At 39.4% G+C, this 72,089-nt stretch overlaps 2 protein-coding genes across 11 annotated transcripts; both read right to left on the reverse strand.

The window, feature by feature from the left end:
- Positions 1–24,278: 24,278 nt before the first annotated feature.
- Positions 24,279–49,081, reverse strand: PTP4A1 (protein tyrosine phosphatase 4A1). 10 transcript variants are annotated; one of them, XR_011388982.1, is made up of 8 exons: positions 48,948–49,081; positions 47,803–47,895; positions 47,230–47,360; positions 46,914–46,988; positions 43,086–43,257; positions 39,041–39,187; positions 36,312–36,429; positions 24,279–27,428 (listed from the first exon to the last, which is right to left on the reverse strand). XR_011388982.1 is itself a non-coding variant. In XM_070074654.1 (6 exons), the coding sequence occupies exons 1-5, from the start codon at positions 49,050–49,052 to the stop codon at positions 43,116–43,118; spliced, it is 546 nt and encodes a 181-aa protein (XP_069930755.1). In that variant the 5' UTR covers positions 49,053–49,081; the 3' UTR covers positions 28,450–39,187; positions 43,086–43,115. The 10 variants fall into 10 exon arrangements, 4 of the variants coding, with proteins under 4 accessions (XP_069930755.1, XP_069930754.1, XP_069930756.1 ...); XR_011388979.1 differs by having other exon boundaries at positions 36,312–39,187; XR_011388980.1 differs by having other exon boundaries at positions 31,247–39,187.
- Positions 48,973–53,386, reverse strand: LOC138843200 (uncharacterized). The gene is made up of 2 exons (XM_070074656.1): positions 53,254–53,386; positions 48,973–49,497 (listed from the first exon to the last, which is right to left on the reverse strand). The coding sequence occupies exons 1-2, from the start codon at positions 53,290–53,292 to the stop codon at positions 49,402–49,404; spliced, it is 135 nt and encodes a 44-aa protein (XP_069930757.1). The 5' UTR covers positions 53,293–53,386; the 3' UTR covers positions 48,973–49,401.
- Positions 53,387–72,089: the final 18,703 nt, after the last annotated feature.

The raw sequence follows: 72,089 nt of genomic DNA on the forward strand, positions 1-72,089 counted from the left end.
AAACTCATGTGAAACACACTAATATTCAAATTAAGGCAATATGTCTAAACAAAATTTTTAGATATTGATATTCACTATGGAAACACTGGACACTTGTCTTCCGTCTTCCTTTAAAAGAGGCAGGAGGCATGTTTGGCTTAATGTGTTCTTATTGAATGGAGGAGTTCAAATTTCTGTACACCAAACTTGGACTGGATTACCTAGCTGCAGCTAGAATATGAGGAAAAGGATATCCCTTTTGCATTAAAATAAAATGAAATAAGTAATTAGATATGCATAGATTAATATTGTAGGTAAATGTCAAATTGCTGAATTGCAAAGTTAATATTCAACAAAAAACTTGAGAGTGAACCAAATAGCTATTTCCCCCTCTCTCCACTGTGGGAGGGGTCTGAGAGATAACATTGCTCCCCCAAAACTCCCTTCACCAGAGAGAGATCTTCTATCCCATGGTTCACTACCCAAATGGCCACAATGGCCAGGGCTGGGTCAGGCTGAAGCCTGGAGTCAGGAGCTAATTCTGGATCTCCCATGTGGGTGGCAGGGGCCTGAGTGCTTGGGCCATCTTCTGATGCTTTTCCAGGCACATTAGCAAGGAGCTGGATTGGAAGTGGAGCAGCCGGGTCTTAAATCGGTGCTGATATGGGATGCTGACATTGCAGGTGGTGGCTTTATCTACTACACCACAACACCAGTCCCTCTCATTTATTCTCTAATTTAGTTATTAAACACAGAAAGTTTCAGGCATTGAGCAAAATTATAAGAGTTGTCATATTTCTATTTTTTCAAAAGACCTTGATTTTTAATTTTTTTTTTTTTGACAGGCAGAGTGGACAGTGAGAGAGAGAGAGAGAGAGAGAGAGAGAGAGACAGAGACAGAGAGAAAGGTCTTCCTTTTCCATTGGTTCACCCTCCAATGGCCTCTGCGGCTGGCACACCGTGCTGATCCGAAGCCAGGAGCCAGGTGCTTCTACTGGTCTCCCATGCAGGTGCAGGGTCCAAGGACTTGGGCCATCCCCCACTTCACTCCCAGGCCACAGCAGAGAGCTGGACTGGAAGAGGGGCAACCGGGACAGAATCCGGTGCCCTGACCGGGACTAGAACCCGGTGTGCCGGTGCCGCAGGTGGAGGATTAGCCTATTGAGCCACAGCACGGGCCAGATATTTAATTCTATATTTAATACCAATCTCACCTTTGAGGTAGTTAGGAGTTCAGAGAGGCAATTGGCCATGGGCCCTGAGCATCCCTATTGCTTCTTGTTCGGGATGCCAAGAATGGAAGGCTCGTGTAGCTCCTTACCTGGAACGTTTCACAGGTTTGTGTTTGCAGTGAATAACCTTGAAGAATGAGGTAATGTCTCCCAGAGACAAAGGGCAGTTTTGCTTGCTGCTTACTATAAAAATGGTAGATTCTCCATCTCAATATTTCTGTGATGTGAGCAAAAGAGTCCTTCTGTCTGAGTTGTAACAGAGTTCTCTGACAATCCACACAGTAATATGCTAACTTAACACTCTGTAAGAAGAATAAAATCAAATCCCCAACTCTGACAGTAAGTAGATAACACATGAATTATAATCACTATTCTGCCACTAATATTCCAAGTCTACAAGCCTCAGACACCAATGCTTTTACTACTCAACTATGGAGGTGCTTTAAGGAAAAGACCACAAAATCATAATTTATTCAGTGTCTCTGTGTCTCAGGTCCTGGAACAAGCATGAACAGTTTCCATTATTTCTATTTTGCTGATGAAAAAACAAAGTTTCACAGAGATGATAACTTTCTGAGATCACACGGCTAGAGGAGGAGCAGGTTTCCAACTACAAGTCTTAATTATCTTGAATCTCACACTTTTAGTGTGCATGTGCCATATATTTAGAAGAGAAAACCTGGAAAAGATACTGTATATTAACTGAGTCAATGCTCTGTTTGAGGTTTGATCAGTTGTAAGTTCAGAAATTATTTTGCCATGTCATTTTGGGATAGTTGCACCAAAAAAGTGAAAAGTTAATGAATGTTCTGTTTAGGAAAAAAAAAAAAACTATGAACAAAAACACACTATAAGACCATATAGTTGCCTTATAACACACTTAAATGCTGAGCACACTCAGATCTAGTACTTGATTGTCAGACTTGAAAAGATTTTAAAAAATACATATTTAATTGGAAATGTTGAGTGGAACCTAAATATTTATTAGGATTATAGCTTAGAAATGGAGGACATAGCTGAGACTTATCAAAATAGTCTGCCCTGATCACTCAGAGCAGAGATTCCAAAATACTGACATCAGCATTGTGTTCTCCTGAACTTTCTCTGGGGGGTAAGCTCTAAATCTGTGGTTACCTCAGCAATAGAAAATATATTAATTTTTTATTGTGAAGATTTAACTATCTCTTTCAAAAGATGATGAGTTGCAATAGGGTTATATTCATATCTTGTTAATTTTTTAATAGTGTTACTTTGTGTTATATATATGTTTATACTTGTATTTTTCCATTTTATTCTTTTAAAGAATATGATTAACACATTCTCCAAAGGTGAAAGAAAGAAAGAAAGAAAGAAAGAAAGAAAGAAAGAAAGAAAGAAAGAAAGAAAGAAAGAAAGAAAGAAAAGGAAAGGAAAGGAAAGGAAAGGAAAGGAAAGGAAAGGAAAGGAAAGGAAAGGAAAGGAAAGGAAAGGAAAGGAAAGGAAAGGAAAGGAAAGGAAAGGAAAGGAAAGAAAAAAGAGGCAGAATCTCTTCATTAAATACAAGTGTTCAGGAACAGGCATTGTGGCATAGCAGATTAAGCCACTGCCTGCAGTGCCAGCATTTCATGTGGGCGCCAGTTTCAGTCTTGGTTGCTCCACTTTGATCCAGCTCTCTGCTAATGCCCCTAGGAAAGCAGCAAAAGATGGCCCAAGTCCTTGGGTCCCTGTATCTATGTGGGAGACCAGGAAGAAACTCCTAACTTAGTCCTGGCCCAGCCCTGGCCATTGCGACCATCTGGGTGGTGAACCAGCAGGTGGAAGATCTCCCTCTCTCTCTGCCTCCCCTCTCCCTCTTTCTTTGTAGCTCTGCCTTTCAAATAAATGAAATAGAATAAATCTTAAAAAAAATTCAAGCCTTCTTTTTGTGATTCATTACATCATTGTTTTCATTCTCTATGATGCTAATTGAATAGTAAGTACACATTTACAAGACAAAAATTTAATGAATTAATATGGGATAACTTATTAACATATGATAGAGTATAGCAGCCATTATAGCCACTTAAATGACAATAATGAGAATTCTTTTACCTATTTTTCTTTATATTTATCATCCTAGAATTCAATTTAGTGATAGCACAGACAAAATTTAGAATCCTAAAAAATACTGAAGTAAATATGTAGTAAGACAAAATAAGCTGAAATTGTTTATGCTTCATAAACTTAACATTAATATTTTGGGCAAATAACTCAAATAAGCATCCTTAATAGTTTTAGAAAATCATATACCAGGGAAATAGAAAGCTTTAAACGGTATTTGCCAAAAATGTCAAATTAGGAAACTCATGCTCATGTTTTGAATTTTTGTTTGTTTCTAAAGATGAATAAGCAAATATCTGAACCACTCTGCTGATCACAAATTTAAGAATATAATGTGAGTATATCCTTCCTAAAAATGTTTTCTGTTACATACATATTATATACATACACACACATCCTATATAAATGCATTATATAAAACATTTGAGCCTCAGAAATGGTCTCTGTTTTTCTTTTTCTTTTTTTAAATAGAGTTGTTTATTTGCAAGGCAGAGTCAGAGACAGACAGAGAGGGAGAGAGAGAGAGCGAGAGATCTTTTATCTATTGGTTCACTCCTCAAAGGGCTGCAACAGCTAAGGATGGGCCAGTAAGCAGGACCCAGGAGTTTCTTCTGGGTCTCCCATGTAGGTGCAGGGGCCCAAGCACTTGGGCCATTCTCTGTTGCTTTTCCAGGCACATTAGCAGGGATCTGGACTGGAAGTGAAGAATCTGGAACTCGAACCGGCACCCATATGGGATGCTGGCACTGCAGGCAGAGGCTTAAGCCTCTAGACCACAGTGCCAGCCTAGAAATTATCTCTATTAACAGCATGTAATGATCAAAGAGAAAAGTTGGTTCTATTTTCAAATTCTGTGACTGGCTTCTAGTAATTCCTTATCTGTGAAAACACAAGCACTAACTTTACTTAGTATTACTTTTTATTTCTTTTGTATGTGCATATTATTGCTTTCTATGTTAACTTCTTGAGGAACCAAAGGGTATTTCAAGGAGCACTGTGTGTGACACTGAAATCCAGTGAAGAGGCAGGAATTCAAGAAGACACAGGAGGCATTACTGAATACTTTTTTCCTTTAAGATTTATTTAATTTATTTGAAAGTCAGAGTTACACAGAGAGGAGAGACACAGAAGGAGAGAGAGGTTTTCCATCTGCTGGTTCACTCCCCAGATGGCCGCAATGGCCACAGCTGTACTGATCCAAAGCCAGGAGCCAGGATCTTCCTCCAGGTCTCCCATGGGGTACAAGGGCTTCAGATGGGCCCAGCTGTAGCCATTGCAGTCATTTGGGGATTGAACCAGTGGATGGAAGACCTTTCTCTGTGCCTCTCCCTTTCACTGTCTATAACTCTACCTCTCAAGAAGTAAATAAAATCTTTTTTTATAGTTATTCTTAGATTTTATTTGAAACTAATTTTAATAGCAAATTTTTTAAACTTTTATTTAATAAATATAAATTTCCAAAGTACAGCTTTTGGATTACAGTGGCTTTTCCCCACATAACCTCCCTCCCACTCACACCCCTCCCATCTCCTGCTCCTTCTCCCATCCCATTCACATCAAGATTCATTTTCAATTATCTTTTTATACAGAAGATCAATTTAGTATATACTAAGTAAAAATTTCAACAGTTTGTACCTACAGAGAAACACAAAGTGTAAAGTTTACTACTCACTTACTGCCTATTTATACTAGCTTCTGCAGCAGACAAGTGTTTTTTTTTTAACTTTTATTTAGTAAATATAAATTTCCAAAGTACAGTTTATGGATTACAATGCCCCCCCCATAACTCCCTCCCACTCACACCCCTCCCATCTCCTGCTCCCTCTCCCATTCCATTCACATCAAGATTCATTCCCAATTATCTTTCTATACAGAAGATCGATTTAGTATATATTAAGTAAAGATTTCATCAGTTTGCACCCACACAGAACCACAAAGTGTAAAATACTGTTTCAGTACTAGATATAGCATTACTTCACATTGGACAACACATTAAGGACAGATCCCACATGAGAAGTAAGTACACAGTGACTCCTGTTGTTGACTTAACAATGTGACACTCTTGTTCATGGCGTCAGTAATCTCCCTAGGCTCTAGTCATGAGTTCCCAAGGCTATGGAAGCCTTTTGAATTCACCGATTTCGATCTTAATCAGAGTCATAGTCAAAGTGGAAGTTTTAGCCGGCGCCGCGGCTCACTAGGCTAATCCTCTGCCTTCCAGCGCTGGCACACCGGGTTCTAGTCCCAGTCGGGGCGCCGGATTCTGTCCCGGTTGCCCCTCTTCCAGGCCAGCTCTCTGCTGTGGCCAGGGAGTGCGGTGGAGGATGGCCCAAGTGCTTGGGGCCTGCACCCCATGGGAGAGCAGGATAAGTACCTAACTCCTGCCATCGGATCTGTGCGTTGCGCCGGCCGCGGCGGCCATTGGAGGGTGAACCAATGGCAAAAAGGAAGACCTTTCTCTCTGTCTCTCACACTGTCCACTCTGCCTGTAAAAAAAAAAAAAAAAAAAAAAACAAAAAAAAAACAAAAAAAAACACAACAACTTTCTGGGGCTGGCACTGTGGCATAGTGGATAAAGCCACCGCCTGCAGTCCTGGCATCCCATATGGGCGCCGGTTCGAGTCCCAGCTGCTCCACTTCCTATCCAGCCCTCTGCTGGGAAAAGCAGTAGAAGATGGCCCAAAACCTTGGGTCCCTGCACCCGCGTGGGAGACCCGGAAGAAGCTCCAGGCTCCTGGCTTCAGATCAGCACAGATCCAGCCATTGCAGCCATCTGGGGAGTGAACTAGCAGATGGAAAACCTCTCTCTCTCTCTCTGCCTCTCCTTCTCTCTCTGTGTAACTCTTTCAAGTAAAACAAATAAATCTAAAAAAAGAAAAAATCACAAATCACATAGTCTCTGAGACTTAAGAGTTTGAAAGTTAAAAAAAAAAAAAAAAGTGGAAGTTCTCTCCTCCCTTCAGAGAAAGGTACCTCCTTCTTTGATGGCCCTGTTCTTTCCACTGGGATCTCACTCGCAGAGATCTTTCATTTAGGTCGTTGTTTTTTTTTTTTTTAAAGATTTTATTTATTTACAAGCAGTAAATAAAATCTTTTTTAAAAATATTATGTTGCTTTATAAAAGCTACCATATTAGGTAGGTTAACCTGTGGCACCACAATGCCAGACCCTGAAAATTTCTTGAAATGAATGAACATGGAAACACAACATATGAAAACTTAAGAGGCCTCTCTGAGCTCTCTCCCTCTCTGTCTCTCCCTCTCTCTGTAACTCTGCCTGTCAAGTAAATAAATGTCTTTTAAAATTTTCATGGAAAATTGAACTAAAAATAAGTTTATGTTGAAGCAAAAGAATTTTGAAATCCATGCATAGTTTTTTTTTCTTTTTTAAAAAAGATTTATTTATTTATTTGACAGGCAGAGTTACAAAGGGAGAGGGAAAGCGAGATCTTCCATCCACTGGTTCACTCCCCAGATGACCACTAACCACCAAAGCAGGGCCAAGAGGCAGGAGATTCTTCTGGTCTCCCACATTATGGCAGGGGCTCCAACACTTGGGCCATCTTCCAGTGCTTTTCTCAGGCCATAGGCAGGGAGCTGGATTGGAAGTGTAGTAGCCTGGACATGAATCAATGCTTAGGCAATGGCTTTATGTGCTACACCACAGTGCCAGCATCCACAGTTTTTTTATAATACACAATTACTGCATTTTGAAGATCCTTCTTACACATACATTTCAAAAATTTTTGCACTAAAAAGAAACTTATTTTCTAATTACATGTTCCATGAACTTTTTAAGGTATATCTCATGTAGGGTGCCTCGAACAACTTGGTAAAATATAGAGAGTACTACCACCCACCTTGATGGTATTAGACAAAGCTGAATTTGCATAGCATTCTACCAGTTGTTGGCTATGTAATCCAGAAGAAATGATTTCCTGTCTCTTAGATGTAGTTCTTTATCCATAAAACAGGACTGGTGATAAATATCAGGTGTTTTTTTTTTGTTATGAAAAGTAAATAAGATGGTGTACTAATGGTACTTGATAGAATACTGTCATACAATAGACAGTAAGTGCTGGCTACTGATAAATATCTAAGAAATTGCATCTATTTCATTTGTACTCATTTTCATCTTTTTTGGGGGAGGCACTAAATTTGAACACCTTTTGGTTAACATGTTGCATTTACTACATTTTTAGTGTTTGGAAATCATAATAATATTTCCATCTCAAATACATGCCAAAAGGGGGAGTAATTATAGAAAATCTTCCCCAGGTGTTGGTAAGAATAGATCATTTTGGACTATGTTTCCACCAAAAACATTTTTTTCAAATGTTAAATATAATTTTATTTAAAGCACCTAGAATTATGCCTTTAATAAAGAATCTTGTCTGTCAATCATTTTTAAGGAAAATTTCCTGAAATATGTCCATATATTGAAGTTGAGGCCCTTTTATCATATAATCTACAAGAATTTTGATGTTTTTAATATAGTGAAGGTGCTAAGTTACTTATAACAGAAACTACTTTTAGTAACAGAATTCAAATATTTATAACAGAAAATGCAGTCAAGTATTTAATTATATTTTAGTTAAAAATTATTGTATGAATTTGAAATGTTGCAGTTATTTGCTAATGTAGATCATTAATTTCACTAGTTATCAAATTATTTTATTTTTTACATAGAGAAAAAATTAAAGAACAAATTATTTGATTTTTTACATAGAGAAAAAATAAAAGAACATACAGCTGAAGTATTACTAGACTTAAAATGCAAAGGTTTGGGGGCTCTGAGATTAAATCATTTTAAAAGATAAAAATCCACCAAAGCAGAAAACTTTGGTAGCGTGAAAATAATGGACTTTGGAGTCTGAAGACCCATTTCAGATCTGATGCACATTGGTTAGAAAATTGAAAAGTGCCTTAGTGCCCTCAGTGGGTGAGACCCCAGTGGAAAGAAATGGTCATCAAAGAAGGAGATACTCGGGGCTGGCACTGTGGCGCAGCAGGTTAACGTCCTGGCCTGAAGCACCAGCATCCCACATGGGCGCCGGTTTGAGACCCGGCTTCTCCAACTCTGATCCAGCTCTCTGCTGTGGCCTGGGATAGCAGTAGAAGATAGCACAGGTCCTTGGGCCCCTGGGTCACCCACGTGGGAGATCCAGAAGCAGCTCCTAGCTCCTGGCTTTGGATCAGCACAGCTCCGGCTGTTGCGGCCAATTGGGGAGTGAACCATCGGATGGAAGACCTCTCTCTCTCTCTCTGCCTCTCCTCTCTCTGTGTAACTCTGACTTTCAAGTAAATAAATTAATCTTTTTTTTTTTTTTAAAGGAGATATCTTTAGTTCTGATGAGAGGAAAGAACTTCCACTTTGCTTATGAGCTTGTCTAAACACTGATGGAGTTTGTGGATTCAGAAGGCTTCCATAGCCTACATAGGTTATGTCAAGAGCCTCAGGTGATTACTGACGTTATACATGAGTGTTAATTGTTAAATTAACAAGAGTCACTGTGTACTAACTTTCCATGCAGGAGTTCTGTCCTCAAAGAGTTGTATTATAATTACGTCTAAGTGCTTGCAAAAGAAGTATCATTCTTGGGTGCTTCTTTAAAGTTAATTAAATTTCTAAAAAATAAAAAGAAGTGAAATTAACTTCAAAATGCAATAAGTTTGAATAGCCCTTGTCTTGACTGCTGAGGAACAGTTTTATTTTGTTTTGTTTTTTCTCTTGCAAATTGTTGAACTCTTTTCTTAGTATAGAGTTGGTCTTCTGTGTATAAAGCTAACTGAAAATGTATCTTAGTAGAGAATGGAACTGGGGCGGAGGGGAGGTGTGGGAGTGGGAGTGGGAGTGGGAAGGCGAGTACGGTGGGAAAAATCACTGTATTCCTAAAGTTGTACTTATGAAATGCATGAAGTTTTTATTTCTTGAATAAAAGTTTCCTTTGGGAAAAATAAATTAAAATATAAAGATTGTGAAAAAAATGTCTTAGTCCCTCCCTTATAATACAATTAATAAAGCTTATAGGCATATTACCAGATAAAGTATCTGCCCTATGAAAAAATAATAAACATTAAATATCATATATCCTTGATTTTTACTCATCAGTTTGAATGCATCAGAAATTACTAAAGAAACAAGGACTTGTGGATCAAGATCCAGAAGAGGAGGGAAATCAGCACAGATGCACCTGTAATTGGGACTACTTTCTTCCTTAAGGTGGTTGTCAGTTTAAAAGAGGCAGAAACTGAGAATCTGAAAAATTTTGTGTTTTAAATTATTTTTGAAGAGGAGGAAACGTGGCAGCTGAGTAAAATACTCCAGGTATCTCCCCACAGACACACCAGTGTGAACAGCTATTCACATGTCAAGTCACCTTCTCAAGAACCAATGTGAGAGACCACAGTGCCTGATTTTAGTATAACAATAAAATATGCACTCAAGAAGGCAGGAGCTGCTGTGTAACCCCCCACCCCTCCTCCCCCTAGCTCCAAATAGTGAAACCTGGAGAGAGATGCAACCCACTTTAAGGAGAAAAGGGGAATTAAGTACAGACCTTAGTCTAGAAACCTAAGACTTGGCCTGCTATGGTGAAACCTAAAGTCAAAAGGGCCTCACACACTCTGCCATCAGGCTAATACCTGCTGACTGAGGCTTTGGTCAAGGGATCATCCTCACCATCCCTCCCTCAACCTTGGGCACACAGCAGAACAGCATACCACTCGCTAGAGAGCAGAACACCAAAGTAAGCAAAGGACAATATCTTAGATTTTGTAAAGCTACCACTAGGCAGTTCCTGATGGTCTTTGCCTTCAGGTCAGTGCTTTATCAGCGTCTGTGAGCCTGCAATACTCCCAAATAGAGATTTGTGGCCCCAGTTTATTAAATTTATATCCTGAACTGCATCAGTTCAGCTTGCTGCAGCAACCTTGGAATGCAGGCCCATCTCTGCAGCAGGCAGTTCATTAGCAAAGTAGACCTTGTTTCCACCTGATGCTGTGCTTATCTTGTGGAGGTCATAGGACCTGGGTTGGACTTAGCATTGTGGCATGAGTGGCCAGATATTACTCACTGCATTCTTCTCCCAGCCCCAGGCAGACAACATGGAGAAAATAATTGTTTACTTAGAAGAAGAAAAGATGGGGGCAGGGGGTTTCAATACATTGCATAGAAATCTGAGGTTAGCTCTCCCGAGACTTTATGCTCTTGCCGGATTTTGGGCCTATGCTTCCCTGACCGAAACCATGCCTATGCCAAACTGACACTTCCAGGGTTCCAGGCAAGTGCACCCACAACCCCATCCACAGTGGATTGAAGACAAGCAGTGCTGACGCTAGACCCTGCCCCTGAGATACAAGTGCTCGGTCAGAAAGGAGCACACCATGCCCCACTGCTTCTGCCATCAATTGCTGTGGAAGAAGATAAAAAGAGATATATTAAAGCATTCAACTGGAAACAAAGCAAAATAACCTACCAAACCAACACCTCAAAACTCACCTCTAGGGAAAAAGCCCTTTACTACAAAAACCATTTGTTAAAAGTGATAGAAATAATGGTATCCACCAGATATGCAAATATCAATGCTGGGACACAGAAATTATGGAAAATCAAGGCAATATTATATTCCCAAAGGATCACAAAAGTGCTTTAGTATCAGTCTCCAAAGAAAAGGAGATTGATGAAATGCTTGCTAAGGAATTCAAAAGAATAATTAGAAGGATGCTCAAAGAGATGAAAAAGAATAGACAGTTGAATGAAATCCAGAAATCCATGCATAATCTGAGTAGAAATTCAGCAAAAAAAATAGAGATCTTAAAAAAGAAACAAAAATTTTAGAGATGAAGAACTCAATAGGCCTCAAAAACAGTCTTGACCAAGCAGAAGAAAGAATATCTGAATTTGTGAAAATTCCTGAAAATGAAGATAGGAATAGAGGCTTAGAAATCTATTCAATGATGTGATCATTGACAACTTTCCCAAGCTGGAGAAAGGGATGGTCATCCAAGTATAGGAGCCCAAATAGACATGATCAAAAAAGATCCTCACCATGGTGCACTAAAGTCAAACTCTGAAAAGTACAATGTGAAGACAGAAGTGTAAGGTTTGTGAGAGAAAAGTGCCAAGTCACTTTTAAGGGAACCTCCACTAAATTAGCAGCAGATGTTTCAATAGAAATCTTACAGGCCAAGGTGGAATCTAATAATATATTCCAAGTTTCAAAATCAAATAACTGCCAACCAAGAACACTGTACGAATGAAGTTATCTTTCCTAAATGGAGGGGAAATAAAGAGTTTCCAAGCCAAGCAAAAACTGAGGGAATTCATCACCACTAGGCCAGCCTTACAAAAGATGTTTATGACAGTCCTACTAAGAAATGTAACTTCCATCACGAAAACATTTGAAAGTATAAAACCCACTAGAAAAAGAAGAAACGATATTCAAAATAAACAGACTAAATATAAGCATGGCTAAGAATAAACATGAATATGTCATTACTTATTAATAATAAGTTTGACTGTAACTTTGAATGTAAATTCCCTAATTAAAAGATGCAGATTGGCTGAACAGGTTAAAAAACAAGATATAATGGTATTCTGTCTAAAATACACTTCACCAGTGAAGACGTAGATGAAAAGTGAAAGGATTAAAAAAATATATTCCATGGAAATGGAAACCAAAAGCAAACAGAAGTATTTAATACATATATCAGATATGTATACACATATACACATGCACAAGCTTCAACACAAACCCTGTAAAACAAGACAAAGAAAATCTCTATATAATGATCAAAGAATCCATTCAACAAGAAGATATGACCATTGTAAATGTATATGCATTAATGCAATGCATTCAGTAGATGCCAATAACAAATATTAGATCTAAAGGGACAGATAAGCTCCAATATAATAATAGTGGAGTACTTCAACACCACACTTTAATCAATGGGCATATCATCCAGACAGAACATCAATAAAGAAACCACAGAGTTAAACCACACTATAGACCAAATGGATATGATAAACATTCTTTACAACAGCTGCAGAACATATTCTTTTATTCAGCACGTGGAACTTTCTGGAGGAAAGACAATATATAAGGCCATAAAACAAGTCTCAAAAGATTGAAGAAAATCAATATTGCATTATGTATTTTTCTGATTATGATAGAATAAAACCAGAAATCAACACAAAAGAAACTCGGGAATGATAGAAATATGGAGACCGAAAATACACTCCTGGATGAACAATTGATCACTGAAGAAATCAGAAGGGAAATGTGAGATTTTCTTCACTTTACCTTTTAGAAAAGATTTATTTTACTTATTTGAGGGGAGAGTGACAGAGAGAGAGAGAGAAAGAGAGAGAGAGAGAGAGAGAGAGAGAGAAGGAGGTCTTCCATTCACTGGTTCACCCTCAAATGGCCACAATGCTCTGGCTAGGTTAGGCTTTGAAGACAGGAGACAGGAACTACATCCAGGTCTCCCACATGGGTAGCAGGGGCTCACTTACTTGGGCCATTTCCACTGCTTTCCCAGGCACTTTAGCAGGAAATCGGATGACAGCTGAGCACCAGGGACTCAAACTGATGTTCCCATATGGGATGCTGGCATTGCGGCTTAACCTGTGGCACCACAACTCCAGACCCTGAAAAATTCTTGAAATGAATGAACATGGAACTATAACATATAAAAAATTAAGAGATATAGCAAAAACAAGACTAAGAGATTAGTTTATAGCAACAAATATCTATATTTTTAAAAAAGGCATAAATAACCTAAGACTACATCTCAAAGGCCTATAAAAATAAAAACAAACAAAACTCAAAGTTAGTAGAAGGAAAGAAATAGTAAAGTTCAGAGCAGACAAAGCTAGATGAAATAGAAACTAAACAACAGAAAAGATCAAAGAAATAAAGAGTTTTTTTTTTAAAAAAGATAACCAAAATGGATAAACCTTTAGCTAAACTAAGAAAAAGAGGGAGAAGAATCAAATAAATACAGAGAAGAGAAAGGAGCTATTACAACTGCTATCACAGAAATATAAAGTATCATGAGGGACTATTATAAACAACTATATGCTAACAAGCTTGAAAACCTAGAAGAATAGATAAATTTCTGGATATGTATAGCTTACTAAAATTGTACCATGAAGACACAGGAAACTTGAACAGGCCAATAATAAGTAATGAGACTGAATAAGTAAAGCGAAAGTCTTCCAGCAATGAAAAGTCTACCAGATGGTTTCACTGTTGAATTCTACCAAAAAACTAGTATCAATTCTTCTCAAACTATTCCAAATAACAGAAAGGGTGTGAACCCTTAAAAATTAATTTCGTGAGGACATTACCCTGACTCCAAAATCAGACCAGGATACAAAAAGAAAGGAAACTCTAGACCAATATTCCTCATGCAAAAATTCTCAACAAAATGCAAACAAGTAGAATCCTATAATACATAAAAAGTACCATTCATCATGATAAAGTGGCATCTTTCTCAGGGATGGTTAAAATCAATAAGTGTAATTTATCTTATCAATGGAATGAAGATCAAAAGTCATATGATCATCATAATAAGACAAAGAGCATTAGATAAAATTTAATATCCATTCATGATTAAATAAAGAAACCTTTAACAAATTACAGATAGAAAGAAGATATCTCAACATTATAAAGACTATAAATGACAAACCCACAGCAACATAATATTGAGTATGGAAAAGCCAAAAGCATTTTCTCTAAGATCTAGAACCAGACAAGAATGTGTACTCTTACCTCTCTTATTCAATATAGGACTAGAAGTTTCAGCCAGAGCCATTAGGCAAGAAAAAGAAATAAAAGCATGCAAATAGGAAAGGAGAAAGCTAAATTATCCCTTTTTGCAAATGACATCATTGTATATAGAAAGAAACCTAAAGATGCCACGAAGAGACTACTAAAACTAATAAATGAATTCAGTAGTCATGGGATACAAAATCAACACCAAAAAATCAGTAGTATTTTTATGCACCAATCATGAAATCATTGTGAAATAAATTATAAAAGCAATACCATTCACAATAGCTACAAAAATTATCTTAGGAATAAATTCTTTTTTATAAAGATTTACTTATTTGAAAGGCAGAGGGAGAAGTGAGGGGAGAGATATTTTCCATCCACTGGTTCACTTCCCAGATGGCTGAAATAGCTAGGATTGGACCAGGCCAAAACTAGTAGACAGGAACTTCATCAGGGTCTCCCATGTGGGTGCAGGCGCAGGAGCTGGATTGAAATAGAGCAACCAAGACTCAAACTGGAGCCCATATCAAATGCTTGTGCTGCAGGTGGCAGTTCAACCCATTATGCCACGGATCTGACCCCTTCTTAGAATAAATTTAACTAAGGATGTGAAATACCTCTGCACTGAAAATTACTGATTTTTTTAAAGATTTATTTATTTTTATTTGAAAGTCAGAGTTACACAGAGAGAGGAGAGGGAGAGGGAGAGAGAGAGAGAGAGAGAAAGTCTTCCATCCAATGGTTCACTACCCAACTGGCCACAATGGAAGGAGTTGTGCCAACCTGAAGCCAGGAGCCAGGAGCTTCTTCCCAGTCTCCCACATGGGTGCAGGGGCCCAAGGACTTGGGCCATCTTCTACTGCTTTCCCAGGCCATAGCAGAGAGCTGGATCAGAAGTAGAGCAACCAAGTCTTTTTTTTTTTTTTTTTAAGATTTATTTTATTTATTTTAAAGACAGTTACAGAGAGAGGTAGAGACAGAGAGAGAGAGGTCTTCCATCTGCTGGTTCACTCCCCAGATGGCCCCAACGGCCGGAGCTGTGCCGATCCAAAGCCAGGAGCCAGGAACTTCTTCCAGGTCTCCCACATGGGTGCAGGGGCCCAAAGACTTGGGCCATCTTCTACTGCCTTCCCAGGCCATACCAGAGAGCTGGATCAGAAGAGGAGCAGCCAGGACTAGAAACGGTGCCCATATGGGATGCTGGCACTTCAGACTGGGGCATTAACCCGCTACGCTCCAGCGCTGGCAACCAAGTCTTAAACCGGCGTCCATATGAGATGCTGGCATTAACCTGCTGCGCCACAGCGCCAGCCCCTGAAAATTACTGATGAAAGAAGTGGAAGAAACACACACACAAAGATGAAATAACTCCCAGGGCCAGCATTGTGGTGTAGCAAGTAGAGTTGCTTCCTGTGACAGCAGCATCCCATAAGGGTACCGGTTCTTGTCTCAGCTGTTTCACTTTTGATACAGCTCCCTGCTAATGGCCTGGGAAATCAGCAGAAGATGGCCTACGTGTTTGGGCTCCTGCCACCCATGTGGGAGACCCAGTAGTTCCTGGATCTTGACTTCAGCCTAGCCCAGGCCTGTATGTTGCAGCCATGTAGAGAGTGAACCTGTGTATGTGTGTGTGTGTCTCCCTCTCTCTGTCTCTGTAACTCTTTCAAATAAATAAGTAAATCTTTAAAAAATTGACTGACTCTCATGTTCATGGATTAAAAGAGTTAATATTGTTGAAATGTCCCTATTACCCGTTGTTATTTACAGATTCAATGCAATCCCCATTGGAGTTCCAATTATATTCTTACATAACTATACAAAATAATCCTAAAATTCATATGGAAGCACAGAAGACTTTGAATAGCCAAAGCAATCTTGAACAAAACAAACAAACAAACGAAAAAAAACAAAAACAAAAAACAAACAAACAAACAAAAAAAAAACAAAAACAAAGGTGGAGAGATCACAATACTAGATTTCAAGACATATTCTGGAGCTATTACAACCAAAACAGCATGATACTAGCATAAAAACAAATAGATCAATAGAATACAGATCCTAGAAGTTAATCCACACATATACATCCAAATAATCTTTCATAAAGGTGCCAAAACCATACACTGGAGGAGAGGCAATCTCTTCAATAATTGGTTCTGGATTCATATGCAAAAGATTGAAACTTGGCTCCCTACATTTCATCCTATCAAAAAATCAACCACTGGGATCTCACTCACAGAGATCTTTTTGCCAGAGTGTCTTCAAAGAGGGAGGTGCCTTTCTCTGAAGGGAGGAGAGAACCTCCACTTTGACTATGACCTTGTCTAAACAAGATAAGAGTCGGAGAACTCAAGGGGCTTCCATAGCCTTGGAAACTCATGACTGGTGCATAGGGAGATTACTGATGCCATAAACAGGAGTGTCAATTTGTAAAGTCAACAACAGGAGTCACTGTGCACTTACTCCTCATGTAGGATCTCTGTCCTTAATGTGCTGTACACTGAGGCTTAATGCTATAACGAGTACTCAAACAGTATATTTCACTTTGTGTTTCTATGGGGGTGCAAACTGTTGAAATCTTTACTTAATGTACACTAAACTGATCTTCTGTTAAAAAAAAAAAAAAAAAAAAGAAAGAAACTATCAATTCCCAACTTGACTCTCACTGGGATTAAACATGACAATAGGTCTGATCTGATTTCATCATCATTTAAAAAAAAATCATCTATTATTTTTCACTTTATGTTTCTGTGTGGGAACAAACTGTTGAAATCCTTACTTAAGGTATAATAAGCTGATCTTCTGTATACTAAGATAATCAAAAATGAATCTTGATGTGAATGGAAGGGGAGAGGGAGTGGGAAAGGGGAGGGTGGTGGGTGGGAGGGACGGTATGGGGGGGAAAGCCATTGTAACCCATGAGACGTACTTTGGAAATTTATATTCATTAAATAAAAGATAAAAAAAAAATCAACCAAAAATGGATCAAAGAGCTAAATGAAAAGCTAAAACTATGAGAATTACTAGAAGAAAACATAAAGGAAACACTTCATGATATTGGTGTAGGAAGCAAAAGCAACAGAAGGAAACTAGACAAATAGGATTGTATTAAACTAAGAAGTTTCTGCACATCAAAGGTAACAATCAACAGTGATGATACACCTGACAGAGTGGGAGAAAATATTTGCAAACTGAGTATCTGACAGAGAATTAACACATAATGAACTCAAAAAAACAAGCAATCCCTTCAAGAAATCAGCAGAAGATCTGAACAGACATTTCACAAAGGAGGAGATACACTGAGCAGCAAAAATGTGAGGAAATGCTTAACAACACTAGCCATCATGGACATGATGATCAAAACTACAAGTAGGTACTATCTCATTCCAGTTAAAATGGTTATTATCGAAAAGACAAAAAAAAATAACAAATGTTGGTGAGGATGCTGAGAAAAGAGAACTCTTTTACACTGTTGGTGGGAATGCAACAGTAAAGCCATTATGATAACAGTATGAAATTTCTCAGAAAGCCAAAAACAGGGTCTGGCGTTATGGCATAGTAGGGTAAAGCCACTGGCTGAAATGCCAACATCTCATATGAAGTCTGGTTTGAGTCCTAGCTGCTCAACTTCTGATCCAGCTCCCAGCTAATGTGCCTGGGAAAGCAGCAGAAGATGGCCCAAGTCCTTAGGCTCCCACGTGGGAGACTGGGAAGAAGATGCTATCTCCCAGCCTTGGACTGCAGTCCATTTGGGGAGTGAACCAGCAGATGGAAGATCGATCTCTCTGTCTCTCCCTCTATTTCTCTGTAAACTCTGCCTTTCAAATAAATAAGATACGTTTAAAACCTAAAAATAGATCCACCATATGACCCAGCTAGCTCACTTCTGAGTATATAGGTGAATGAAATTACATTAGCATATGGAAGAGATACTTGCATTCCCATGGTCATTGTAGCACTATTCATAATAGCCAAGTTACAGGGTCAATCTATATGTCTGTTGATGAATGAATAGATGATCAAAATGTGAAAAATATATACAATGGAACATTATTCACCCATAAAAAAGCAACATCTTGACACATGCAGCTAAGTGGATGGAACTGGAGGACATTATGTTAAGTAAAATAAACAAGGCACAGAAAGACAAATCACATGGTTTCTCTTACACATGGAAATTAAAAAGGTAATAGTCAATCTGAACTTAGACCATCAATTTCTAGGTCTGGGAAGGGGAGAAAGAGAGGGACAGAGGGAGACTGGATACTGGGTACCCAAACAGATACAAGCACCAAGTTCTATTTTTCATAGCAGAGTGGGAATGACTACGGTTCACAATAATGTATTATATACTGTATGAAGAACTAGAAGAGAGGCATCGGAAAGCTATAAAGATGAAAAAAAGGAAATGAAAAATTTATCTGATGCTCTGTATTCATGTTGAAATATTATACTGTATCCCATAACTATGTCTAAATGTGACATGTTAACAAAAAGCTTTAAAAATAAAATAATTTTATGCTCAGAAAAATATTTTTGAATGGGTAACACATTTATGAGATAAAATATTTACAAGGTATATAGTGAGAATAACAGTGTAAGTTTCCTTTTGACCATCATTTCTCCTCCTACTATTTATTTCCCTTTCTATGAGGAAGTCAATGTTTCTTTTTTTATTTTTTTATTTATTTTTTATTTTTTTGACAGGCAGAGTGGACAGTGAGAGAGAGAGAGACAGAGAGAAAGGTATTCCTTTGCCATTGGTTCACCCTCCAATGGCCACCGCGGCTGGCGCGCTGCGGCCGGCACACTGCGCTGATCTGATGGCAGGAGCCAGGTACTTATCCTGGTCTCCCATGTGGGTGCAGGGCCCAAGGACTTGGGCCATCCTCCACTGCACTCCCTGGCCACAGCAGAGAGCTGGCCTGGAAGAGGGGCAACTGGGACAGAATCCGGCACCCCGACCGGGACTAGAACCCCGTGTGCCGGCGCCGCAAGGCAGAGGATTAGCCTAGTGAGCTGCGGCGCCGGCCTGTCATGTTTCTTTTGTATCCTTGAGAGTGGGCTTTTATTTATTTATTTTTTAAAGATTTATTTATTTACTTGAATGTCAGAGTTACACAGAGAGAGAAGGAGAGGCAGAGAGAGAGAGAGAGAGAGGTCTTCCATCTGCTGGTTCACTCCCCAGATGGCCACAATGGCCAGAGCTGCACCGATCCGAAGCCAGGAGCCAAGAGCCAAGAGCCAAGAGCCAAGAGCCAAGAGCCAGGAGCCAGGAGCCAGGAGCTTCCTTCGAGTCTCCAATGCTGGTGCAGGAGCCTTAGGACCTGGGCTATCTTCCACTGCTTTCCCAGGCCATAGCAGAGAGCTTGATAGGAAGTGGAGCAGCCAGAAATTGAACCGGCGCCAGCGGCTTTACCTGCTATGCCACCATGTCAGTCCCGAGAGTGGGCTTTTAATATTTGAAAATGAGCTTACTTTCTTAGCCAACAAGAGATATTTAGGAGTGGCATGGCAGATCCATCAGAGCTTGGTTGAACCAGCTCACCACTCAAATAAAGCTATTGTGAGGTTAGCCCCCTTTAGACCAATATTCTTAAGTATCTTCCAAGTATATTGAGGGTAAAATAATTTTTAGTAAATATCAAATGCAGGCACTACCCCATTTAATTTAATTTAATTTACTTCCATTGCTAGTTAATGTTCCAAATTTCTTTTGTTCTTATGTTCTTTAAATCTTTCAGCTTTTGTTTTTTCTTCAATTTTCTTTGAATAGTTTTCCAAGCCAGACACATTTGTGAGAGCTATGAAACACACTACATGTAGGTCTTGCAAAAAATATTCAATGGAGATCAGTTGGCATAATGAGGACTTTCTAAAACCTCCTTTAGAATTGTTGTCTCCATTAGTTGGAGTGGGGCCAATTTAACTTTTTCTCCGTGTTTGTTGCCTCTGGAAACTTGAATTAATTATAATCTATTCCCATGGTGACTTAATTCTTGGTCAAGGTACCCATGCTGGCCAAATAGTCATTTCCAAATTTAAGTTTCTCTAGCTCCTCTTTGTGTTCTTCTGTTTTACTGTTTACCTGTAAAATTAGAAGCCTGCTGCCTTAATTTAAATCCACCTCATTCTGTTTTTCTTATCAACTGAGCACAGTTAATTACCATTAATCTTTATTTTTAACATTAATCTGTTTATTTAAAGTTTATTAATTTTTTTAAAGATGTCTGCTTTTTTTTTTTCATTTTTATTTTTTGACAGGCAGAGTGGACAGTGAGAGAGAGAGACAGAGAGAAAGGTCTTCCTTTGCCATTGGTTCACCCTCCAATGGCCGCTGCGGCTGGCGCACTGCGGCGGGCGCACAGTGCTGATCCGATGGCAGGAGCCAGATGCTTATCCTGGTCTCCCATGGGGTGCAGGGCCCAAGCACTTGGGCCATCCTCCACTGCACTCCCTGGCCACAGCAGAGAGCTGGCCTGGAAGAGGGGCAACCGGGACAGAATCCAGTTCCCCGACCGGGACTAGAACCCAGTGTGCCAGCGCTGGAAGGCAGAGGATTAGACTAGTGAGCCACGGCGCCGGCCTAAAGTTTATTAATTTTAAAAATTCTACTTAGTTTTTGAATTTTTGTCCTTAATCTTTTATTTTTTGTTTATAGTCTGAACTTATTATTAATTTATCTGTATAAAAGAGAAATATCAACTCAGAAATAGACATATGAGGCAAGCATTTATGCTAGTGGTTAAGATGCCTGCATCCCACATCGGATGCATGGGTTCAATATCCACATTCAGCTCTTGACTCCAGCTTCTTTAGCAATGATGGCTCAAGTAATTTGGCTCCTGGCACCTATTTGAGAGACTGGGATAGTATTTCCAGCTCCTGGATTCAGCCCTAGCTGAGTCCTGGCCTGCTGTTGCAGCCATTGGGGAGTAAACCAGAGAACTGCACTCTCCATCCCCTTTGCCTCTCAAAACAAACTATATATATATATATATATTTTTTTTTTAATAAAAGAGGCATGGGCCTGCATATTTCAGAAAATTTATTTTCATTTATAATAATGGGGAAAGGCAAGGTTCTGTGAAAGAGTCAATTGGTATTGTCTCAAATTTGTCTTTTTTTATTTTTTACTTTTTTATTATTTTAGTTGAAAGTCAGAGTTACACAGAGAGAGAGAGAGGTCTTCCATCCATTGATTTACTCCCCAGATGGCCGCAACGGCTGGAGCTGCGCTGATCCAAAGCCAGGAGCCAGGAGCTTCTTCTGGGTCTCCCATGTGGGTGCAGGGGCCTCAGGACTTGGGCCATCTTCTACTGCTTTCCCAGGCCATAGCAGAGAGCTGGATCGGAAGAGGAGCTGCCAGGACTAGAACCGGCGCCTATATGGGATGCCGGCGCTTCAGGCCAGGGCTTTAATCCACTGCGCCACAGCCGACCCCTCAAATTTGTCTTTATTACTGATTTTAACCACAAATTCAGACTTATGAGAAGGATTACAGCTGGTTTATCTATCCCATTTCTGGGCTAAGGGTGGGGACTACATTTCTTAGAATCCCTCTTCCTATTTGGTTTCAGGTTAGAATTGCACAAAAGAGGAAATTGCATGAAAGTTAGAAAGCAAATGAAACTGAAGCCACTACGCACTAAAAAAGCCTTTGCTGTGAGACTGGGTGACATGGAGGCAGAGATGCTGTGAGTTCCAGTTGTACTTCCTAGTGTCCATTCTCTCTTGCCTCTCCCCTCAAGGGACTAGTAGCTGCAGACCCTAGAAGTGGAAGCTGCATAAATACAACTATTTTTCCCCAAAAAGTGGCAATTTTAAGAGTTGTCTTCACGCATACATCCTTTGTAGTCTCACCTGGGCAACAGGTCATGCCTGGTTTCATGGCCCTTCCTGCCAGCTGCGATTTGTCTAACACCAGTAATTCAGGTGCACTGCTCAGGGCCCACTTCTCTGATCCTGGCTCCTCTTTCCCAACCTTCGCTTTTGTGACTCTTCTCATATTTGTCTCATATCTAATACCTACAGCAAAGCCCTTATTCTCATTCTATTTTCAGTGGCTGTTTTCCTGATGATACATGTGGAGCCTTTTGATCTTTCTGCTCTACCATCTGTATCTCTTCACCAATGTCTTCCCTCAGTTGCAAAATGGCTGTCACAGACAGCATTATCTCTTTACTGGGCGTTGCTCCAAGCAAGAAGCACAGGGATTGGCTTTCTTTTTATATTTTCCTCTTATTTCAGGGAGAAAAAGTTTTTCTGGAAGCTTCTAGTAGCATTCCCCTTGAATTTCATCAGTCAGATTATAGTCATTTGGGTTTCCCTAATCAAGGGTGGGAGATGGGGAGGAGGCTGTGTTGCTGTGATTGATTTAGACTCATAGTCCTGCTCCCTGTCTGCACTCAAGATAATCCAGAGAATTTTAAAAACATTTTGACTTGTGCCAAATTTGCAGCTACTCTGCTTCAACTATTCTGGGGGTGGTGGCTAGGCATCAATATTTGTAAAATTCTCTCAAAGGGATTATTATAATGTGTAGTCAGGGTTAAGAACCACTGTTGGTATTAAACATGATTCATTCTATGAAGCTATTGCACACTGTTGTCTGGCCAAACCAGGGTTCTTCTATATTAGGAAGAAAGTGGAAATGAGTGAGGCATAGGCAATCAAGTTTTGTCCATCAAATTATCTCATCTAAGAGTAATCTATAGGATAAATAAAATTATGATGAAAAATTTCCACGTGGTTCTCATTATGTAATATCAGTAAGGACTATCAGATTCTATACAAGCTATTTGACTAACTTTAGAACTGATAATAGGGCAATTTCTCTCCCTTGCCTTTGTTACTTGAGATTAAGCCTCCTTGAAGGATCCACAAAACCATGTAGCACAGAGCTCAAGAAATAGCTGTTCATTTGTAAGACACACAACTAATTAGCTTCATTTAATTAATTATAGGGGAGAGGCAATGTTGGTTAAAGGGTACAAAGTTTCGGATAGACAGAAGGAATATTTTTGAGATCTGTTGTACAGTGGATACGGAAACTATGGATAATAATAATGTAACATGGGGCCGGCGCTGTGGTGCAGTGGGTTAATTTGCCTGCGGTGCTGGCATCCCATATGGGCGCTGGTTCTAGTCCCAGCTGCTCCACTTGCAATCCAGCTCTCTGCTGTGGCCTGGGAAAACAGTAGAAGATGGCCCAAGTACTGGGGCCCCTGCACCCACATGGGAGACCCAGAAGAAGCACCTGGCTCCTGGCTTCAGATTTGCATAGCTCTGACCATTGGGGCCATTGGGGAGTGAACCAATGGATGGAAACCTTTCTCTCTGTTTCTCACTCTCACTGTCTGTAACTCTACCTCTCAAATAAATAAAATCTTTAAAAAAATAATGTAACATGTATTTCCAAATTGCCAACAGAGCAAATTTTAGATCTTTGTACCACACATACACAAAAAAAAATCTGTGAGATGATGGCTATGTTAATCAGCTTGATTTAATCACTACCTTATATGGAGATATGTATACATGTTACATTGTGCCCCTTTAGTATATATGTCAATAAAAGATAAAAAATTAAAATCTCTGTCATCCTGAATTTGACTTGCAAATATCAGTATGACTTTATAACATCATCTTTTTTTTTTTTTTTTTTTTTTTTTTTTTTTTTTGACAGGCAGAGTGGACAGTGAGAGAGACAGAGAGAGAAAGGTCTTCCTTTGCCGCTGGTTCACCCTCCAATGGCCGCCGCTGCAGCCGGCGCACCGCGCTGAACCTGGCAGGAGCCAGGAGCCAGGTGCTTTTCCTGGTCTCCCATGGGGTGCAGGGCCCAAGCACCTGGGCCATCCTCCACTGCACTCCCTGGCCATAGCAGAGAGCTGGCCTGGAAGAGGGGCAACCGGGACAGAATCCGGCGCCCCGACCGGGACTAGAACCCGGTGTGCCGGCGCCGCAAGGTGGAGGATTAGCCTATTGAGCCACGGCGCCGGCTCATAACATCATCTTTTTAAAAAATGATATTTTTACTTTGTCCATTGAAAAGGCCTAGAAATAATTGCCAGCCTGGTACCAATAAGCAACCCAAATACAGAGACCTTGATCTTCATTTACAATTTCCAGATAATATGATTTGATGTTTCCTGGACAAATGGTTGGTCTAGATATGGACCAGAAAATCTATACATTGAAGCTAAAACAGCTTTTCTTTTTCTTTTTTTTTTTATTTAGTAAATATAAATTTCCAAAGTACAGTTTATGGATTACAATGGCTTTCCTCCCCCCATAATTCCCCTCCCATCTCCCACTCCCTCTCCCATTCCATTCACATCAAGATTCATTTTCAATTATCTTTATATATAGAAGATTGATTTAGTATATATTAAGTAAAGATTTCATCAGTTTGCACCCATACAGAAACACTAAGTGTAAAATACTGTTTCAGTACTAGTTATAGCATTACTTCACATTGGACACACATTAAGGACAGATCCCACATGAGAAGTAAGTACACAGTGACTCCTGTTGTTGACTTAACAATTTGACACTCTTGTAAAACAGCTTTTCATAACAGAAAGCAAAGAAATTGTTGATTCTACTGGGGTCATATTAAAAACACACTGTGCTGGGGCTGGTACTGTGGCATGCATTACTTATTGGAGTGCCGATGCTAATCCTGGCTCATTGTTTCTGGTCTGCCTTACTGCTAATGTGCCTGGAAAGGCAGCAGAGGATGGCCTAAGTACTTGGGCTCTTGTCACCCATGTGGGAGACCTGGATAGAGTTCCTGGCTTCTGACTTTGGCCTAGCCCAGACTTGGCTATTAAAACCATTTGATGAAGGAAGATCTCTGTCTCTATCACAACTCCTTTCTAATTAATCAATTAAATGTTTAAAAAAAAATGCTGGTGCCAACTTGAAGGCATAGCCACTGTTCAAAGTTAATCCACTGCAATAAATTAAAATGCAACAAACACTTAAATTCATAAGTTCATAATGACACTTTTTAAAAAACAGTCTATTGATTATCTTCAGGGCATAGTTTTCATTTCATAGATTTCCTTTTGAAATCTGGAAAGAATTGTATATATATATATATTTAAAGATTTACCTTATTTATTTGAAAGAGTTACAGAGAGAGAGAGAGGTCTTCCATTCTGCTCATTCACTCCCCAAATGATGCATCAGCCAGAGCTGAGCTGATCCAAAGCCAACAGTCAGGAGTTTCTTCTGGGTCTCTCAAATGGGTGCAGGGGCCCAGGAGTTGGGCTATCCTCTACTGCTTTCCCAGACTATAGCAGAGAGCTGGATCAGAAGAGCAGCAGCTGGGACTCGAACCAGCACCCATATGGGATGCTGACACTGCAGGCTGGGGCCTTAACCTGCTGCACCACAGCATCGGCCCCAAAATTGTATATTTATGCTGCTTTTCTTGTATATATATATAGATAATGAGGAGAGTTTTTCTTTAAAAAAATAATCCTGCTATTAAGGCATGATACAATTAGAATATTTTTTCAATGCCTAATAAAATATTATATATAGGAAACTATCATCCATTGCTGTTAATTTTAGAAAGAGAGAGCTATGCAGGCACTGTGTACCTCCTAGAACATAATCGTACCAAAGCCAACAAACCAAAAAACCTTAATCTGACAAAGTACCTGTGACTGTCAATTAGGAAATATGCAAGACAGAGCTGGGCAGGTGTCTGGCCTCACAGTGAAGGTACGCATATCTGTCAGCAGAGTTCATAGATTCAGTTCCTGGCTCTCATCCTAATTCCAGCTTCCAAACAATGCTGGTCCTGGGAAGCAACAGTGATGGCTCAAATAAGTGTTGGAAGACCTAGATTGTATTCATGGCTCCTGGCTCCTGGCTCTACTCTGTCCAGCCTTGGGCCATGCAGACATTTGGAGAGTCAAACCAGTGCATGGAAGCTCTCTCTCAAATAAAAAATAAACAAAAAGCTGGGGAAATAAATAAATAAAAAGAGGATTATTTTATTGCAAAAAAATTTCAAGTCTATGCACATTCTTCATGATATCCATTTTACATGTGCTTTTTAAAGACCACTCATCTACATAATTTCAAAATTTTTGCATCCAGACAAACATATATTTTTCATGAACTTTCTGAGGTGCCTTGGGGTATGTCAAAAAGCATTTTAGTATGCCATCTACCTATTTTATTTCTAAGGACTCCATGATGAGCTAGCTATCACCACAGATCCCTGACGCAAAATCTTCTGGGGTCATCATTCCTTCTCTGTGACTATTGTAGTAATTTCAGCTATCTTATCTTTTGACACTGTCCCCTGACCTCTAACACTCTAAGATCTCATTGCCCTGGAGTTGGGCAATTCAATTCCGTTGTGGTTTCCTGCACTATTATTATTTCTTGAATACAGAAGACAGACACCCACCATACGGCCTATCAAGGATGTTGGCATCATCCTCTCCAAATGATTTCTTAATGCCTTGGTGGTTGGAAAGTCCTCTGAGTCACCACAGAGACTATGGTTTCAGGTTGCACATAATAGATCCAAGGCCAACATTCTCATTTCATTTAGCATTCAAACCCATTTTTCTAAAGCAGTAGTGCTGAAAGGGCTTTCCTAGGACTAGCAGCTGCAACTTAGAACTTGTTAGAAATGTAAATTTTCAAGCACCACCTTAGACCTACTAAATCAGAAATTCTGAGGGTGGAGCCTAGCAATCTTACGTTTTAACAAGGCCTACTAGAGATTCTGACCTGGGCTAAAGTTTGAGAGTCATTATCTTAGTGTGAATAGAGTAGAATAACCATTTTTTACTATTCCGGTCTCAGCATGTCTTAAAAACTCTCAGGGTGTCATTAACTTTCAAAAATTGAAATAGATTGCGTTTCAGAGAAAGGAGTCACATCTTTCAAAATTATAAAAAGAAGTAATAATTTGTTGGAGGGATAGAAAATAAATTATTTTCTATTGGGTTTTGGAATAAATGTTTATGTTTCAATAGAATTATAAGATCACCTTGAGAAGACCTTTTTTTTTAAAGATTTATTTATTTGAAAGTCAGAGTTACACGTGGAGAGGAGAGGCAGAGAGAGGGTTGGGGGTCTTCCATCCGCTGGTTCAGTCCCCAGTTGGCCACAATGCCTGGAGCTGCATAGATCCAAAGCCAGGAACCAGGAGTTTCCTTTGGGTCTCCCACGTGGGTGCAGGGGCCCAAGGATTTGGGCCCTCCTCTATTGCTTTCCGAGGCCCTAGTAGAGGGCCGGATTGGAGGTGGAGCAGCCAGGACTCGAACCGTAGCCCATATGGGATACCAGCACCACAGGCAGCAGCTTCATCTGCTATACCACAGCGCCTGCCAAGAAGACATTTTTTTTTTAATTTATTTCATTTATTTGAAAGGCAGAATTATAGAAAGAGAAGGAGAAACACAGAGAGATAAATCTTCCATCCTCTTGTTCACTCCTTAAATGGTTTCAATAGTCAAACTGGGCCAGGCTGAAGCCTGGAGCCAGGAACTTCTTCTAGGTCTCCCACATGGGTACAGGGGCCCAAGAACTTGGGCCATCCTCCACTGCTTTCCCAGAAAAAAATTAAGCTAGAGAAGCAACCTTCACTTAATGTGCTGTCAGGATTGTTAAATCTAAATCATAATAGCAGTTCCTTATCAGAATTAATGACTGAAATGATTTTTCCAAGTAGAAGTTGCTGGTAAATTCTAGATCTTCCAGAAGGAACAATCTGATTTGTATGTGTAGCAACCCAGCAATTCAATGCCAAAGTTTGTACTTGGAAGTTCATCCTGTCAAGTTGTTGCCATTTGAACCACACTTTTGCAATGAGTTCAAATATTCAGATGCATCAATGAGACTATTAAATCCGCTGTATTTTTTTCATGCACAGCATATTTATCAGGTATAACTATAGCTATCATTTAATTGATGTCTAGTATTCAGAGAATAACATCTCATGAAAATTATTTAAATACTTATGCTTTTGTGTAATGGCAGCGAAACATGTAGCTGTCTTTGTTCTATAGAAATGCTTTTCTTCAGAGAAGCTGATCTTTGTTAATGTCTTGATTCTGTTCGCAAAGCACAGACTCGTGCTTAAAAAAAAGGAAGGAAAAATTGAAAAAAATAATAAAAAAAAGAGTTACAGAAAAAAAAAAAATAAATAAATACTTATGCTTTTGTAGTAGTGGCATTTTATGTTTCTTTTGTAATCCAGAACCTTTAAGTAGGGGTCATTTTGGTTTAGATATACTTTTATTGTACTATACCCAGCAGTTCAAGTTTTAATTTTGATCTGCTATTCTAAATTCCAGGAATACAAAGGACCAAGTTTATTGTTACCACTTTGTCTTCAGCACCCAATTTTTTTTTTTTTATTTTTATTTTTTTTTTTAATGTAAACCAAGTTTATTTTGCTTTTAAGTAGTGTTCTTAAAGCACTACAGCCTGGTAAACAATGTAAATTAGTATAAGTCATCTCAAAAGCCAGAGTTTTGTTTTGTTTGTTTTTTAATGAGTTGTTAAAAAGATGCAGGCTATTCTAACAGGATAAATATTTTTAACCATTTCACTTCGAGTTAATGAAGGCTCACAAATGAGCAACACTCCTCATTGAGGAAAACAAAAAGCTGTTGTCGACAAGCGACAGCACACACACACAAAAACAAAAAGAACTGTGTAAAAATAACTAACTGTGTTCCCATATTTTTTGAAGTCGCTTTACAATGGGATGATATGCACATGATCTTGCTGCAAACTTGTCATACAGACTTGTAATACACATAGTCTAGAGAAACGATTCAGTCCAAGAGGTGCTAACTTTAGACAATGCAGCACTATAATCCTTTTAACAACGCAATTTGTTTTACTCACTTTTCTTCTAGGCTGAAATACAGGCTAGAAAGAAAATGCTCCCTAATTAAAAATCGGTATTGTTTACAGGAAAAATTGTATAATTTTTGCATCAGAATTTACAAGTATATGCTCAAACTGAATTTGCCTCCTCCCCCCAGACCAGCCACAAAATGGGCATGAAGTAAAATTTTAAAAATGCCTTAATTTTCAACTTCATGCAAACTAAATAAAGATGACCAAAACAAAAGCTTAAACAATGGAAGGATATTTCACAGAAAATTTCTTATACAAAAAACACATAAGAAAAAGGGCCACTAGGTGACATTTTAATTTACAAATTGGCATCATTTTGGTCGACAAATATCCAGATGCTGTTTTATACTGCCAACAAGAGTTGCAGAGAAAAAAAAAAAATAAACCCAGCATAATTTTGGATTTTAATCACACATTTCTTCCGGAATTTCATGTGGATTAAGGATGCCAGGGACAGACATTTGAAGTTTATGTTTCTCTTCCTGAGCCTGTCGAAGAGCTGTTTCTCTTTCTTCCAAAAACAGATCAGACGTGTCCTCACCTGCAAATTCCTTTATCTGCACTAAGAAATCCCTTAGATGTTCCTTGAAAGCAGGAATATCCTGATTTAAGCTGAAAAGTCCTGTCACAAAGAGCTTCACTTGAGCATCTTGTAAATGAGGGAATGCAGATTTAAGGAGATTAGCCACATATTCCTGAATAAACATCTGGTTGTTCACTGGGTTCCCAGGATTTAATGGTGTACTTATTTTGCCTTCTTCAACCAAATTAAACATATATGCAAGTATTGATGCATGCATTGTTAAACCAGCAGTATGTGAGGTGTCTGTCACAACAGAAAAGATATGTTCAGCACCCAATTAATGGGATATAATGCTCATGCAGTGAACATCTATAGAATTAATTCATGATTTACTGACTCTAATCCTAAATTCTAATTCTAAAACTGAATTGTGGGACAAATGTTAGGACTAGAAGTTAAATCACTGGTTGGGATGTCTAAATTATACATAGGAATGTCTGGGCTTGCAGCCCTGTTTGGCTCCTAACTCTAGATTCCTGCTAATGTGCACCCTGGACTCAGCAAGAGGTGAAATAATAAGGATCACGGCAGAAATAAATGAAATTAAAATTAAAAAACAATTAAAAGATCAATAAGACAAAAAATTGATTTTTTGGAAGATAAACAAAATAGATAAAACTGTAACTAGACTAATAAAGAAAAAAAGAAGAAAACTCAAATAAATAAAATTAAAGATGAAAAAGCAGACATTCCACTTACACCATCGATATACAAAGGATAATAAGAAATTAACATAGGGGCCGGCACTGTGATGCAGCAGGTTAAGCCCTGGCCTGAAGTGCTGGCATCCCACATGGGCACCAGTTTGAGTCCTGGCTGCTCCACTTCTGATCCAGCTCTCTGTATGGCTTGGGAAAGCAGTGGAAGATGGCCCAGGTCCTTGGGCCCCTGCATATGTGTGGGAGACCCAGAAGAAGTTCCTCACTCCTGGCTTCAGATCGGCGCAGCTCTGGCTGTTGCAGCCAATTGGGGAGTGAACCATCAGATGGATGACCTCTCTCTCTGCCTCTCTTCTCTCTGTGTAACTCTGACTTCCAAATAAATAAATAAATCTTTTTTTTTTTTTTAAAAGAAGTTAATACAAAAAAACTACACACTAATAAACTGGAAAGCCTAGAAGAAATGGATAAATTCCTTATACATAAGACTTACCATTTTAAATCAAGAAGATATATCTAATCTAAATAGACCCTTAATAAGCAATGAGATTGAAGTAGTAATCAAAGTCTTCCATCAGGGAAAGTTCAGGGCCTGATAACTTACTACTGAATTTTACAAAACATTTAAAGAGGAACTAATCTCAATGATTTTCAAACTATTTCAAAAGATAAAACAGGATGGGATACTGCCAAACCCTTTTTATGAGGCCAGCATCACTTTGATACCAAAACCAAACAAGGACACAACATGAAATCTTACAGATCTATATCCTTAATGAACACATATGTAGATTCTCAACAAAATATTAGCAAACAAATCCAAAACCACACAAAAAACTTCATGCATCATGATCAAGTGGCATTTATCCCAGAGATGCAAGGGTGGTTTGACATTTGCAAATCAATAAACATAATAAATCACATCAACAGAAAGAAGAACAAAAACCATATGGTCATCTCAATAGATGCAGAAAAAGCATTTGATAAAATGATAAAAACCCTCTATAAATTAGGTATAGAAGAAACATACCTTGAACTATATAGGCTGTATATGACAAACTAACAGCCAATATCATACTAAATGAGGAAAAGCTGAAAACATTTTCCCATCAGATCTGGAACAAGACAAGGATGTCCACTTTTACCAGTCTTAACTCAATACTGGAAATTTTAGCAAGAGCAATTAGGGAAGACAAAATAATAAAGGCCATCAAAAACTGGGGAAAAAAAGAAGTCAAAATATTCATGTTTGCAGATGACATGATATTGCACATGGAAAATTCTGAACACTCCACCAAAAAGCTATTAGGACTGATAAACCAGTTCAGTAAAGTTGCAGTTTACAAAATAAATATACAAAAAAATTAGCATTTTTATATGCTAATTTAAAGAGAAATCAGGTAAGAAATCCCATTCACAGTACCCCCTGACACACAAATCAAACACCCAGGAATAAATTTAATCAATGAACTGAAAAATCTCAACAATTAAATTTATAAATATTGATGAAATAAATCAAGGACACAAAAAATTGGCAAGGTATTCCCTGTGCACGGGTTGGAGGATCAATAATAAAAATGTCTATACTACCTAAAGCAATCTACAGGTGGGGCCAGTGCTATGGCATAGTGTGTAAAACTACTGCCTGCAGTCGGGCATCTCCTGAGGGTGCTGGTTCAAGTCCCAGCTGCTCCACTTCCAATCCACCTCTCTGCTATGGCTTGGGAAAGCAGTAGAAGATGGCCCAAGTGCTTGGGCTCCTGCACATGCATGGAAGACTCGAAGAAGTCTCCCATGGCTCCTGGCTCCTGGCTTCAGATCAGCACAGCTCTGGCCATTGCAGCCATCTGGAGAGTGAACCAGTGGATGGGAGACCTCTCTCTCAGTAAATCTGTTTTTCACATAAATAGATAAATCTTTAAAAAAAACTACATGTTCAATGCAATCTCTATCAAAATACCAATGACATTTTTTTAAAGATGTACTTATTATTTGAAAAGCAAAGATACAGATAGAGGAACAGGGAGAGGGAGAGGGACAGGGGAAGAGACAGAGAGAGTCTTCCATCTACTGATTTTCTCCTCAAATGGCCACAATGGCACAATGGCCAGAGCTGGGCCAGGCCAAAGCCAGGACCCAGGATCTTCTTCTGAGTCTCCCATGTGTGTGCAGGGGCCTAAGGACTTGGGACATCTTCCACTGCTTTCCCAGGTGCATTAGCAGGGAGTTGGTTTGAAAGTGGAGTAGCTGGGACTCTAATTGATAGCCCATATGGGATGCTGGCACTGCAGGCTGAGGTTTAACTTCTATGCCACAGCACTGGCCTTACCAACGACATTCTTTATAGAATTAGAAAAAAAAAAAATCTCAACCTTCACATGGAATCATGAAAGACCCAAGATAGGAAATGTGATCCTCAGCCAAAAAACAATCAAGCTGGAGGCATCACAGCACCTGACTTCAAAGCAGACTATAAAGCTATAGTAATTAAAACAGCATGGTGCTGGCATAAAAACTGACTCAGAGATTAATGGAACAGAATAGAGAGCCCAGGAATTAATCCATGTACATACAGCCAACGCATTTTTGACAAAAATGCTCAGAGAAATACACTGAAGAAAGCATAATCTCTTCAACAAATGGTGTGGGCAAAATTGGATTTATATATGTGCAAGAATGCAATTAGATCCACACCTTTCAATATATACAAAAATCAACTCAAGACGGATCAAAGTCCTAAACTTAAGACCTGAGACTATGAACTTGCTGGAAGAAAATGTAGGGGAAGCACTTCAAGACATTGGCATAGGGAACGACTTCTTGCACAAGATCCCCAAAGCACAGGAAACAAAAGGAAAACTAAACAAATTGGGACTATGTCAAACTCAGAAACTCTGCACATCAAAAAAGGCATCCACCAAAATGGGAAAAACAATTTATTTGCAAGCTACTTATCCAACAAATATTTACTTATCCAACTATATCAGCAATTCAAAAAACTCAACAACAAAAACACAACCAATCCAGTTAAGAAATGGGCAAAGGCCCTCAGCAGACAGTTCTAAAAAGGAAAAAACATAAATGGCCAACAAATATATGAAAAAATACTCAACATCACTAGCCATTAAGGAAATGCAAATTCTGCAGATCAAAACCATAATGAGATATCCCCTCACTCCTGTCAGATGACTAAGATCTAAAAGAAAGAGACTAACAAATGCTGGCAAAGATGTGGAGAAAGGGGAACGCTTATACACTGTTGGTGGGAAGGTAAAGTAGTGCAGCCACTGTGGAACAGTATGGAAATTTCTTAATAAACTAAAAATAGACTGTATGATCCACCAATTCCACTACTGGGTATATGGCCAAAAGCCATAAACACGCTGTACCAAAGAGAAACCTGTACCACCATGTTTATAGCAGCGCTGTTCACAATAGCCAAAATATGCAGTCAACCAAGGTGTCCATTCAGATAAATGGATAAAGAAAATGTGAGATATATATATATATATATATATACACCACAGAATATTACTCATCTACAAAAAAAATGAAGTTCTACCATTTGCATCAAAATGGATGCAACTAGAGGACCTTATGTTGAGTTAAAAAAGCTGGACACACAAAGACAAATAGCACATGTTCTCTTATATGTGGGTGCTAAAATTTAAAAAAAGAAAGAAATGTCTGTGTCTATCAGTATTGCCACAAATATAGGTTGGTTAATCTTTGTTTTATAACTTTGTCAAGCAAGTGGTTAAGAAGAGTAAACTACTGTAGCTTTAATGATCAGTGATCACTTTAAATTGACTAAATAAAGGTGAAATGGTCATCTTTCCATGGATTAATGTGTCTAGCCCTTGCCTACATTCCCACTCAATTAGGGGTCTTTTTTCTTTTTACTTGTTAAACTTATCTGATGAAACATTAAGCCCTTGACTGCAATGTAAATTAAAAATGTTATTTCAAAAACAGAAAAAAATAAAAAGGAAGAAAGAGAGGGAGAGAGGGTAGAAGGGAGAGAAGGGGAGGTAAAGAGGAAGGAAAGGGACATCATTATATTTTTTATAATTGTATCTATGAACTATATTGAGTCTGTTAAAACTAAACATAAAAGATTATAAAAAATTTCTTTTCCAATTATATATTTTCAAATAATCTGCCTTAGACCTTACTGATTCTTCCTTCTGTTTGATCTATTCTGCAATTGATGCCTTGTATCTGATTTTTAATTTGGCTTTAGTGTACCATTCAGCTTAAAGATTGTTTTATTTTAAATTCTTTCCATCTTTCCAAGTCTTTCTGTTAGAGTATTAAATCATTTCTGTGTCTCTTGGAGTTCACTGAGGTTTTTTCAAACAGTTGTTTTGAAATCTTCATATGAGCAGCTGACATCTTCAATTCCTAGATGCTTGGTTTCTGGCAAGCTATTTTGTTCATTGGGTGAGGTTATAGTTCCCTGGAAATTCTTGACATATGTTGGTATACAACATCATCTGTGCACTGAAGGATTAGTTATAGAAATCTGGTTTCATTTGTAGCTATCCTTCCAGAAATTCTAAGCAGTCTGTTTTCCCTGAGCCCGTGGTCACTTCTGCTATTTCAGCACTGCATAGCGCCCTCATTGAGGTTTGTCACAAATCTGCAATTGATTTTTCACCATTTTAGTCCTATAATAATACTCCAAACTCAGATTTCCCTGACATTCACAGTTATTTATTGTTCAAAATGAGCTGAAGAAGTGCCTAAAAAGTCACCAGTCCCTACAAGCATCTTCTGGGGCTGGGTAGGCCCATATGCCTAGTCCTGTGGCCACTGGTGCCATGATGCCAGACCACAGAGTCCACCACAGCCCACTGAGATCAATGTAACCTGGTGAAGCCCACTCTGCTATGGCCTGCCTGCTGCTGAGGGGACTCAATTCCTGATGCTGTTTCTACCAGTCACTGGTGATGCTGGCTGGGAGAGAACATTGTTCAGCTGGAGCCACGAACTCCACTTGGCCCTGAAGCAGGTCCAGACACTCTGCTGCCATCAGTTAGCCTGGGGACAGGGGCTGTTATTTTCTGTTCAATGTTGGCTTTTACAGGCCTGGCCTTGACTCTCCCTGTAGTCCTATGGTTTCTTGTTGTCTGCAGAGATTGGAGGAGGGGTGATAGAAGCTGGCACTCAGCTGCTCAGGCAGGCACTAGGTGGGTCACACCTGGGTCTATCATTAGGCCCTGTGAAATCCTTGTGGTGTGTATGGGATCTACATGAAGCTGGTGATGAAAAAGTACATCTCACCAGGGTGCAGTTCTCTGCTTGATACTGGCTAAGTCCAGAGAGAGACTTCATCCACAGTTACTGACTTAGGAAAAGGGAGCTGTTTGGATCTGCCTGGTTTGGGGCTTTACCATTCCCATGGAGTCCCAGTCTTGTTTCCTTGTTGTCTGCCTAAAGATGACAGAGGAAGATAAGGCAGCCCTTTGACTGTCCAGACTAGTGCTACACTGGTTCACAAAACAGGTCTCATAGTCATTGGGCCCTATGAAATCTCAGGGGTGCATGTCAGGCTAACTTCAGGACAGTGATGATACACACTGCAATGAGTCCATTCCATAAGAGTGGCAGGTCTCTGCCTGATGCCAGGGCAAGTCTAAGGGCTGTTTTACACACTGGTGTGGGGTAGAGGCCTTTGGTCTTACCAGGTGTGGGTCTCAATGCAGGGAGCTGGACTCTGAGCTCCAAAATAAGGTCTTAAGCTTCCTATCCTGCCCTACACTAGCAGCTGGAGTGTAGCTCCACTCTGTCAGTAGTTATCAAAGGAGTGGTGGAAGTTGCCTGAATATGGAGTGTCTATATGCTCCACCTGCAGGTGTGGGCCTGAGGGAAGGAGCCACAGGACTCGTCCTGTATCTGAATTTTTATTGCAATAGGCCTGGTACTGGGATTCAGTTCCCTCTCCTTCCACAAAGCAGGAGGCCTCTCTCATTACTGCCCTCCTTGCAGTTAGGGGAGAGATATTCAGGCAACTCTTTCCTCCTACTTTCTTCATTGAAGATATGACTTAAACTAATATGACTTATACTAATATGAGTACAATGGTCTCTCACCTGGCTTCCATAGCTCTTCTGAAGGTGACTGGTGTGTGAATTGATGTTCAAATTGGTGTCTTGCAGAGACGATATACTTTCCCCAAAATGTGTTCTGTAGAACATCAGTCTCAGTCATCTATGAAATAAAGGGATTGCAAGTGATAGAGTATTTTCTCTTTCCCACTCTTGTGTTCTCCATTCTGCTCTGTGCCCAAAAAACTCAACTGTACACAAACTGCAGTTTCCTTTGTTCACTATCCTCCTCTTAGGTTTGGTTTAAAAGGAGAGTAGGGGAGAATGGAGACCAGCAAGAAATCAGATAGGGAAGTAAGGCTTAGAGTTTAGTATTTTTTTGTTTGTTTGTTTGCTTTTTTTAAGGGAAAGGGTTTATTGGGGAAAACCCAGCAGGCCAGAGGGAAGGGGCAAGGAAGGAAAAAGAGAGAAGGAGAGTGTAACAGAGAAGGAAAGAAAGAAAGAGAGAGAGAGAGAAAGAGAGAGGAGCTAGTGAGGAGAGAAGAGGCACATGTTCAGGAATAGCTCCTTTTAAAACTTTGCCAGGGGGCAGGCAGGGAAGTAGGAGCAGCGAATTCCATTAGGATGGGGGTGGAGCTTGACATCGGTGGTTGGGCCATGTGGCCACCTAGCTTCCAGCAATGGCGGCGGGGGCTACAGACTAAGATGGTGTCAGGGTGTAGATCGTGCCATAGGTAAGATTGTGCCATTTTCCTAATATTCCTCCCTTTTGTTTTTTTATAAAGCAGGAGTTGTATAGGATTACATCAGCCCAATAGTCCAGGAGGGGAGAAGGGGCGATGGTCTGTCTTTACAGCTACTTCTTGCTGACATGGGGCAACGAGGTACTCTTTGCTGGCAAGAGGCAATGTCTCAAGCTGCTGTCCCCTGGGTGGGGAGCCAAGTATATCCCTGTAGCAGCATTTTGGTTGACCACCTGGTTGCTGAAGGCTTTGGTTCATTCCATTATCAAACCCTGTAAACACTAAAGCAGACAAGGTAGTATAAAAGACAGTGTGAGAATAGCAACCAATGATCCTAAGAGAGGCATTAACTAGGTAATGAGAGGATTTCATAGAGGAGAGGAAATGAGGGGGGTCTCTGGACCCTTGTGAGGACAGTTTGATGGACGTGGTTTAAAGCTGATCTCAAACCAAGACCAGGAGAAAAGCCACTCAACTTTTGCAGGTATAAACAATCATACAACATTAAGTGTGTTGGGGGGAGGGATATCGATACACACAGGCTGGGAGTAGAGTCACTGAGGTTAGAGTAGAGGCTATGATTATAAAGGAATGAGGCCCAATGGGCTAGATACAAAGGACAGCGTCATTATTAGAGGACCTAATAAAGTTCTCTGAGAGGCAAATAGAAACTGACAGAAGGGGCCTGATAATAATCCGGTGGGTGGGGTACATCATAAGGGAGATATGAACCTCTTGGGTAAGGCACCTTGTTGACTTCCATTACCTAGCTGGCCTTGGAGGAGAGCTGGCCAGGTAAAGGCAGGTGGCAACTTTAACAAGAAATTTACAGTGCTGCCTGCAATGTTGCAGACCCTACGTGGCCATCCCCTCAACAACAGTGGTCACCTTGGAAGCTGGGCCAAGTGAAATGCTTTTCAGCTTAGACCCAGCAAGATCTGTGGCTCTGACCTGAAGTCCTTTGACTCCAGGAAAGCTAGCTCTGCTTCCAGTGATCCAACTCTTGGCTGGCAGAGCTGCCAGGGCTCTTCATAAGCTGACTTCTGCTGAGGCCCAGGCTTACCACATTGAAAGCCATTGCAGTGGACTGGCCTGTTGGGTCTCCTTGAGGGCAGACCACTGTATGGAGCAGCCTATATATAATAGGCCTAGCTTCCTTTTCCTCCTGGTTTTTGTTAAAGCAGACCAGAGGATGCAAGTTAGTCAAGGGGGTGCTCAAGTCCCATCTCCAATCTCAGTGGCCTAAACTAGAAGTCTATAGTCATAGGCATGTTCTGGTAGTGGTTTATTTTGTGGTAGACATGCCCATGAGGAAAGCTATGTCTTCACTTTAAAACTTTCTTTCTCTTTAATCAGAAAAGGAGGTTCTGCCTATTTACTGTGCCCATGGCGAAGTAAATCTAACTGTGAAATTATACTTAAACTCTTCTTTTGGCTACGCTATTACTACAGAAAATGTTAGCCATCCCTTTTATAAGATCTAAAAATCAAATTGTGCATCTTGGAGAGTCCTTCAGAATAGTCAGTTTCCCATCTTAAAGAGAATAGAGAAATGAGGGAGCAAGTCCCAGATTGCTTGTTGACAATAGCAATATCAAATGAAAACTTAGCAAGTGATTTCAACCATTAGATAACAACTTAGGAAAACATTCACCAGAAGGTCCAATGCCTTCTATGAATTTTAAGAATATATGTATTTGGAAACATCTTTTAAATATCTAACATGGTGTAGCTTGTTTAACCAGCAAATTCAAGCACAAGCATATAAAATGTTTTTGCTTCTTTCTATCAAAGATTTAAAGCATCTGATACAGATATTCAGGTCACATGAATCAAAATGTACCTTTGATTAACTTTAGCAGTTTAAATTTATGAGCAACCTTTTATCTATGAGCTGATTAAAACAAAGCTCTTAATAAATTTTTCCCTTGTAGATATACAATATGTATACACATATAACATACAAGATAGAACAATAAAGCAGCTTCAGTAATAGCTTCTTAAAATCCTTAACTATTTTTTGTAAATTACCAATTGATTTGAATTACTTTCTGCTGTTAGTAACCTGTATTAACCACACTTTCTTCCAGTTGGAACCTGTAGTATTGGCTTCATCCCAAAATACTGAATACAATAGAAGTGGCTGGAAAAAGTCCATCAGAACCTATAGAAGGACAGCTAAACACAGAACCAACAATGTTTTAGTTTTATGAGCAGCAAATCTGATATACAAAACTATGGATGACAAGACTTCAAATAGCCATGTTTAAAATTATAAACTTATTAACCAAAAAGAGGCACTTGCTTACTTCACACAGTATTTTCAAAAGCACCTGTAAGATTTTACAAAGCATTTAACTCTTTTAGAACTCAAGGGCTTTCTCATTAAAATAACCATCATGTCTAGTAACACAAGATCATTAGAATTTTTAACTTTCAGACATTTGTATCAGTAGCATTTTATATTATAAAAACTTAAAATTTAGCACCGCTTCACATCTTGACAGTACTTCTAATATAATCCAAATAGCCTGATTAGTTGGTGATCTACAAGATGAGAGATACAACTGAAAATTTCCAGGGGCCAATCTGTAAATTGTCAAAGTCCAAATGTTTGAAATTTTGATTTTTTTTGAATGACTGTCAAGGATGCCAAGAAGGCTCAAAATTCAAAATATCTGGTTGAAATAAGATTCCTTAACATGATGACATAATATAGACCAAATTTGATCATTGTTATAAGGTGATTATTCAAATATTTGAAAATAAGCACATATTTAAATAATCCATAGCTCTTAATAAAAAATTCAGCTGTTTTTAAACAATTAGAATTTAACAGAGACATTAGGAGAACATAATAGATTACTTTAACACATTGCTTTAACAGAGAATCAGATTCTAATTTTATGTCATAGGGAAATAAATTAATAGCTTTTTTATCCAAGATTTATTTCTTTCATAACCTTCTGTGACTTCCACACCCTCTTCAACTTACTTGAAACCTTCCATTATTTCCATCCTAGTCTAGAATAAACTAAACATCAGGATGAAGTCATTCTTACAAACCATGTGCTTTATTTAAAAAAGAGCTCTTTCCTTCTTAACCTTCCTTACCAAGAACACTCTTTCCTTAATCTTTCTTACCAAGTGCACATTTCTATACTTGGTTTTCTTTTTCTTTTTCTTTTTTTTTTTTTTTTTTTGACAGGCAGAGTTAGACAGTGAGAGAGAGAGAGACAGAGAAAAGGTCTTCCTTTTTCCGTTGGTTCACCCCCTAAATGGCTGCTACAGCCGGTGCGTTGTGGCCAGCGTGCTGCGCCAATCCGAAGCCAGGAGCCAGGTGCCTTCCCCTGGTCTCCCATGCGGGCGCAGGGCCCAAGCACCTGGGCCATCCTCCACTGCCCTCCCAGGCCACAGCAAAGAGCTGGACTAGAAGAGGAGCAACCAGGACTAGAACTCGGCGCCCAAATGGGATGCCGGTGCTATAGGCATAGGATTAACCAAGTGAGCCAAGGCACTGGCCCCAAGACAACATTTTAAAATAAGGTAACACATCAAATTTCAGCCTGCCTGAGTTACTTTAAGCAGTGTTGAACTATTTTTCAGGAACAATTTATGAAAAAATATTTGTTAAATAGTTTTTATATAGAATATAACATGCTGAGAGTACCAAAGTTTACATTTAAAGTTATTTAATTTGCCTTTACCCAATTTAAATTAGTAGTTACACCTATATGACTTAAGATGCTGATATTATATCTGTCTAAATTCAATTAAAATTAAAATCGCAGTCATCTAAAACAAGTACTAATTACCCATTGCTGTTTCACTGAGTAATGATTACCCAGAAACCTGTTAAAATAAATTGCAAAATAAGTTCAGCAAGTTACAAAGCAATATTTTAAAGGTAGTGGTCTTCCTAGATTCGAAGAGAGAAATTTCTTCAAACTCTGTGTCTAGCTACTGTTGCTTTTTTTTTTTTTTTTTTTTACACTAAGAACACCTTAGGCCCATGATGTCATAGTCAGCCACTTGGTATTGCCTCAAGACAGTTCCCAAAGGTGACCTTGTACCAGAGGTGGATACACCAAGGACAAAGAAGTGGAGGTTAGAGACCTTATTTTCCTGTCTGGCTTGCTCATGATAAAACAAAAGAGCCATCAGAAGGGTGGGATACCTAATTTGTTTCAATAGGCTAGGAGCTCAAAAGGATGGGATTACCACACCCTTGCTATTATGGTAATACTAGAACAAGAGAGGGAGGGGCAAAACAGCAGTTAGAGGACTGGAGAGTGAAAGCATGGAGACAGCCATTCCCAAACTTGCCAGAGGATCACTGACAGGGAGAGTAGACTTTGGACCAGGCCTGGTTCTAAGATAGTCAGAATTCCTGAATGGGAGGGGGAGGTACACTGAGCCAAGATAGTGAAAAGCTGGGGCCACAAACATGGAAGGCAGAGGTTTCGGTTCAGGCCCTTGACCTCTGGTGGAAACCTTGGAGGCAAATAGGACCTGGGCCAGAGAGCAGTACACATAGAAAAAGCCTTAAGAGACCACACGGGTGTAGGGGCCCAAGGACTTGGGCCATCTTCCACTGCTTTCCCAGGTCATAGCAGAGAGCTGGATTGGAAGAGGAGCAGCAAGAACTCGAACCGGTGCCCATTTGGGATGCCGGCACTTCAGGCAAAGGCTTTAACGTGCTGAGCCACAGCGCCAGCCCCACCTCTGTTTCTCTTTACTAAATGCCTCTCAAGCACCCAGACTGTTAGCATACCATTTGTGGGATGCTCTTATGGCTGGTATAAGTCAACACTAAATTGGGCAGTACCACCTGCGGTACTGGCATCCCATATGGGTGCTGGTTCTAGTACTGGCTGCTCCTCTTCCAACCCAGCTCTCTGCTGTGGCCTGGGAGGGCAGTAGATGGCCCAAGTCCTTGGGCCCCTGCACCTGCATGGGAGACTGGGAAGAAGCTCCTGGCTTCAGATCAAGCACAGCTCTGGCCATTGCGGCCATTTGGGGAGTGAACCAATGGACAGATCTGTCGCTTCCTCTCACTGTCCGTAACTCTACCTCTCAAATAAATAAAATCATTAAAAAAAAAATTGCCCTCAAAATTCTTACTAGTATGTTCTACATAATATTGTAGCAATGACACTTGACCTAGTGTTTTGCCAAAGCTAGTGGTGCCACTTTCTGAAATACCAAAGGAGATTCCTAGAAGACAAATGGATTACAAAATCCTTTGATTTAAAAAAAACAAAACTTAATTTTATATTCTTGACAATGGGCATTTTGTGCTATGTGTGAAACACTGATGTCCTCAATGTCTACTAAGCTCAAGCTCTTAAGTCATAGCACTGAATTCTTATCAATGGCTTTGCTTTTTAGATTCAGTTGCTTTTAATTCTCTTATCAGGCTGAGTAGATCTTACTGCTACTTATGGGCTTCTTTTGTCTTTCCTGTGCTGTCTTTATTTACAACCTCTGGTCTAGCAGGACACTAAATTATCAAAGTTACCTAAAATCACATGTAAAATAAGATTGAAAGAGCTTAAATTTAAATGCCTAATTTAAGTATCTCATTACACTTGCGATTTCAGTTATCTGGAGTATTGCTGTGGGTGCATTTTTATAAACCCTGATGTGGCAACAATTAATGCTGTGTATTTCTGGCTTTTCAGCACATGATATAATTGCATTTCCTTTGCTGGGTAGCTATATGAGCTCTACCATCTCCTGAGTACAAGTGATTTCTTAAACATTTGATCACATGCAAGATACTTCAAAGCCTTTCTTGCCTTCTATCATGACTTCTGGATGGAAGGCAAACATGAATTTTTTTAATTTTTCTTTCAAGGTTCTGCTTAAACAGGTTACCACAAACATAATGCAAACATTATGTCACTTTTAAACCAATCTTTAATTTTCAATTCAGATAAAGGAGAGGCACATATATACACACAAACATTAATTCAAAGAATCATGAAAGTAGAGTATAAACATGTACAGCAGACACATGTAGTTTTTAAAATTTATTTTAAAAGAACTTTACATGTCAAAGAAAATCACTTACATACTTCCACTTCCCTCTGAAGCAGTCTCACTAAATTACATTTCCTGAACCTCCAAAAGAAAGCACTCTCTTAATGTCACAGTGGGAGTAAGGTGTTTTGTGGGTAGTAAGTAGTTCATCATTGACCAAAATCTGGAGATATCCTTTTAGTCTCTGCAATACTTTGAAATGCCTGGAAAACAGTAGGCGTTTGTCAGATGAGTAGTACATTCAGATTCTAAAGCCAAATTGGAGAACACAATATTATTTTCAAGTTCTTTGGAAGGGTGATGTGACCAGATGATGGCATGCCTGAGGCTGTGTAAAGCTGTGGAAATAGGAGAACACTGCCCAAGGAAAAGGAGCACTCAAAAGAATAAATTAAGGTTGCAGTACACTGCAAAAAATCACCAATGGCATCTGCTTTTAGGGTTTTCTTTCAACAAAAAGGAGATTGTATTTTCTTGCTATGATTCAGTAACCTCATTAATCACATCAGCAACATATATGGTTTCTACAGACAAGCCTAGGCAACTAGTTATTATTTACATCATCTCCATGAGGGTATCCAAACCCAAGTAAGCAAATTTTGCAAAGTCATCTGATAACTTCTTGTATTTAAGACCTCAACTCACAATTTTTAAAATTCTTATTAGATGTAAGGAATACTTTAGGATGTATATTATAGGTACTCCTGTATTAGCCATTATTTACAAGATACAAAATATTTGAATTAAAAAGCAAATTTCATGTTATATACTGTACAGGTAAGGTTTATAAAGTAAATTGATTCTTAGCACCATATATAGAAAATCAACACTAATTAATTCAACTTCTCAAACTTAAAAGATACTTCCCATTAATCCTGACGGTAACTCCTCTTTACACCTATGCTGTTCTATGGGTTGGGTTGTGGGATAATAGTGTACCACTTAGTAATTAATCACACAAAATGATCTTAACAGTAGGTTATATTTAAAAACGGAATGCAAACTAAACTGGCCTTAAGATATGGAAGTAGATTATTTAAACCCCAAAGTGGAGGACCACCTTTGACTTAAATTTTAAATCTTTTACATTTTTAAGTGGTATTTAGGTTAACAAGAATTATGTGAAAGGAAGTACATCTTAGATTACCAAAACTAACACTCAGTTTTCATGTGTAAAACAATGTTCAAACTAACTTAAAATCTGGAAATATTAAGCTGCAAATGTGGAAACTGAGGTTCAGAAGTGAGCTTTAAAAAAATCAAGGCCTTTCTCTACTATACCGTTCTTCTTGAGTATACAATTGATTCAAACTATCTATACCCTTAAAAAAGTAAAGTTTATAATAAATTAAAAGCACTTTTAGTATTTAACAGTGGTCACTATCCTAACAAGTTTTTTTAACAAGCTTACTAAAATGTTGATTTCATTTAGCTCTTCATTTGTAAAAAAAAAAAAAAAAAAAAAGTGAGGACACACTTTACATCAAATGGCATTAAGCAAAGTGCAATTCATTTTGTTTTCTGTAAAATAAGTTATGTTTAAGCAAAACAATCTCAGTGATGATAAATGCATTTCATTATTTATTTAGATGTTTAAGCTCTCGCACTAAGTTTTTACAAGCTGGTGAACGCTGACAAATTATTCTCCCACAGAACTATAACCACACATTCCCAGACAGTATAAATATATGGTTGAACTAACATTAATACACATCACCATTTTATCAATTACATAATAAAACAAATTATCAAGTATTCAAATATTAAGTTACACAGCTCAAAAGGCATATAAAATATTAGATGTCTGCTCAATTCATTAGCAGAAACCCACTTTTTTTTGCAAGAGGTTGGGAAGGAAAAAAAAATCACACTTCAAACAAAAATAAGTTGGTAAACAACTTTTGATAAGTATGGAAAAAATTACAAGAATTTCAGAAATTTTATGATTAAGAATTTTAAGCTACAATAACAAAGCATCTCTACCTCTTAAAAAAATATTTACTAAATTAAAGAGCATATTCTACATGTTATGCACAAGACAAAGGCAACATTTTACTAAAAATATTTAATAGCCCCCTCCCATTCTTTTCTCAGGCCCTCCCTGTTAAGCTGCACCTCAGAGTGCAAACGTTAAATTAACTGTAAGGCTTTTTTTGTCTGAAGACATTAAAGACATGTGCTTCTGTACAATGTAGATTTTTCAAAATGGAGGTTTTATATTAACAGCAAAAGATTTATAGAAACATTAAATAATCATAAGACTTGGTAAAAAAAAAAAAAAGAAATCAATGGTTAAGCAAACCTGATATATACTGGTATGAATGTGGGAGATGTAAACATAAAGTGAGCAGGCAAATAACCATATAGTCCCTAGTTTCAATGTTTGAAATGACTGAAGGAATAAACCACATAAGGTCTAGAGTGTTCATAGTTCCTGGGATTTTAATTCTGTATGACACAAAATATACAAGTATTGTGCTGGGTATTTTGGCACCTAACCTTTCTAAATTTCTTATGTATTGATAAGATTCTGGCATGGGAATAGATTTAAGATACAACTCAATATTGCATGATTTCAGGAAAAGTCAATTGGTACAAATGATAAGCACATTTTAAATACTAAACAGCAACAATCTTTTGCTAAATGTCCAAATAAGTTGGTTATAACCCAAAGATAGAGGTTGCAATTCTGTCAAACTCGTGGCCTGGTAAAACTAATTTTCAATACCCTTTGGCTAATATGTATGACAAATTAGATCCTGTCTCAAGTTCTTCTTCCAAGGCAATAGCATTAGGCACCCCAGTTTTATTGAATGCAACAGTTGTTTCTATGACCATTGGAGTCTTTGAAGCGCAGCCGCATCTTAGGACGATATTTTTCCAAATACAAAAGTTGTTTGCTGTTAAAAGCTCCACGCCGCTTTCTAGAAGGGGAAAAATTAAAAAAAAAAAATTTTAAAGCAAAAAATCCTTTTGTTGTAACATTTAGAGTACTGTGGACAATTATCACTTCTTTTGTGGCAATTATCTTCTGATTAATGCAAATGGAAAAAGGCCACTAAAAAGTTAATTTTCTAGCTGGAGCTGTGGCATAGTGAGTAATGCTGCTACCTGCAGTGTTGGTATCCCACATAGGCACCAGTTTGAAACCTGGCTGCTCCACTTCTGATTCAGCTCCCTTGTACCCGTGTGGGAGACCTGTAAGAAGCTCCTGGCTCTTGGCTTTAGATTGGCTCAGCTCTGGCCACTGCGGCCATTTGGGGAGTGAACCAGAGGATGGAACATCTCTTTCTCTCTGCCTTTCAAATAGATAAAAAAAGTTCATTTTCTAAATCTTTTGAGTGGAAGTCACTACAGTCAAAATTCACAAATCTATTTACATGAAGTCCAAGAAAAGGGAAAACTAATTTATGCCTCTGGTGGCAGGGAAGATACTATACTACAAAGGCCACAATGACATCTTCCGGAGTACTCAAAGCATTCTATCTATATCAATATATATATACTAGATATAGATCTATCTATATGTAGATATTAGATGTAGATTGATACATATTGTTGTATTTGACTGTTATCAACTGACCTCTGAGACCTATGCATTTCTTATTTATCTTAATCACACATGAATAAACATGACAATTAAGCAACAAATCCAATCAAGGATCTACACCAAAACAACTGTAATTCAAAGAACATTGTTGGATTAAAATCTTGGTAATATGAGCATCTACCTGGAATGCAAAACAGGTCAGATCTTTATGTCCTGGCTTTAACAGTATCTTAAAAATGACCATAAATTATATGGGCTATTCACTGACAGTCAATAAGAATGCAAATAAAAAGAAAATCCATTACTTACTGTCTTATGAACTGTACTGCATCTTCATATTTCATTCCACCTTCAATTAATGCTAGGGCGACAAGCACTGGAGCTCTGGTAATTAAGAGATTTCCAAAATTATTTCTCCAAAACTAAATACTAAAAAGTTCCTTACTTAAATATCCCCAAACCCACACATACAATTACCATATTTCCTATTCAAACAATACCCATAAATGTTTATTTCAAAAATATTCAGAATTCATGACAAAAAAACTAGAGGAATTTATAAAGTATTAGTATTTTCATATCAACCCAGATTTTCATCTAGAACCAAACTGAGAAATTTTCTTACCTCCCAAGGCCTGCAACACAGTGAACAGCAATACAACAACCAGGTTCTTCACGAAACTTAATTTTTACAAGACTTAACCAGTCGTCAACAATCTGGTTGGACGGTGGTGCACCATCATCAAAAGGCCAATCCTACATGAAAAGGATATTTAATATTTTATGTCTTATATAAACACCACACTAAATTTTATATTCCCAACACTCAACTATTTTCAAAAGCATTCTTATTTATCTCAATTTTCTAAGAGTTCTTTTCCCTCACCCCAACTTTCCTCTTTTTTTTTCCCTAATTCAATCAATTTGAGGGAGCAGATGGTAAGACAGGAAGATCCCATCCACTGGTTCACTTCATAAATGCCTACAATTGCTGGGGCTGAAGTTGGAAACCCAATCTAGGTCTCCCTCACAGGTGGCATGAGCTAAATGCCTGCTCCACCATCTTTCTTCATAAAGAAGTAAGATACCATACATCTTTCTAACAACTTAAAAAAATTCAGCTTCTTGGGGACTATGGTTTCTTTGAACAAACTTTTGTAGCACTGTACCAAACATAAAAGAACTGCTAAATACTTACAAGAACATGGATGCCTTCTTTCTCCACAAGAGTAGTGTCATAAGTTGCTTCACATACTCTTACTATCGTGGTAACTCCATATTTCTTAAGTTCCTGGATAAAACACATATTAAAAGAACTTCATGGTGTCTAGTGCTCACCATTTGTCATTCTGATCACCTTTGATCAACAGTTATTCTGGTTAACAGAAAGTCATGCAAAGAATGGTAGCACCTCTATGTAACAGGGGAGTGAATCATTTTAAAATGACAGTACTAGAATAGCAAAAAAAAATTTGGTGCCTTTCATATACTGAGCTGATTCTACTCATGGTAATGTTGGACAAATACGAAAACAAAAAGAAGTGGAGGGAGCAGGAAAGACAAAGTTTAAAAACAAAAACAAATGAAAAACCAAAGAAATCATTTGTAACCAATCAAGTAACCTGACCTCAGTTATACTAACTCCTTAAACTTTTACTCAAATACACTATAATTTTAAGTCTTGAAATAGGCTCTGGAGTCCTGAAAATACAGGGGGAAAAAACCACATGCATTTAAAACTGGAGGATTTAAAAAGCCTTAATACTAGTAATAACTCCCGATTTTGGAGGGAAAAAAAAAAAGTATCTCCTCATGATCTGAGGCCTATTTGTGTCTCTATTTGTTGTTTCTCAACACTCACAGATATTATCAAGTAAAATGTGTTCATGTTGCTGCATAAATTATTCAGCACTAAATTCCTTCTCCTGGTATAGAGGGAGAGATTTTGGATATGTAGCTGTCATCAAAAAACAGCAGAATCAGCTTAAAACCAGATTGTAAGCATCAACTGGGCTCTAAGACCAACTTTGTTTGACATTAGCCTAAGAAGATATATGAAAAATGCATATGTAAGCAGCCTTCCCCCAGTAATTTCTTTTAACAGTGGATTTTATCCATTTGCATGTAAATTTAAATTAAGCAAACTCAAGAGGCACGAAGAATAGCTATTAACATATAAATTTCGAATGTATAACATAATTTACCGCTAACCTAAAGAAGACATTTAATTTTTCAAAATCGGAACTGGAGGTATACCACTTTTCATTTTGAAAAAGTAGAATTTAGTTTATAAGATTTAAGGACTACAATCAATTTAAGACATTAAAAAGTATCAAAACTCACCTCAATAAATTTGTTTAATGTTGCATTGGTTGGATTATGTGTAATAAGAAATCTCATGTTCTTGTACGTGACTTCCACAGGAGCTGGGCGGTTCATTCGGGCCATGTTAATTTACTTAAAAAACACTTAATAGGATTATGAAAGAATTTAAAAAAACTGAATACAGAAATTACACAAAGAAACTGAAGTCTACTTCACTATCTTCCACTTGTGATTCTCAGTGCTTTAAGTATGAAGTTGGGAGTAATGGGAAATGAAATGAACCTCCTAACAAGAAGCAGCAATTCTTCAATCCAGTAATACTGAGGCAATAGAAAGGAAGTGCACTGAGGTTTACCCCATCCAGGTCAGAACTCTTGTAAAATGCTCTGTGGATTTCAATCCAACACTTCTGTGTCCAGGTTAACCACTTTTATGGGGGCTTCTTGGTGGAGTAGTAACGAATCTCTACAGTTCACTTGTCTGCATAGAGGTCGTGCTGTGCCTGGCAGTAGTCTCCACTGCCCTTCAGAAACTCCATAAATGTGTGACCAAGAACACCACAGAACTGCTGTTTAGAAGAAAAAGAGAGAAAAAGTTATTTTCTAATTCAAAATGAAGACGGTATGTTTTTATAGTATCTAAGTATATAACCATATTCAAATTGGACTCCTAGCCACTTTTTCAACTTTTTGAATCATGAAAGTCAAGGTGTGATTACAGAATAAAGTCAATAAGCATAAAACAAGCAGTTCACAAATTTACCCACTGATTAAAAAGATTTCATAAAAAACAATTATTACATTTGCTAAGATGCCATATATATTCTATTATTTAGTCCTCTGTTGTACTATTCATGTCTTCCTTATAAAATAAACTGAAGCTTTAAAAAGTAGTTCTAAACTCAAAGATGGCTGACACAGCTCACATTATTACAGTTACAATAAAACTGGCTCTCATAAATAAAATTTACTCACTTCTCTAAATCCTAAAGAGTGTTTTAACCAATATATCATTTCCTTAGAAATAAAAAGAATGGTTTTCAAAGGACCTTCATATACACATAACTTCATTCTCTCCTTAAGATGAGGAAAATGAATCTTTGAAGTTACAACCTTTTATGTGAAATATCATAAGAATGTATGTCTACAAACTTGAAAACTAAACTCTAAAATGTTGATAATAGTTTTTATTACCCCTAGACTGCAAGACCTCAGTGGCTTTTTTTTTTCACCAGCCCCTCCATTTGTTCAAAGTAATTTTTTTATTTAAATAAATAATACTTCACTTATACTCTCAATAAAAGTTTTTTTGTACTCTAAAACCAAAAATTCACTTACCCAGCCTAAAGCTGCAATCTAATTCAAAGAAGAAAAGTGGGTACAAGTGGTGGGGTCTCAAGAGCAAGGTTAACTATGTATTTCCTCAAGTTCCCTTTTAAGAACTAGATCAGTTGTCAGTATCAAGCATTAAATGAACATTCACAAGAATACATACACAAAATGTTAACTCTTCTAAGTAGTTTTTTTCTGGTGTACTTGGAAATAATGAGGCAACTAAGGAAAGCTACAGGTTAACAGCATGTGACAGCCCCTGTCACAAACTTTGTATTCTCATGGATAAATTAAGAAATCTTGGAACAACAGAAGAGTTCATTACTTTTTCATGGTTAAATGTAAGCATGTAAAGGGCTTAAAAAAATTTTTTTTTGACAGGCAGAGTGGGCAGTGAGAGAGACAGAGAGAAAGGTCTTCCTTTTCCGTTGGTTTCACCTCCCAATGGCCGCTGAAGCCAGAAGAGGAGCAACCAGGACAGAAGCCGGTGCCCTGACCGGGACTAGAACCCGGTGTGCCGGCGCCTCAGGCGGAGGATTAGCCTATTGAGCCATGGCACCAGCCTAAAGGGCTTAAAATTAAACTCAAGCTACCTGTCCCACTTTCACATATATATATATATGCTTATAGTCTATGATAATTAGTTTCTAGAAGAACTTTGCTGAATTTTGAAAAGTATTTCATATGGTTACCTATAAGATTACAGAAAACAAGTAAAAACCCCTGTCTACTCTTTTGGAAAGATAGAGAAACTAACATCAAGAGTCATTTATTACAAGGTCCTATAAGGAAGATAATTTTCATTATTCCAAGTTTAAATGAGGCCTTAGAGGCTACTTGAACTACTTGTGAGTTGGGTAAAACGTTACATTCCAAATAAAGGTATCACTATTTCAAATAAGAGACTGCAGTAATCTGGAAGTAATTCCATTACATGTTTATCTCAAATCTTAAACATTACTCCTAAGAATATAATGTGTTTCCCGCCCCTCCTCCAAGTCGTTTGTACAGCTTTTAGGCTTTATCACAATATTCTGATTCCAGATCCTGTCTTTTTAATCCCTTGAAAAGTGATTTCACACCATTTACTCCCAATTTAACAGCTTAAATTTCTTTTGGCTACAGCTAAAGCTGCCATATCCGTTCATGTAAGCAGTTTCATAAAGCAGCCTTGGAAAGCAATGTAAAAAGACTGCCTAGAAGAGATATTTTTACTGAGTGGAGCCACCTAGCGGCTGGGGGGATACTTCTATTAAAACAGTGGTGACTACTGACATCTTTCTGTTCAGCCCAAGGCATTCCCACACAGGAAAAACTGTCCATGCCAGAGTTCAGAAATACAAAAGGATTTTCCTTCTCCCACAAGTCCGTTGGCTATAAACACAGTAAGATACAGTGGAGGGGGGGGGGGGGATCAGTATCTGCAGAAACTGGAGGCTTGCAGTGTCAAGTCAATTAATCTAATTTGTATAACCAACCATTTTTTGGTGTTCCACACACTAACTGCAGCCTCACTAATACCTTTAATAAAGCATGTGTATAATGTTGCTTGCTCTTGGGAATGATCTACCTTTCTGGTTTTCAGCTGATTTACTGTCATCAACATTCCTATAAAAACGCGTCTTAGGAAGTAATTATTGCCTCTGATTCTGGATCTCAAGCAGGCCGAGGGTTCCAACTACCGTGTAAATAACAACTTAATACTCTTGGAATGGTACAGTGTTCCACGAACAGAAGATAGTCCTCAGAATTCTGGCTCCGGTAGGTTACCGTTGCCACAGCCAACAGGAGGCAACAACACATTACACCGAGGATTTCAACAGCGGCTCTAAATAGTACCCGATTTTACAAGGCGCCTTCCAGGACCCTTCCAACATTGGCAGGGAAACTGCACGCTGGTGCCCGGGCGGGGACTCCGCTTCGGTGTCCCCGTGGCCCTGGCAGTCTCCAAGGCGCTCACACACAGCCCACCCCTCGCGACCGGCCCAGACAAGGGACAAGCCTCGACTTGTTCCCATTCTCCAGAGCCCGGGGTGGGGCGTTCCGCCCGGAACGGCTCGCATTACCAGGTGGAGACTGCGGGACGAGAGCGGAGCGGGGCGGGGCGCCGCGGACCTCACCTGGCGGAGTCCCGCTCCGGCCGGGGCAGGGCGGCAGCTCGCGGGATGCCCCCGGATGGCTCACGCGGCAGCGTGCGCCCGGGCCCGCCCGCGGCGCCCCCTGTCCGCGCCGCAATCACGGGTTCGCGCCGCGCCTTCAGTCAGGCGCGGGCGCCGAGGCCATTTTGTCTGAGGCCCCGGAGCCGGCTGCGGAGCGCAGGGGGTGGTGGCACTAGGTTCCCGTCCCGCGACGGCCCCGAGCTCCGAGAGCTCCGGGCCGAGACCGTTAACGAGCCGCGCGGGGCCGCCCCGCCTACCCAACGCCGGCCCGGATCTAGTGGCGACCCCGCCGTCACCGCGCCCTCCCCGGATCCGACTCCGCAGTGACACGCGCAGCCCTCGCCCCACCCCGGGCCACGTCTCCCGCTCCCCAGTGCGGCCCCTCTCCCTTTGGCCGAACAAAGGGACCCCCGGGACGCCACGCAGCCCGCCGGACCCGGACGGGGTGCGCCGGACCCGAGGGCCCAAGGGCGGGGGCGGCGGTCACAAAGCGGCTTTTGTGCCGCCCCGCCCGGCCCGCTGCGGCGGCCGAAACCGCCCCCGCCTGCCGCGCAGGCCCGGCCACACCGCCCGGGACTCGGTAGGGACGTGGAAGCCGGTGCCTCCGGCGACCAACCGCCGCCGCCGCCGGCGTCTGCCTCCCCACCGCCGGCCACGGCCCGCCCGCTGCCGCCGGGACCCACCGGAACCGCGGTCCAGGGTGGCGGGGAGCAGAGGCCGGGCTCCGAACAAAGGCGGCGGCGGAGACCGGGTGTGCGTGCGTGTGTGTGGGGATGGGGGGGGGGGGGGTCGCGGATTCCCAGCTCGAAAAGCGGCGGCAGCACGGCTACTCACAGGAATATGTTTACTCATTGAAGATTGTGGCCTAATCATACAGCCGGTCCCGAGGCGGCGGCGACACAGGCGGCAGCGGCGGATGCAGGGCAGGGGGCGGAGGTGGTCGTCGTGGGGCGGCGGCAGCGATGCAGGCGGCGGCGGGGGCACCACACTCTACCATGCAGTGAGCGGCTCGGAGGAGAGCTCGTCGCCGAGCCGGCCCGCAGCCGAAGGAGCCAATACGCGCGCCGAGGCGCCCCTGCGTCACAAGCCCCGCTTTATATAGCCTGCGTGACGTCAGCATCCCCGGCCACCAATCGCAGCCGGGGACTCCAGGCCCAGCGCGGACGAGCGGGGGCGGAGGCCCGCCCACCTCCGCCTCCCCCCCTCCAACCTCGCTCGCGGACGTCACCTCCCGGCGGCCGCTGCCGGTGCGAACCGGTTGATGAATGGCGAAGCGTCGCTGCCGGAGCATCCCGGGGGCGGGGGCGGGTCGGGGTTGGGGGAAACGGGGCTCGCCTGGAGCCTGGAGTAGAGGAGGGGCAGGAGCTGTAGGAGATTCCTCCGGGCTATCGGCTGGGAGGAGTCTGGCCGAAAACCCTGTTTCTCCTGATTAAAGCCACCTAGGCGCGCGAGCACGCATGTCACATGGGGCGCCTTGAAGTTTGCCCCAAACTTCACATGCGGGCTCTCGCGGCCGCACTGGCGTCTCAGCCCCGACCCTGCTTCTGCCTTCGGTCACAACCACGGCCATCCTTGCCGGCGGTTTACCTTGGCACCTGCACCCCTTGAATCTCCGTCATCAGATAATATTTATGTCGCACAACCGCTGTAGCCGGTGACTCAACACCTAGCATGCCACGGCCCTAGACTCGGATCAGTTCTCGTCGCCGGCGGCACTTTTACGTGGGGAGGAACTTATCTTGGTAAAACTCTTTCTCTAGATTTTATTATTATTATTTATTTTTGTGGATGCAGATGGAGCCCTGTGCTCCCTAGAGCCTAGAGGCTTTTTTTTTTTTTTTTTTTTTGGTCACGCCTCCATACTACATACGCGGGCAACTGCAGTTGGCTCAATTGGGGCATTTCGAAAACACATACATCCTTTGTACTGCTTCACTTTGACGTGCCACAGATAATGAAAGGTTAGACGCTGCTAAAAGGGAGCGCTTTTTGAAAAATGAAGAGTCTGGTTTTCTGTCAAGGATTGAGGTAATTCTGTGCGTCAAAGCCGAAGCTTCCCTTTTTGTTCGTTTTCAGTACTGTGGTTCCACCATCTTCATCGTCCAGGCCCCTAAGAAGTAGAGCTTTATCGCCATTGTTCTGGGCTATACAAGGGCACCTCTGTCATTTATAATCTGAAAACCCTCGCTCCTCAGCTTTCTGCAAGGAGTAAACAGGACCTTTACCTGCTTTGAGAACTTGGTTTTCAACCAACACTGAGGCCTTTTGTTTGCTGTTTTCACTGAGCATTAGATTGGAGAGGGCTTAAGGGATCAAATTGTGTTCTCAGTCAGTGTACTGCCGCATCTTAGGATTTATTAGAGCTGCTATTTAGAGACTCTCCTTGCATGGTTATTCAACTTTCTTATAAACATGTACTCTGCAAGCAAAGTAAGTGCTTTTGAAAAAAAAGAATTAGGCCAGATTTTACAGGAACAAAAGTCAACTCATTTCCCTTTTAAAGAAAACTGCTTGTCTAGGAAACTTTTTGTATCCATGTAAATCAAGGTAAACAAGAGCCTCAGACATATGTTGCGTACTTAGGTAAATCTTAAGTACTTAGGAAAGATAAGAAGATTTTAAAAAAATATAGGGTGGCAGGGGCAAAGCTGAGCACCAGGGAACTCAAGTCACGAAGAAAAAGGCCGGTTTCACTTTCTATAAATTTAAACTTTTACATGGCAAAAGACTTTTGACAAACATTAATTTCACAGCAGGAGAAACTATTGGTTGTGATTAGGGCACGGTTAACATAACTATAAAGCTTGATCAACCTATGTGGTTAGAAAATATTCAGTTAGCTACTCTGATGCCAACAGTTGTGGAGCGTGGTAATGCTAATTAGAGTAATGAAACTTTTTCTTGTGATGATTTTTCAAAAAAGAAAGAAGAACTTAATGGCACAAGATATAAACTCAGCAAAAAAGTATGCAGGGCCAAATCAGTATTAGCCAGTTTTCTTGTAGAACTTGTGATACAAGTTGTGAGTCTTGTGATCCACAGATCCTGTAATTACCAGAAGTAGTGCTGACAGGTGGTATCCAGTCCTCTGTGCTCATCAAGCTCTAAGACCTGGGCACAAACGCCCAAGCGGACTAATCAGTTTCAGGAGGTCTTAGGCTCTCAGATGAGGTACTACTATGTCTTACTTTGAAAAGGACATAGTTGAAGGAAGAAAAAGTAGAGAAGGCTTTTGCTGCTGAAAGAACTCGTCCTAAACAAGAGCCAAGAGTAGTCTTGCTGAGCAGTCCTGAGTTTTCTTAGGGTCTGACAGCTGCCATGTTTATGTGTCCTATGTGCTTGGGGTTCACTGCTGTGTAGAAGGCAGCTGCTCTATTCAGTTTAATAGCTCTAAGCTGCTGAGTCTTGAGGGTTGGTAGTCCACTGGTCAGGAGACCCCTATGGTATGAGGACTTACCATTACAGATTTGCATTCAGCCTATTATCACCTGTACTTAGAAAGGGTGTGTAATGGACTTGTAAATTGTGGTCCAGCCATCCAAGAAGAAACACCTTTAAAAATAAATGCTTATTCTACATTGCCTAAGATGGAAGATTGCAGCTCCTACTAAACAGGGTGCCCTGCTGGAAGATATGTCTCTCAACAGAACATGTACTTGACCTCACCATGGGAGCCAAGACTTTTAGCAATATATTCAAGTTATAGAAGCCAGCAGTTGGGAGATAAAGAAGGCTATAAGAACATGATGAGGAAGATCCTTATGGGAGATGAAAGACTGAAGAGGGCAACACCTTAGCAAATCCTGACCATGAAGAACAGAGGAAAGGATAGCAAATATCCTATTAATTACTGATTCCATTTACACCAAGTATGCAAAAGGAATGGAGAACTTCTTTCCAATCTCCTCAGATTGGTTAGAGCTATGAAGAAGACTGTCTGTTAAATATTTAATATAGCAAATCTATCACCATTGCAATATAGAAAGATCAAATGTGACTATACCAACATAGAAAGACACTAGTCTGCAAAGTACAATGATATGCTAACTGTACTTATTAGAGGCAATCATAACCCAGCATATGTCTGGATACTAGAATGGGGAGTAAATTCCCATTCTCATATTTAATGAGTGCCCTAAAAATTCAGATAAATAACCATGGCTCCTATCAACTTGTTAAAAGTTTTTTTCTTTTTTCTGTTTTGGAACAACCTATTTTATACCCCCAAAAATTAAGCTTGTATGTTGTTGAAAAAAAAAAAAAGATTTAAAAATGTATAGTATACTTACATTTTTATGAACATGTAATTTATAGTGTTTATTAGTCAACATGAAAATCTGTGTGTTAAAAATGGACTTAGTTTTATGAATCTCCTAAATTTCTTTTGATGAGAGGCTGGCATTGTGGTACACTGGGTTAAGCTCCTGCCTGTGAGGCAGGCATTCCATACCTGCTCTGGTTCCAGTCCTGGCTACTTCCCTTCTGATCCTTCTCGCTGTTCATGCACTTGGGAAAGTGGAGGAAGATGGCCTGAGTATTTGGGCACGTGCCACCCTCATGGGAGAACTCCAGGTGGAGTTCCAGGCTCCTGTCTTTGGCCTGGCCCAGCTCTGACCATTACAGCAATTTGGCAATGAATGAACCAGCAGATGGAAGCTCTGTCTGTCTGTCTCTGTCTCCCTCTCTTTCTGCAACTCTACCTTTCATATAAATAAATAAATCTTTAAAAAGATAAGTTTTGATGAATAAAATCCTGGCAGCAGTGCTACAGCATAATTTCTGTAGGAATTTTATTTTTATTTGTTTAAAAAATTTGTTTGAGAAGCAGAGACTTATAGAGGTAGCTCCCTACCCCCCCCCCCCCGCCCCCACACACACGCACAGAAAGAGAAAGAGAGAAAGAGAAAAGAGAGCTCCTATGCACTGATTTACTTCTCAAACGCCCAGAAATCTAAGCTAGAGCTGGGTCAATCCATAGGTGACAAGAATCCAATTACTTGAGCAATTACTGCTAACTCCCAGGGTCTGCATTAGCAGCAAGCTGAAGTCAAGAGGCACAGCTGAGAATTCAGTGCAAGCACTTTGATGCGGGATGTGGGTGTCCTAACCAGCATTGTAACAATTAGGCCAAAAAAACTACCCTTTTGTGGGAATTTTACACACAGAAACTTCCAGTGGACAACTAAGCTTGTTACAACAAGCCTTTCAAGGAAGTTAGCCTAAGGACAAAGTGCAAAGGCCAATAGCTGCCTGTGAACTATTGTGTTTTAAACAGTGCCAGGCACAGAAACTGTCAGTTACTCTACAAGGCTACTAAAGTCTACAAATGAGTCTTGCTGGTTCAGAAGCAAACATCAAGTCATCGAATCTAATCATTAGAGGTCATATTTTTTTCTCTCTAAAGTTGACTAAGGTGGTTTTTGAGCAACTTTTTAAAAAAGTTGTCAATTTTAAGAAACATTTATCTTTAACCTATTATGCCTGTTTCATTTTCTGTCCTATTACTTTTCACATCCAGTTTTAGCCCATCTAAATATAAAGTTGAACACTGCTTAGGTAGTTTTCATATCAGATGGGAATATTTTCACATTAGTAATTCTGTCACTTAATATAGTGAGCATTTGTGGGAGTTTGGTGTGCATATTAAGATGCAAAAGACAAGAGAATTCTTTTTTCCCATTTGCAAGCTGGATGGAATTATTTTCTTGGGATGATGAATAAGGGACTAGCTATGAACCTATAATAATTCATAGCATTTTCATAGCATGTCATTATGGCTGGTTGACATACTAAAACCTAGAGGAATCTAGTTTAAGACAACTTTGTATTTCTAGTGAGCTTGGTTAAATTTCCCTTGCTGTTCTATAACCTGTGTTAAAGTCATTTGAAAATTGGACCTCAGGAGGGACACCATTCCCCTGTGATTCTTTAAGACATGTTGAATTATGCCAGTCTGAAGAGAGGCAAAAATAGCTTAGGAAAGGAGAATTTAATCTGGCTGGAGAAAAGGAATGGAGTATAAATAAATTTTAAAGGTTGGTTATGCATGCTATGGCAAAGCTGTCACTTGACAAGTTTAATTTACAGAGTTGGCATTTACGCTGTGGATAATCCAGATAGACACTGACCTAAGCAGCATTACTGGGGTAAGCCTTACATAAGGAAAAATGTTCTTGAACGATTTCCTGCAAACATAACATTTATTTAACAAACGTTAAAAGAGTCATGGTTTTTCCTCACCTTGATAGAATTACTTTTTAACTGAGCATGTTCCACAAACATTGCTATCTTAGTGTTTTTCTTTAGCCCATTTCATCACTACAAGGTACTCATTATAAGAAGAAATGAGGATATAAGACTTGAAATTCCTTCTACTTAAAGATAGTTGACACATCATGTATTTTTTGGATCCTAAAATCTATTAATGGATCAAGTAGTTAGTATTTGTTCAGAGATTATCAGGTTACTTTCCCACCTAAAATCCCTTTGAGGCATTCTATTCTTAGTTTTCCTAGGTTTTCTTTGCAGGCTTCTTTCACGCTTGCAATCCCTTTTATGATGTGGTGTCTGCTGGGGTTTTGTCTAAGAGCCTCCTGGCCTCTGTGCTCTCCCTTGGCTTTTCACCTACTCTCATAGCTTTGGCTATCAACCTTCTCTTCCTTCCTAACACATAGTTTTTAAATGTCCAGCATATGCCAGGCGCTCTGCTATCTTAAATGAAGAACGTAAGCATAGTTTCTGCCGCAAGTGAACTATGAGGGCACTTCAAAAAATTCTTGGAAAATGGAATTAAAAGATAAGCTTAGTTTGGTGCCAAGATTTTTTGAAATCCATGCATAGTATTTCCTAATACACATTCATGAGCTTTTTGAAGACTGCTTGTATGCATGAACTTGAGAAATGTTTGGCATTGAAAATAAGCATCTTTCAATTCTGTTTCCCAGGAACCTTATGAAGTACCCTTGTATGTACAGGTGAGGAAGGAGAGAAAATAAAAAGTATGTAAGAAAATAGGAATGGGTATCCTAAAAATTGTGTATTTAGATTTTCAGAAAACAAATTATTGATAACTGTAAGGAAAGCTAAATGTTATGATGCCCTCACTGTATGCCAAGCTATGCGTTAGACATGTATTTGTATTTTTTGTTGAACTAATTAGAATAATCAGACTTTGAGATAGAAGTTAGTTAAAAATCAATGCATACTAGATGAGATCATGTGAGATATGCTTATTTTGCAGATTTAAAAGTACCCTTATGTCTTTAACATGGAGAAAATACTTTGTCAGGTTAAATTAAAAGAAATAGTGCATGGTTGCATCATTTTTATGATTTATAACCATATAAAATACAAACTAAGAACAGAAATAAGCCTAAATATTAAGAGTGTAGAATCTGACATGTAAGTATTTTGTGGCTGACACTGAGTGAGGTGATGAGAAACAACTTTTTCTTTATAATTTCCTATATTTTCTAATTTCCTACTCCAAATGCAACTCTTATAGTTGGTAAAAAAAATCATTTAAAAAGAATGTTCAAATGAATTAAGATTACCATGTATTAATATTTTCAGAATTTCAGGAACTATTTTCTTGAAATGAGGAGGTAGAATGTTAAGCTCATGGAAGAAATTTTTAATATTAATGCATGATGCCTATCCAGAAATAGGAATACATGTATGACATCTAGAAATTGGGAGTTAAACAAGTGCAAGATGAGGTTGCCCTGATTGGCCTTTAGCCTTGTCATAATCTCTGCAGCATAGATGCAAACACCAGGTTATGCTAACCTGACTCCAGCTGTCAAAAACAGTTCAACCATTCTTGTTCTGGTAACATGTTCCTGGAGAATGAATCTGACTGTAATTTTCTTTTAATATGCATTTACTAGCCATCTGATGTGAGAATGATATGCCCTATCAATGAGAAGCTCTCTGAGAGCTTGAAATAAAGGGAAGTAAGATTGTTTTTGGAGAATTGACCAGAAAGTCTGCCATAATGAAGGTGTTTATTTACCACGCCTGTGGCTATAAACCAAGATTGCCTCCAAATGTAGGACTAACATTTGGAAACATCTAAAACCTAAAGAGAGGGGGCTGGCACTGTGGCGCAATGGGTTAATGGCCTGGCCTGAAGCACCGACATCCCATATGGGCGCTGGTTCTAGTCCTGGCTGCTCCACTTCCGATCCAGCTCTCTGCTGTGGCCTGGGAAAGCAGTAGAAGATGGCCCAAGTCCTTGGGCCCCTACATCCACATGGGAGACCCAGAGGAAGCTCCTGGTTCCTGGCTCCGGATCGACACAATTCCTGTCATTGCAGCCAGCTGGGGAGTGAACCATCGGATGGATGACCTCTCTCTCTCTCTCTGCCTCTCCTCTCTCTGTAACTCTGACTCTCAAGGAAAAATAAATAAATCTTAAAAAAAAAAAAAAAAAAAAAAAAAACCTAAGGAGGGCTGAATGTAACCTATGGGACATCATCATGGAATGTCATTATAAACAGAAACTGAATCAATTTCATTGTATAGGTCTACAGGAAAGTTGTAAGAGCAACAGGATGACTGGGTACATACAAGAGCAAAGTCTAAAGATTTGACGGTGGTCACTGTTTATCCAGCACTAGGGAAGAGGTATTCAATCTATAATGATCATGTTGGTTGTGATAGAGATATCCCTTATCATAGGATGATATTAGTAACATAAACTGCCATTTATCGAGTGGGTTACTATGTGCTGGATACTGGATTAATCCTGTCATAAATATCTAGTTATTAATATCCCCATTATAAAAGTCAGTACACAGGGCCTCAGAAAACTTAAGGTATTGTGTTATGTAGCTGAGTTTCAAGTCTCTGGGACCTGATTCCAAAGTCCCTATCTCCAGCACTCTACTAGGCTGCTTTCTTGGCATTGAAACATCCCTTAAGGTTATTTACTTTCTTATGTTCTGGTTCTTTGCTCAATAAACAAGCTTTTAATTATTATTTTGACTTCCAACATATTCTGATCCTGGAAAGAAATCATTTCAAGTGATTTGCACTGGCATTTGGGCTTACATATCATCCTTGTAAGAGTTGAGTAAAAGTTAATCATGGAGTATGATAATGCAATACTTCACTGAAAAATATGCCCCCCCACCAGTATTAATTTCCACAGAGAAAACGTGATATTTCTGGATCTGGCTTACTTAGCATAATGATCTACAGTTTCATCTATTTCTCTTATGTTTACATGATTATTTCAAGGGACCTTTTCTCCAAGACCTGTGCTACTCAGAGCACAGTATGTGGACTTTAAACACTTTTATGGCAATTTACTGGGTTACTTTATGTCTATTGAACTTAATTCCAAAAATTAGGCTTGTGTTTTTAAGTATTTTTTAATTTTGTTTTTCAGGTGATTCATTTTTATTCAGAAGCAATGCTTTGTAGGATTAAAACTATGAACATTAGTTAGACATATTATGAAAAGATTACCTTGGGGCACCTTCCTTAATCCTTTATGAATAAGGCCACTCTAATCACTTACAATATTACTTTTTCCTGATCTGTACTTATGGGTTAATTTGGTCAGGAAAGCATATCATTCATCTTAGTTTCCTTCAGTAAACTTAAATGAGAACTGTGATTGTGGTTTTACCATTAGATGAACATATGCTTGATTTATTGGTGTACATGTCAGGTTGTTTTGGAGTTGCTATACCACACATCTACGGAGTTGAAAAGGTTGCTTTGTATGTCAGATAATAGCCAACAAAATAATAGACCAAGTGGTTTTGTAGTCTTCTTTGGAAAATTCATTTTTTAACGCAAATTACTTTATCCTTCTATTTAAGCCTTCTTCCTTTTATTTAGTGTTTGTTGTGTAGAAATGAAACTCTGTCAAATAGCTTTATATACTATCACTTTAAAAAAACATTTAGTCCCTGCTGTTTATGGGTATTATTATAATCCTTTTAATTTAGAATGACTTCAATAATTTTTGCAAGGGAATATTGTTAATCATTAGATATTTTTCCTTCAATTGTTATTTTTTGTGAACTGATAATAATGGAGCTGTGCAAGTTAATTCTCCACTAAAGGACATGGTGAACATCAGTGACTCAGCTCCCCAGTCTTTTTTCCATTGATACAGGAAACAGAGTGAGAAGAATAATCTATCCCCCATGCTGCCACCATCAAGCTATGCTTACAGCTTTTACATGCTTACATGCTTACTTGCCTACAGTTTCTACCATCATTTAGAGGATTTCTTTGGTTTCAACTTCCAAACACCCAATGAGGACTCTAAAATATACTTCCAGTAAACACTTCTTTCCTGAGCTGCTGCTGTGTATTTCTATGCATGAACTGTGGGCACCTCATGTTTAACATGGCCACAGCTGAGCTTACTGCTGTCCTGACACCAGTGACTTGAACCTCTATGCCCTGGCAGTCAAACTAGGTTCCTTTCTTCCGTCTGGTCTGTTGCTATCTTCCATGGAGCCTACTTACTAAATGTTTCTGAAATTGTCCCCTTGCAACCAGTGTTTACTGTTTAGTTCATTCCTTCCTTCTTTCCATCTCTCCCTCCTCCTTTCCATCCTTCTTTCCTTCAACAATTTTTATTGAGTTGCATTGTGATAGCTTGAATCAATTACTTCTAGTCTTGTTTCATCTAATTCAACCTGAATTATAAAAATTCAGTGCCATTTCAAAAATCTGTGTCTGATCTCAGCGTTTTCCTGCTCAGAATCTCCCAGTGGTCCTCTGTTCAGTTTTAGATAAAGTTCAAAATATTTTGTTAAGATATTTAAGACTCTCCAAGATCATGGCATTGCCTGATCTGTCTTGCCCATTGACCTTCTTCCTCCACTCCGTTTTCCTTTCAGCCTATTGAAAACAATTGTGATTTCCAGATAATGCCATGCTTTCTCAGGTCTCAACGGCTTTGGATCTCTAATTCCTTTTACTTGGGAGTTGTCTTTACATAAAACTATAGTATTCTTTTTTAAATGAAATTTTTCTGATTTCCTTAATCCCTGTGCTTCCAAAGGTCTACGCATATACCTTTATTACAGAATTTATCACATTTTGATAATCATTTTTTAAGCTTCATCTATTTCCCTCATACCCCATAATTCTTCCATGGTAGAGGTCATGTTCTGTTAATTTCTCTATGCCTAGCATGGTATCTAGCCCATTGTAGGAATTTAATAAACAACTAAGCGCATTTTGTGTTATTGTTTCATGCTTGTCTTAGGGATATTTGTATCACCATCCTGGTGTTTGGCAGGAAACAGAAACCTTAAGAAACAGGATCTGGCAGCAGACAATGAGATTAGAGGGTGAAATGGAGAAAGTGATAATAGGCAGGCTTATCTTGGATAGTATCACCCACGTGGGACAGATTGTTTACTAATTTTTTTATACTGGGGTTTTTCTAAAAGTAACTCACTTTTATATTACTGTTAAGAATAAACTTACTTTCTATTCCTTGAAGTGGCTAACAAAGGAAAGACAGGTAGTATCAGTAACTTAGGAATACATTATTGATCGAGTACAGATTCACCCAAAGTGATAGTGACATGCTAATCTCTTTGGCAGAGACTTTGCTCAGAGAATCCTAGATTTAACTTCTCCTGAGGTATCATCCTCCCATTGTTCATGATAAGGCGTGCAAGAATTGTGTTCTGAGAAAATACTTGATGTGGAAAACCCAAAGAAAATTTCTTGTAATAACTTTAAATTGTTATATTGTAACAAGGTGATTAAAATTTTGTATTTGCAAAATGTGAACTTGAAAACTGGAGTAATTATTTTGAAATTTAAGAAAAATATTTCCAATATCTTTGTTGCATTATTCATACCAATGAAATGCTAAATGGTATAAAAGTTTAACTGAAGAGTGTTTCGCATATATTTTGTTGACAAGTGGAAAATCACTTTATTAGACATTAATACTGCTGACCAATCAGTGGTAGTGATAAACAGCTTATTGAAAAATAGACTCTATAATATTTATAATAGTTTTCCTTCAATTGCATCCTTTTTGGAGTGGAAAACCCTGGCAAGAGGGTTTGATTCTGCCATCATGTACACAGTTCATGATACTATGAAAATCATTAAAAATGGCCCTTTACGATATTTGGCTACTTCTCACTCTTGGACCCCTGGTTTCCACATACTAATACTTCATTTTAAAGGGCCTTTTATCTTTGCAACACACTGTAACTACATAGCCCAGCCTCTCTACCTGCCACGGTCATTGCAAAAGGAAATTGTGAAGTGTTTATTATCCATGCGATTTTTTAGAGATGTTAGGTGCTAGATTCAGAACATGTTAGAATGATGAAAAGCAGCAAATGCAGTAAGGGGTGGTAAAATGGAGTTTTTTCCAAACACAAGAAGAAAATTTTAGAGTCATGCAAAGGTAGAACTGGAAAGATCTGGTAGATCATCCAATTATATTTTAGGAAACAGACCTCTGGAAGGATAAGTGATTCATGCCATCTAAGTCATCACAGAAAGGGGCATTCATCTAAGAGCAGAGAGGAAGCTCTGATAATAGGAATGTACCTTGCATTTCCATGCAATTGAACTAAATGGTTTCCTTTATATTATCTGATTGTATTTTTTACTGATTCTAACATAGCATTGGGAGGAGAATTGCTATTTCATTTTTGCATAAGGAGAGATTAGAGCACACTTAGTTAATTAGCCAGTTGAAATTGAAAACTGCTTTTCTATACTCCTTGTTCTTCTCATAAAACTGGGATCCATGTGTCCAGTAAACTAAATGCTCAAGTCTCCTCTGAGGACTCCTTTGGAAGACTCCCTTTGGAGGGAGCCTGGATGACTTTTATTCACAAATGGGGTCTGTGAATTCTAAAAGCCCTCCAGTGCCATTGCTGTAAGGTAGCTCAGCATTTCTGGGCACAGTCAAAGCCTGCCTTTGATAATACAAAGTGGATATGTCACTCAGGGGGAAAACTAGTACAGTAGACACTCAGATACCTTTGTGGTTTCAAGCATCATGATGACAGCAGCAGCAGTAGTAATACTTCTAGTAATCTAGGCCCCATGCCACTTTCACAAATGGATAACTCAGGAGACAGGAGAGAGGGCATACTCTCCGGATATCAGTAATGTCAAAGATTTTAATGCCTATAGATGTAGATCTACTCTAGTGAAAATGACTCTTCAATGTTCTGACTTTCAAGAAACTCCCCTACAGCTCTTATCCTCATACTGAAAATCTGACTCTGTCCTCTAATGATAGAAGTCATGTGCCTCAACTCAGCACAGCCTCCAAGGATCTATAGAGCACATTTTCTTTGCTGAGGCAACCAGATCTCCTTTGAAGAAGGAAGAGTCAGTTAGCACTAAGTCTTCTATTACTAGAAATGAATAGAAATTGTTCTGTGAGTGGAAAGATGAAAAGAAATGGAGGTAGGAGCTGTCCAGGAATACATGGAATAAGTGCTGCTTTGCTTGGCTTTGTTCTGACATCAACTACATGTTAGCATCTTTAGCAGAAATCCTACCATGTGCTTTGGAACTGCCCACAGTGCCACTGAAACAATCTTCTATGGATCTGACAAAATTTTTGTGAACATCTAGTATGCAATGGTATTGCTCTAAGATGTGGATAAATAAACATGAATAAAAGTCTACTCCTCAAAGTGACACATTTGTCAGCAGTTACAATACTGTTTTTGAAAATACATATTGGATTTTTTTTTACTAGATGCTATAGGAACATTGAGGAAGGATACCTGATTCTTCCTGGAGGCCCGCAATGTGGAAGTGGAAATAAAATCAATATAGTCTTTTCAGGCCAGACTAGAATCCAGAAAAAAGATTATAAGAATTTCTGGTCTCTGGACCAGGTAGTCCCAAATTATAGCTATATGAATAGAGCATAAATAAAATTCTTTTTATCTGCTTTTTTAGGAGGAAACGGAAGCTTGACAAGAATACAGAAAATCCTACTATAAGGAAATATACCTTTTTTTTTTTTGGAAATATACCTTTTTAAAAAAGATTGCAAGACTAAATTGTAACAAATATACTTTTGGTAAGAAGAGTTGTAAAGGTTTTTTTTGTTGTTGTTTTCTTTAATTGCCTTGACTGAGAAGAGCCTACCATCATTACCATCTGTTAATCTGAACATCTGTGCTTTCAGTCTTCTGCATTTTAAAAAATTTTGAAGCCCTGGGGGCTGGCACTGTGTTGCATATGTGCGCCTATTTGAGTCCTGGCTGTTCTGCTTCCAATCCAGTTCCCTACTAATGTGCCTGGGAAAGCAGCTGAAGATGGCCCAAGTGCTTGGACCCCTGTACCCACATAAGAGACCCAAAAGAAGCTCCTGGCTTCTGGTCTGTTGTCAAATATTTGTCCTGCTAACTGACCTGATAATTTTTTCTGTAAAACTAATCACATGTGTAACTTGGAGATGAAGGATCCAGGTTATTTCCTAATAAACAGAATTTGTTTAAAACCAGAAAAAGAAATGCACAGTTTAAAAAACAGTCCATAGCACCATTACAGCCATTTGGGGAGTGAACCAGCAGATAAAAGACCTCCCTCTGTGTGTCTCTACCTCTCTCTGTAACTCTGTCTTTCAAATAAATAAAATAAATCTTAAAAAAAAAAAAAGGCCAACCAGCATCAGTAACTTTAGTGCCTTGCAGTTATTTCTTATTTTCTGTCTTAAACAACTATTATTGCATTTTCAATGACCAGAAGCAAAGAGGTTAATTGTGCTCTATTACAATTAGATTCCCAGGCAGGGCAATAGTTAGGTTAGTCATGCTCACATCAGTTTCCTCTTGCTTTAGTCTCTCCTACACTTCCCCAGGGAATGTTCAATTACATTTTACCATTCCTGCTCCTGTATACAGTGAAACTGAATTCCAACCCCCAACCCAATCGGTGGCAATGCAATCAGTTCTTTACCAGTAAACTACACATTCCTTAGCTGTCATTCCTGAACTGGAACACCAAGGTCTAAAATATATGCTAATGTCCAGAGAAGATAGACAAATATAGCCACACTGAGACACTAAAATAGCCATACTGCATGACAGCATTCCAAGCTGGCTTTCATTCACCTGTCTAGGCCAACAGGCGCTCTATTTTTAGACCACCCATGTAACTGGTTATTTATAAGGAGGAAGCACATTGACCTTTGGCTTTCACTACTGAACTCAGACGCATAGACAACCAAAGCTGTGTGGGAAAACCATGGGACTACCATAGGACAATCAACAGCATTCTTTCTTTGTAGACCTAAAGGATGCATTGGGGAGCAAAATTTCAGCCTTGTATTCAAAGCATAGCTTGATATCATCAACAGATCGCATTCACTAATTATGTGACTTATTTGGATAGCAAAATATATAGTTTGAGGTTGAATAGTACACTTTAGCAAAAAAAAAATGCGATCAATATATGCAGCCATACCATCTCCCTACCATTTTGCAACTTGGGGGGGCGGTGGTGGTTAAATAGTGCTGTCACATCTATATGAAGAATCCTACGAATATATATCAAATCCTAAAAAAACTAATTTAAAAGAGGACATGGTCATGAAGTAATGCTAGGGAAAATGAATTTTATATGACATGATCTTGATTTTTAAATATTTGTGGGGCTGGCACCGTGGCTCAGTTGGCTAATCCTCTGCCTGCAGTGCCGGCATCCCATATGGGCACTGGTTCCAGTCCCAGTTGCTCTTCTTCCAGTCCAGTTCTCTGCTGTGGCCCTGGAAGGCAGTGGAGGATGGCCCTAGTGCCTGGGCTCCTGCACTCACATGGGAAACCAGGAGGAAGCACCTGGCTCCTGGCTTCAGATCGATGCAGCTCCAGACGTGGCGGCCATTTGTGGGGTGAACCAATGGAAGGAAGACCTTTCTCTCTGTCTGTCTCTCTCACTGTCTGTAACTCTTAAAAAAAAAAAATTGTATGTAAGTAGGGAAAAAAAAAACCTGGAAAGAAATACACCCAAATGCATATTTGGCTATTTCTGAATTAGTATGGACAATGGACATTTAGTTTTCTATTTTATATTTTTTTGTCTTTCAAACTACTCATGGTGGCTTGTATTTCTTTTCTTTTTAAAGATTTTATGTATCTATTTGACAGGTAGAGTTACAGACAGTGAGAGGGAAAGACAGAGAGGTCTTCCATCCACTGGTTCACTTCTCAAATGGCTGCAACAACCGGAACTGGGACAATCCCAAGCCAGGAGCCAGGAGCTTCCTCCGGGTCTCCCATGTGGGTACAGGGGCCCAAAGACTTGGGCCATCTTCCATTGCTTTCCCAGGCCATCAGCAGAGAGCTGGATCCGAAGAGGAGCAGCCAGGACTAGAGCTGGCGTCCATATGGGAGTTGGCACTGTAAGTGGAGGATTAACCTACGGTGCCCACAGCGCCAACCCATATTACTTTCATAAATGAGCAAAACTCAGTCAAGCTGTTTTAAAAGGCTCAGGTAATAGTGATCAAGTACGGACAATTAGATTCCCAAAGGAAAGATAATGTCACATTATTTGAAAAAAAAAAATTAAGGCTCACCTTTAAATGATCAAATTGTTTAAATTTTAAGTGCAAAACTATTGATGTTTAATTTTTTTCAGTGAACAGACATTAGATTAACATATAACATAGTTCTTTTTGAATCTTGTTTCAAGTTTTGATAATCCTTCATTTTATATTACCTATCATATATTCCCAATTATTTGGGTTAGGTCTGTTGTCAAATATTTGTCCTATAACTGACCTGTTTTTTTCTTTTTCTGTAAAATGCAATCATGGGGCTGGCGCTGTAGCGCGGTGGATTAAAGCTCTGGCCTGCAGCACCAGCATCTCATATGGGCAACAATTCGAGTCCCAGCTGCTCCACTTCCAATCCACATCCCTGCTAATGCGCCTGAGAAAGCACCGGAGGATAGTGCAAGTCTTTGGGCCCCTGCACCCACATGGGAGACCTGGAGGAGGCTCCAGGCTCCTGGCTTCAGATCCACTCAGCTCTGGCCCTTGCGGCCATTTGGGGATGGAAACCTCTCTGTCTCTGTTCCTCTCTCTGTAACTCTTTCAAATAAAAATAAAATGGATCTTTAAAAAATGTAATCATATGTGTAACCTGGACATGAAGTATCCAGGTTACTTCTTAAAAACATTAAAAAAAAAAAAAAACAGAAAAAGAAATGCACAGTTTAAAAAATAAAACACTACAGAAACATTTAAAAACAAACCTTCCATCTATACTTGCATCCTAGACCCCACTTCTCAGAAAGAACAAGTTAATGATTTCTAACGCTTGAAGAGTTTTCTGGGGACTCTCCAGCCCTTTAACATACAGATCGATGAAGTCCACTTACTTTTCTCTGCTCCCGTGCAGTAGATTCACTGACAGAAGAAAGTTCCGCACTTCCAGCAGCTACACACTCAGCTTTCAAAGTGGATCACCCAGGCTGCTCCCAACTCCTTTTATACTCCCCGAGGGTGGGCACGCCCTACCCTCCCTAGTTAATCACATTATCTCTTTTCACACCTTTGTTAATTGCAAGCCTGAAAGGGGCTTACAAAACCCTCTGGATTGGATCTATTATGTAGATTCAAAAATCTCTCTGGTTTATCCAGTGTGGTCTCCATTTCTCCACTGAAATGTTTCTCGTTGTTACATTTAAGCCTTCAAGTTGCTAGCACTGTTTTCTTTTTAAAAATAAAGTTATGTTTGTATTAATTCCATGAACCTTTTCTAAACTTCTGCTATGCCACAAGCTGTGTTGTGTTGGTGACAAAAATACAAGGAAAAATCAGCCATGGTCAAAACTTCTAGGTTGCTCAGCTACTATGACAGATACAAATAAGGCAACTGAGAGTACATCAAACAGAAAAGCGGCACAAGAAAATACCAATATTCTAACAGCAAACACATCTACAGTGCTTAGTGATTGCTAGGGCTGTCTCTAAGTCCTTTCAATATATCAAATCATTTAATCCTCACGACAGTCCTGTAATGTAGTTTTTATTATTTTCTTCACTTTGCAGATGGAGGAACTGAGGCACAAAAACCTTATGTCACACACCAAGCAAGTTGGAGAGCTGGGGATAAAGCCTAATTACCCAGCTCCAGATTTCAGCTCTAAGCCCTGCAATACTGCAATATTTCAAAAAGTTCATGGAAAAATTGAATTAAAATTTAGAAATCAATGTATAATTCTCCATAATATGCATTCTTCCATGAATTTTTTTAAAAGACTCCTGAACAAATGAATAAAAGGAATGCAGAGTATGTTAAGGAAATGATAGTGTTGTGGGAAATCAGAGAAGAACATCTGAGGCCTACAATTCGAAGGCTTCAAGGCTAAGTTGTGGAAGAGGAGTGGACTTAGAAATGTGTGTGCATGTGTTGGGTAGAGGAGAGGGGAGAGGAACAGGAAAGAAATAGGGAATTCCTGGAGAAATAAGCAAGTACCTTATTGTGAAAGAATTTATATTCCATACTAGGTAAAACAAAAAGCATTCTAAGAGAATGGGGAACCTTAAAGGGTTTACTCTTGGTCTTAGCCAAAATGCTGAAAAGCAATCCTTAAAGGCTTTGTAGCAAAAAAACCTCAAGCCAAATTTGTGGTTACTAAAAAGTAGGGCAGAGCTAGAGCACTGTCCGTGAAAGGAGAATGCTCATTTTTTTCTGATGGAAGGCAAGTAGAAACCAATTATCACTATTTTTAATCCAGCCTTGTGTACTTTAACAACCGAATAAAAATCTGTAAAACAGTTTTTTTTTTTTTTTATTTGACAGATAGAGTTAGACAATGAGAGAGAGAGAGAGAGACAGAGAGAAAGGTTTTCCTTCCGTTGGTTCATTCCCCAAATGGCTGCTACGGCTATCACGCTGGGGTGATCCGAAGCCAGGAGCCAAGTGCTTCCTCCTGGTCTCCCATGTGAGTGCAGGGCCCAAGCACTTGGACCATCCTCCACTGCCTTCCTGGGACCACAGCAGAGAGCTGGACTAGAACCCGGTGCCCACATGGGATGCCCGCACCACAAGCGGAGGATTTACCTAGTGAGCCACGGCGCCGGCCCCTATAAAACAGTTTTTAAAACTTCAAAAATCTAATCAAAAATTTAAAGTTCAAAAATTTCCCCAGCGTTACTGAGGTTGTGTAACTTACAAATAAAAATTATACACAGTTATGCTGTACTATGTCTTATCTTGATATATGTATATGCTGTGAAATGATTAAGCTAATTAACTTTACACTACCTCACATTTTTGTAGTGAGAACATTTAAAATCTAATCTGTTCACATTTTTCAAGTACACAATATATTAACTACAGTCCCCACACTGTGGAGTAATTCTCCAGAACTTACTCATCTAGGTTTAAAAAAAAGATTTATTTATTTATTTGAAAGAGTGACAGAAAGAGCTCTTCCATCCACTGGTTCCTTCACCAAATGGCCAAAATGGCCAGGGCTGGACCAGGCCTACACCAGGAGCCTGGAACTCCATTCTGGTTTCCCACACAGGTGACAGGGGCCTAAGCGCTTGGGCCATCATCTGGGGCTTTCCCAGGTGCATTAGCAGGCTGCTGAATCAAAGTGGAGCATCCAGGACTCAAACCAGAGCTCTGCTATAGGATGCCAGTGTTGCAAGTGGTGGCTTAACCTGCTGCATCACA

This window comes from Oryctolagus cuniculus, chromosome 5 (assembly GCF_964237555.1).
Source record: "Oryctolagus cuniculus chromosome 5, mOryCun1.1, whole genome shotgun sequence".
NCBI classification, from domain to species: domain Eukaryota; kingdom Metazoa; phylum Chordata; class Mammalia; order Lagomorpha; family Leporidae; genus Oryctolagus; species Oryctolagus cuniculus.

Bases quoted from the DNA above. Each gene is read 5' to 3' on its own strand.
- LOC138843200 (XM_070074656.1), bottom strand. From the start codon at position 53,292: ATGATTAGGCCACAATCTTCAATGAGTAAACATATTCCT. The intron at 49,498-53,253 runs GTGAGTAGCCGT...TCTTCTAAACAG, and splicing joins CAATGAGTAAACATATTCCT to CAGTTCTGTGGTGTTCTTGG.
- PTP4A1 (XM_070074655.1), bottom strand. From the start codon at position 49,052: ATGGCCCGAATGAACCGCCCAGCTCCTGTGGAAGTCACGTACAAGAAC. The intron at 47,896-48,947 runs GTGAGTTTTGAT...TGTTTTATCCAG, and splicing joins CATTAAACAAATTTATTGAG to GAACTTAAGAAATATGGAGT. The intron at 47,361-47,802 runs GTAAGTATTTAG...CTTTTCATGTAG, and splicing joins AAGAAGGCATCCATGTTCTT to GATTGGCCTTTTGATGATGG.